The 72,089-nt window shown below is 39.0% G+C and overlaps 5 protein-coding genes and 1 pseudogene across 7 annotated transcripts in view; 3 read left to right on the forward strand and 3 right to left on the reverse strand.

Moving 5' to 3' along the window:
* Positions 1–4,719: 4,719 nt before the first annotated feature.
* LOC143752298 (uncharacterized) lies at positions 4,720–11,732 on the forward strand. The gene is made up of 2 exons (XM_077245425.1): positions 4,720–4,775; positions 7,133–11,732. Exon 2 carries the CDS (start codon positions 7,143–7,145, stop codon positions 8,415–8,417), a length of 1,275 nt encoding a protein of 424 aa, XP_077101540.1. The 5' UTR covers positions 4,720–4,775; positions 7,133–7,142; the 3' UTR covers positions 8,418–11,732.
* An 8,680-nt stretch (positions 11,733–20,412) lies between these two features.
* Positions 20,413–25,500, reverse strand: LOC143752297 (uncharacterized; annotated as a pseudogene). The gene is made up of 4 exons (XR_013207368.1): positions 25,365–25,500; positions 24,587–24,754; positions 24,103–24,451; positions 20,413–21,559 (listed from the first exon to the last, which is right to left on the reverse strand). The product of XR_013207368.1 is annotated as an uncharacterized LOC143752297 (transcript).
* A 1,108-nt stretch (positions 25,501–26,608) lies between these two features.
* Positions 26,609–28,348, forward strand: LOC143752300 (microfibril-associated glycoprotein 4-like). Its single transcript, XM_077245427.1, has 5 exons — positions 26,609–26,664; positions 26,794–26,994; positions 27,075–27,171; positions 27,615–27,782; positions 27,872–28,348. Exons 1-5 carry the CDS (start codon positions 26,659–26,661, stop codon positions 28,126–28,128), a joined length of 729 nt encoding a protein of 242 aa, XP_077101542.1. The 5' UTR covers positions 26,609–26,658; the 3' UTR covers positions 28,129–28,348.
* A 9,347-nt stretch (positions 28,349–37,695) lies between these two features.
* LOC143752301 (microfibril-associated glycoprotein 4-like) lies at positions 37,696–40,401 on the reverse strand. The gene is made up of 5 exons (XM_077245428.1): positions 40,323–40,401; positions 39,996–40,196; positions 39,819–39,915; positions 39,479–39,646; positions 37,696–38,087 (listed from the first exon to the last, which is right to left on the reverse strand). The coding sequence occupies exons 1-5, from the start codon at positions 40,326–40,328 to the stop codon at positions 37,831–37,833; spliced, it is 729 nt and encodes a 242-aa protein (XP_077101543.1). The 5' UTR covers positions 40,329–40,401; the 3' UTR covers positions 37,696–37,830.
* An 18,147-nt stretch (positions 40,402–58,548) lies between these two features.
* On the forward strand, positions 58,549–63,102 carry LOC143752299 (uncharacterized). The gene is made up of 2 exons (XM_077245426.1): positions 58,549–58,640; positions 60,682–63,102. Exon 2 carries the CDS (start codon positions 60,692–60,694, stop codon positions 61,574–61,576), a length of 885 nt encoding a protein of 294 aa, XP_077101541.1. The 5' UTR covers positions 58,549–58,640; positions 60,682–60,691; the 3' UTR covers positions 61,577–63,102.
* A 5,299-nt stretch (positions 63,103–68,401) lies between these two features.
* LOC143752302 (apoptosis-associated speck-like protein containing a CARD) overlaps positions 68,402–72,089 on the reverse strand; it is a 7,931-nt gene continuing 4,243 nt past the window's right edge. For both annotated transcript variants that reach the window (XM_077245429.1, XM_077245430.1), the window contains exon 4: positions 68,402–71,729. In XM_077245429.1, coding sequence (XP_077101544.1) covers positions 71,432–71,729 — 298 coding nt within the window. In that variant the 3' untranslated portion in view covers positions 68,402–71,431. The remainder of the gene's footprint in view (positions 71,730–72,089) is intronic.

Raw genomic sequence — 72,089 nt, forward strand, 5'->3', positions numbered from 1 at the left:
CACTCACTCTCTCACACATCCTCACACTCACTTTCTCACACACATCCTCACACTCACTCTCTCACACACATCCTCACACTCACTCTCTCACACACATCCTCACACTCACTCTCTCGCACACATCCTCACACTCACTTTCTCTCACGCATCCTCACACTCACTCTCTCACACACATCCTCACACTCACTCTCTCACACATCCTCACACTCACTCTCTCACACACATCCTCACACTCACCCTCTCACACACATCCTCACACTCACCCTTACACTCACTCTCTCTCACACATCCTCACACTCACTCTCTCACACACATCCTCACACTCACTCTCTCACACATCCTCACACTCACTTTCTCTCATGCATCCTCACACTCACTCTCTCGCACACATCCTCACACTCACTTTCTCTCACGCATCCTCACACTCACCCTCTCACACACATCCTCACACTCACTCTCTCACACACATCCTCACACTCACTCTCTCGCACACATCCTCACACTCACTTTCTCTCACGCATCCTCACACTCACTCTCTTACACACATCCTTACACTCACTCTCTTACACACATCCTTACACTCACTCTCTCACACACATCCTCAGTCACTCTCTCGCACACATCCTCACACTCACTTTCTCTCACGCATCCTCACACTCACTCTCTCACACACATCCTTACACTCACTCTCTTACACACATCCTTACACTCACTCTCTCACACACATCCTCAGTCACTCTCTCACACACATCCTTACACTCACTCTCTTACACACATCCTTACACTCACTTTCTCTCACGCATCCTCACACTCACTCTCTCACACACATCCTTACACTCACTTTCTCTCACACATCCTCACACTCACTCTCTCACACACATCCTCACACTCACTCTCTCACACACATCCTCACACTCACTCTCTCTCACACATCCTCACACTCACTTTCTCTCACACATCCTCACACTCACCCTCTCACACACATCCTCACACTCACTCTCTCACACACATCCTCACACTCACTCTCTCTCACACATCCTCACACTCACTCTCTCACACACATCCTCAAACTCACTCTCTCACACACATCCTCACACTCACTCTCTCACACACATCCTTACACTCACTCTCTCACCCTCATCCTCTAAAATGCTCGCTCACACACATCCTCAGTCACTCTCTCACACACATCCTTACACTCACTCTCTCACACACATCCTTACACTCACTCTCTCACACATCCTCACACTCACCCTCTCACACGCATCCACACACATCCTCACATACGCTCACTCACACACATCCTCACATACTCTCACTCACACACATCCTCACATACACTCACACACATCCTCACATACGCTCACTCACACACATCCTCACATACACTCACACACATCCTCACATACGCTCACTCACACACATCCTTACACTCACTCTCTCACACACATCCTCACATACTCTCACACACACTCTCACACTCATCCTCACATACATTCATACACACATCCTCACATACTCTCACACACACTCTCACACTCATCCTCACATACATTCTCACACACATCCTCACATACTCTCACACACACTCTCACACACATCCTCACATACTCTCACACACGCATCCTCACACATCCTCACATATGCTCACTCACACTCTCACACTCATCTTCACATACACTCTCACACACGCATCCTCACACCTCACACCTCACACATCCTCACATACACTCACACACGCATCCTCACACCTCACACATCCTCACATACGCTCACTCACACTCTCACACACATCCTCACATACACTCTCACACACGCATCCTCACACCTCACACATCCTCACATACTCTCACACACACTCTCACACTCATCCTCACATACACTCTCACACACATCCTCACATACACTCTCACACACGCATCCTCACACCTCACACATCCTCACATACTCTCACACACGCATCCTCACATACTCTCACACACACTCTCACACACATCCTCACACTCACTCTCTCACGCATCCTCACATACTCTCACACACACTCTCACACACATCCTCACACTCACTCTCTCACGCATCCTCACACTCACACACGCTCTCAACATACACATACACTCACAACATACAGTCTCTCACACACAACACCCTCTCACATGCAAATCTTTGTTGCCAATGTTCACTAGAAGCATCCCCTGTGCAAATTCCCACTATTCTGCTACTTTTATTGCTAATATATTAAAGGTTGTATCAGCGATTTCAGCCCCAAACAAAAATGATCACATTCATCTAATCTTTCTTAACGGTCCGCTAGCTGTCCGAACCATAAGCAGGCTGTCAAAGAAACGCGTCTCTGTAGGCAGCCTAGGCTCTGAGATCTGCACATAAAAACAAATGGGTACAACCACCACACAAAATCAAAATAAACAGTGTTCCAACTTCCAACCAATCACCGACAGGGGCGGGTGTTGTTTGTTTTTGCGCTCGTGCACGGCGCCTGCACGCGAAGTCGGAGCTGAAGAATAAGCCAACGTCCATCAACCCTATGCTATCAACGGACCAGATACATTTAACATGGAAGAGGCAATCCCCAAGAAGAGGAGGAGGATTAGGGCGAGGGAATACCGTAGTTTTTCGTCAAAGAAACGAATAATAATTGGGAAGGCTTTTGAACGGTGGAGAGAACTCAAAGAATTAATACATTTTAAATCGGACGCCGAGGTTGCACTGTTTCTTCTGGACAGGTGAGTAGTTTCTAGTGCTGACTTTTTTGTATGTGAACTGTGTGTGAAAATATAATTCTTTAAAAAATAAGTGTGAAGCTCGACTAAACTTGGATAGCTCTAGCGAATATTAGATTGTAGGGATTTAGTGTGTGAGTTGCGTTTGTTATATGTGTCCACTTTGATGTGTAGCCATAACATTGTACTATTAGCAATAACACTAGCCTACGTTCAGGACTAACGTTAGCCGAATAATAATAATAAGCTGTTATAATATTATTCCAGATAGCTGTTGTTACCATGAGTTTTCCCCATAACGTTAGATCTGTAGCTATATGACTGATTCTGGTACGTTTTATCATACTGCTGCTTCCAGTGAAGCACCAGCAAAACTCGCTGTATGATATGACATGGCTCGACTGCAGATTTTATATACATGCGCGTGGATGATCGTTTTTTTCATTGTGCACGAAATGGCCGGGAGGGAGGAGCGAGCTAACTTGGTTTGTTTGGGATCTCGCTTCATACACAAACAGAAGTGACGTCACCCACAATCGCTGATACAACCTTTAAGAGCATATTATACAGTATGAGACTTCTTTTTTATTCCTTTTTTTTATTCGACAGATGCCTTTTCAAGATAAACCCAGGGAAGGGATCAAAAGTAGAAAAGAGCGCATCAAGAAAGCGACTGGCAGTCAGTCCAAAGGTGCTTTCACTGATTAACAAAATTGCGGACTATGAATGGATGGAGTAAGAATTTTGGAAGAGTGACAAATCTGAGTGTTTATTATTTATTTGTATTATTTATTTGTATTTTTTATATCTGTTGACAAAGTTTTATATTGGTGTATTGTTGTAGTTATGAACTAGAACGAGTTATACTAATGGTTATATTGGTATATTGTTGAATTAAACATTAAAAAGGATGTGTTAGAGCTCAAGAAAATATAGAAAATTTTATGTAAAAACTGTATTTTGAATAAAGGAAAACTAATATTAATATCGTGGGAGATCTTTTAGTGTTTAATGTTCTATTATATTAGAATTTAAAATGTTTTCTGGTATGTCTGAGTTTTTGGGGTCACCATTGTGCTGAAGAGTAGAGCCTGTGGTTATGTTGACGATTGGCTGAAGACCATTAAGAGTAGACTATAATTACTATATTTTAATAATAATGACTTTGAACACGATATTAAGTGGTTTAAATGTTTGCACATATATTGCAGGTTGCATATTTATTAAGTATTCATATATTTTAGATGTTACATATTTCCATATAATTGTACATATATTTAAAATATATTCTACCATATATTAAACATACATGTTACACTATATCTTTATATATATTATCAATACATTTTCCCATATAAATCGGAATACATTATGTTGGATATTTATAAATATAATATTGCATATATTTTACGATATATAAACACATATATATTCATGTTCAATATATTGCAATATATGGAAAGCGGCAATTTTTTGTATATTTTGCAATATATAGCAATATATTACATGAATAAATAATATATTGCATAATATATGTATCATTAATATATTATTCCATGTATTTCCAATATATAATATATTGGAAAAATAATATATTACAATATATTTCAAGTAATATATTGGTAAATATATTTTCCTTTCGTAAGGGACAGGTGAGCAAATGTCTTGGGTATTTATGAACAGATTGTGTCCCAGTAATCCAGGGGTTTCAAACTGTTTCTAGATCCTCACCAACACATTTTAAATGTTTTCCTTATTCGACACACTGAGCTCCGGTCACGTCTATGAATAATGAGTTCATTCAGCCAGGTTCAATAAGAGAAACATCTTCAAGTTCAGTGTGCTGAGGACGATCCAGTATCAGTGTAGAAACACATGCAGAAGTCAAAGTGTGACGTTAACTTCTCCATAGAAACGACACGCCCACATCGCCGTCCTGTTCAGTCTTTCTCAGATAGTGAGCGAGTCTTACAGCTTATCTGTTCTTCTACAGCAAGAAACAAACTGAAGGTTTAATATATGACAGACACCAAAGAGGTATGATTTCATTTTCTCTCTATTCCACTTGAGAAATAAAAATTTCTCTTTTAAACAAAAGTGATTTTTTATTTTTTTTTTGCTTGAATTTGCTTGAATATACAGTGCACACAAAATACTCTATATAACTGATTCAATCTTCATTTCTGCTGTATGCGCACAATATTTAAGTCAATGTGTTGCTTGTGGAATGTTAGATTGACAACCAGAGAATCTTAAATCATCAGAAAAAAAAACAGGGGACTATATTACAGAAATCTGTTTGGTAACCATTGCAATTTTGGTTAGGACCTCATTTAGGACAAAAGCTTTTACAGAATGACATTTCTTAAGTGCATTATCTTATCTCAAATACGGATAGAAACGGGGTATTGTAGAAGCATCCTAACTTGACAAAAAAAACTAAAAACTAAAAACTGTCTTAACTTTAGGACAACCCCAATGCTATCCTAACTTCAAAATTATTTGAAAGCCAAATGTAAAAATCACATAACAATAGCCCTGTCTGAGAATGGCATCACATGTATTGATGATACAAGATGAAGAACAGAGACTTTTGATGGTGGAAAGACTTGATGGTGGTGCACTTCGATGACAAAATACTAATAAATAATTACAAATAATTATAAATAATCCCATGAAATATATAGGCAGAACATCTCTTTCTGCTGCACTTAATTAAAAGCACACCTATTTTGTTTCTCCATTTTAATCTCTAGCGTTTACTTCACAGCTGACTGACTACTTGGTAACAGACCTGAGAGTTGATTACCGAATTCGATGGAGCGGTTTAAGATTTCCTAACAATATGCTGACGTAGTAAAGTTGCTGTACCTCTTCTCTTTCCAATTGGTGATATTTTAAACAAGATTATGGAACAAAAAGAAAAAGATCACTTGAACAGCTAGTAAGAGATGCTAAAAGAGGCAGACAAACAGATTAATGACCATAATAATAATAAATGACTGATTACTGCCTTCTCTTGTTAAGCCGATTGTTTTTTTATATTGTAATGTCAATATTTTAAAGAATTTTTAGGAATGTACATAGGCTAAAATAATTTTAACACAGTATTTCAGTATTATTTGGGAAGTCTGTGTGTAATAAGCAGGATAAAGTCACTCACTGTCTCATTTTGTAGACTTTAATGTAAAGTCAACAGCCTGACATGAGGCAGAATATCCCTGTCAGGGTTTATTTTGCAAACTGTCCTTGTGCAGTGAAACTGGCAGGATTTTAAACTTCACCAATCAAATCAAAAACATTCAATGACCAACAACATATCCATAAAGGATAAAGCAAATAATTAATTGAAGGATCTGAGGATTCTTAATAGTGTTACTTCAAGAGAGCAACCATACATCTCTTGTGTTTTCTTTAATATAAGATTTGATTTTATAATCATTATAATAATATATGTAGTTGTAATTTGATGTATACCATACATATTATTCATATTACACATATTATTTGTTTGTAATTTTTATACTTTATATAACTTATTTCCTTTCAATTGTTGTTTAATCTTATGATTGTGTGGTTTTAAGGGATGTTTGTCTTCAAGAGTAAGAGATAAACTGTCTCCATTTCAAGGTTTTTAATGTCACAGGATGATGTTGAAGTCTTAGGCAGCTGGTAAACATTTGTGAAATTTGGCACACTGATAAAGGACAGTCTAAACATTAAGCACAGTAGTTTCGGAGTCTCTAACTCAGTCTCACAAGCGCCAACAAAGTTTATCTCATGTTTATGAAAATAACTCTAAAAAAAACTAAAAAAATACCTTTTTACATTTTCTGTCATGACATTTTTTGAACTCCTTATAGACTCTTCACAAAAATCAAACCAGATCATCTTCAGAAAAAAGAAAAAAAAAATTCAGGCTAATAGAAGAGTTTATAGAATAGAATATAGAATAGAATAGAGTTTTGAGTACCAGACAAGACTTGCTGTTAACAGGTTTTACTGGTTTCGAAACAGATCTTTTTTTGACAGGATTCAGATCTGATGTGTTTGACATGTAAATCCATCCGATCTAACAAAATGCTTAGCAATGCAATGAAATAAAAATAAGCTGTAAATGGAGACTTTAAGATATATGTCTAAATGCTCCAATTCTGTGTATAATGTAAAAAAGGCAAAAGCTTTTTTTTATCTGTATTCAATTGAAATATAGTTCAATTGCTGTCCTAAATTCACAATTTAAATACTGGTCAAATGTTTGCAATTCAAGTATAGTTTTATTGCATATACACAGTATATACACTATATACACACACATTTAAAGTAAGCATATTTCTATGAAACTCTTATCTTGTATTTTAATAGATGCCTATATATTCCTCTCTCCTCCTAAGGTACAGGACCATGATGGAAACATTAAATGAATTATACCAGCTGAGAGACTCAGGGTTTGGACGACCCCGGCCCAGACACGGACTCAGTCTCCTCTACTGGTTTGCCAAAGACTGTGTTTCTTTTGGCAATGACAATGTCATGCTCTCTGAATGTGACCCAGCCGATGGAGATTTCGGTTTTCACTATTTTGAGAACAGATATGACGAATATGGGGATAAACTTCTCCCAGACATAGATTTCCCTTACTATGTGGTTGGAAATCTAAATTCACCAGGAGCTGAAGAACTTCCTAAATACGTCTCAAAAGACAACTCTACTGGCCAGCACAACAGCAACATAGACCGCATCATTGTCAGTCTCTACGATGAGGAGGAGTTTCATAGAGTTTATGCAACTCAACACCACGACCGCTCAAACTACGATCCAAACGCCACTTACCGGATCTCCAGAGGCCTTCTCATGATCATCAAGAGGATGTGTTTAGATACGTTTCTGGAGAAGATGGATTATAATACATATATAGAGCCTTTCTTACCAACACCTGTCTTCAATTACAGCCCTCCAACTACAAACACAGTCAGACAAAATTTCACCGCGGTCACTCCATCATCCAGTGATTCAGATGACAGTGAGCCTCCTGAAACACAGAGAAATTACACCAAAACACAGATAGATGAGGACAAGACAGGTGTTTACACATACATACAGCCTTTCTTACCAACACCTGTCGTCAATTACAGACCTCAAACTACAAGTAGAGCAACTCCTCCATCATCCAGTGATCCAGCACACAAACAGCCTCCTTCAGCACAGAACAATGACATCAAAATCCAGATAAATGACAACAAGAAAACAGGTTATTACACATACATACAGCCTGTCTTACCAAAACCTGTCGTCAATTACAAGCCTCAAACTACAAGTACAGTTAGTCCAGGATTCACTGCAACTCCTCCATCATCCAGTGATCCAGCACACAAACAGCCTCCTTCAGCACAGAACAATTACATCAAAATCCAGATAAATGACAACGAGAAGACTGGTTATTACACATACATACGGCCTGTCTTAACGAAACCTGTCGTCAATTACAAGCCTCAAACTACAAACAAAATCAGTCCAGAATTCACTGTATCATCCAGTGATCCAGCACACAATGAGCCTCCTGCAACACAGAACATCAACACAAACATCCAAATCGATGATGACACGTCTCCACAACAGCACTCAGACATTTTACCCAAGAAGAAGGGATTTTTCGAAAGATTCTGCACCATACTTTAAAACGGACTATTATATGCAGCTGCACTCAAATGCAAGCAAGCAAGCAAGGAAATGTTATTTATATAGCACTTTTCCAAACAAATCAATGCAGTTCAAAGTGCTTTACAGGCACAAACATTTAAACAAATACAGGTAAAATACAAAAATAAAATAAAAATGTATAAAAATGTATTAAAATAATAAAACAACATTAAATTACAAACATTATGTAATATTATAGGAAGGCCAGACTAAAGAGATATGTTTTTAATTTAGACTTAAAATTATTTATATTTTCAGCACGTCTTACTTCTTCTGGAAGGTTATTCCAGAGACGAGGAGCGTAGCGACTAAAAGCAGCATTAGCAAATCTTTTAGTTCTACTGTGTGGTACTGTTAAAAGTAAAGAATCCGAGGATCTGAGAATCCTTACAGGTTCATATACTGTAAGCATTTTTAAAAGATAGTCTGGAGCAAGTCCATGTAGTGCCTTAAAAAACTAATAAAAGGTTTTTAAAATCAACACGAAAACTAACAGGTAGCCAATGTAATGATTTTAGTATAGTTGTAATGTGTTCTCTCTTCTTGGTCTTTGTCAATACTCGAGCAGCAGAGTTTTGTATTAATTGTAGTTGATTAATTGTAGTCTTTGGTAGACCAGAGAGGAGGGCATTACAATAGTCAAGCCTGCTAGTTATAAATTTATGCATTAATTTTTCTGTATTGTGCATAGAAAGGAATGGTCTTATTTTAGCAATATTCTTTAAATGATAAAATGCTATTTTAGTAATAGTATACACATGCGCTTTAAAATTAAAATCAGAGTCAAAGACAACACCTAAATTTTTAGCAATTTTGCTTGGATTTAATCCCAGGATATTTAGTTTAGGGGTTATTTTTTCTATCTGTGCTTTTGATCCAATTATCAAAACTTCTGTTTTATCTTTGTTGAGTTGTAAGAAATTTTGCGACATCCAGTCATTTATGTCTTGGATGCAATTTGAAAGTGAATCAATTTGCTCAGTGTCATCCGGCGATTCGGCTACGATAGATTTTTATTTTTCGAATCTTGTAACCCTGAACAAGAAAAATCCTAAAGTCCTGTTTGATACCATATCTAAGATTGTCTCTCCCCTTGCTTCTCAAGTGCCTGTGCACTCAAAGTCTGACTGTAATAGGTTTTTACAGGTTTTTGTAAATAAAGTGCAAGATATTAGAGCTACTATAAATCCATTTCTTGAGACCATATCCTGTGGTTTAGCTGCCTCATACTCTTGGGATACTTTTTCACCTGTCAATGGAGAGGATTTTAAGGGCTTATTGCGTAAAGTTAAACCATCTTCAAGTCCGCTTGATGTATTGCCGACTTCGTTGCTGTAAAAAGTGTTTGATTTAGTTGGTCCGTATGTTTTCAGACTGATTAACCAATCACTTTTATCTGGTTCCGTGCCTACCAATTTTAAACAAGCAGTTGTCAGCCCCATACTAAAGAAACCAAATCTGGATTCTTTTGAACCAACTAACTACAGGCCTATATCTAAATTGCCTTTTCTATGTAAAATTCTCGAGAAGGTGGTGGCGGGGCAGCTGACTTAATTTCTAGAAGGAAAAAATGTTTATGATGAATTTCAGTCAGGTTTTCGCACTTATCGTCGGCATTTGATACATTGGATCATGGAGTTCTGATAAATCGTCTACGTAATGAAATGGGATTTTCAGGGTCTGTTCTAAAATGGTTCACTTCATACTTGAGTGATAGATCATTTTGTGTGTCCGTAAACAACATTTTGTCAGACATGACCCAGCTTTAATATGGAGTTCCTCAGGGCTCGATTTTAGGTCCAATTTTGTTTTTATTGCATATTAGCCCTCTTAGTGAAATAATTCGTAATTTTAATAATGCGTCTTATCACTTTTATGCTGATGATATTCAGCTGTATTGCTCTTTCAAGGAGTCAGAGTTAGGTAAATTAACCGATTTATTAGAATACCTGTCGTGCATTAAGACCTGATTATATAATAATTATTTACAACTGAATACAAAAAAGACTGAAACGTTGATCATTGCTCCAGAACAAAAACGACCCCAAATTAAACAACAACTCTGTTCCTTGGACTCGTCCGTCCAGATGAGTCTGAGAAACCTGGGTGTTTTGTTCGACCAATCGATGTCTCTGGATGGTCATTCTAGACAGATGGTCAGAAATTGCTTTTTTCATTTGAGAAATATCTCTAAACTGAGATCTATACTACCTAAAGCTACCATGGAATTGATCATTCACGCTTTTATCACTTCACGGCTAGATTATTGTAATTCTCTTTTTACCTGTTTTAACAAATTTTCTCTGAGCCGTCTCCAACTGGTGCAAAACGCAGCAGCCAGGCTAATAACAGGAACCAACAGAACGGCACACATTACTCCCATCTTAGTTAATCTCCACTGGCTTCCAGTAAAATATAGAATTGAGTTTAAAATTTTAGTCTTAAATTTTAGAGCACTACATGGACAGGCACCCCAATATTTTGCTGACATGCTGACCTCTTATTCTTCCGGCCGCACTCTTCGTTCTTCAGGTCAAAACCTCCTGTTGGTCCCCAAAACACGCCTTAAAACTCGGGGAGACTGCTCATTTCATGCAGTCGCTCCCAAACTGTGGAATGCCCTGCCTTCGTCATTAGGTGTGGCCAATTCTGTTTTATTTTTTATTTTTTTTAAACAGCTAAAGACAGTACTATTCAGACAAGCTTTCAGTTGACTGAGCTATTATGTTAGTATGTTTTCTGTATGATGTGTTTTAATTGTTACTATTTGTTACACTTGCTATTTAAAGCACTTTGTGATTTTATCTGTGATAGGTGCTATATAAATAACATTTACTTACTTACATATAACTAAAACTAAAAATATATACAGCCAAGAGGTAACATGTATAGATTAAAAAGTAGTGGTCCTAAAATTGATCCCTGAGGGACTCCACACAGTACCTCATAATGTTCAGACAAGGTATTATTAATAGATACTACAAATGTTCTTCCGCTAAGATATGATGAAAACCAGTTTAAACAGTTTCAGATAGGCCAACATACTCACGTAATCTATTTAAGAGAATCTGGTGATCCACTGTATCAAACGCAGCGCTCAAGTCAAGCAGCACCAGAACTGAAGGCCAATTTCTATCTAAGTTTATTCTTATGTCGTTTCCTACTTTAATAAGAGCGGTCTCTGTGCTATGATGTTTTCTAAAAACCAGACTGAAACATGTCTAATTTTGAATGTGTATTTAAAAATGTGCTTAACTGATTAAATACAATTTTCTCTAATATTTTACTCAAAAATGCGAGATTTGAAATGGGTCTATAATTACTAGGAGTTGAAATATCTGAATTCCCTTTTTTATGTACAGGTTTCACTAGGGCCAATTTAAGATCACACGGAAAAATGCCAAGTTGTAGTGAGTGATTTACTATCTCAAGGATATCATTAGATATTGAATTAGAAATAGATTTAAAAAGAGAGGTAGGAATTGGATCAAGAGAACAAGTGGATGGTTTCAGTTCTGTTACTACCTTTCTTAGGGTCTCAACATCAACCAAAATAAACCTTTCCATTTGGATAGTATTATAAGCGCTAGGTAAATACTCCTGGGAAATACATACGATTCTTTACCACAGAATGTGCATTGCCGTGATTTTTGTTCAACTCACTGGACAATTTCATATTTCCCTTGCCTACAAAGACAGAAACAAAAAACACTTTATCATAATTTTTTATCAAGACCGATGGGAAATTTGAATTAGATCTCCTCAGAACAGCTGACATTTTTTTGTGAGCTTTAATCACCATTATTTTTCACCAAATAAAAAAAAGTGTGAAAACTCAACATTCACAAACTGATGATTAATGATTTTCTTCCTGGTTTTGGAGGCTCTGTGTGATCACTTGTACTGGAAACACTGGAAACAACTTTTGGCACAGAACTAACAGCGTCCTGAGTTCTGCTTGAGAACATTTAGTCTTTTTAAATGCAAGATTAATAAATGCTTCCTGGGTACTTATATTACCAAACCATACCTTATTGTAAAGCTTAACAGAAAATTCTCAGTTTTGAACAAATATTTTAGTGGCAAGAAGTTTTATTCGAGAAAACTGCAAAGATACTCAAATGACAATCACAAACACTCTCTATGACGAAGAAATGTAGGCAAGACAGACAAAAAAGCAACAGTTTCATAATAAACACAAGTTTGCTCGATTCTATTAAATAAAATGCGTGTATGTTTGCATAAAGATGAATCACTGCGATAGATATTACTGAGCGACCTGAATTCAATGCAATGAAATGACTGTAAAACCGGGCCTGGTGTTACAGTTGTGCACATGTCACAAGAACAGACTGGAGAAAGTTGTTGTATGATACAATTTTAAATACTGTATTGCTTTATGTTATTTCTAAATCATTGCCAACAGGAAATACTGTATAAAGCATCATCAATGCAGCGACTCCAGTATAAATCCTGTTCATTACAGTACCAGTGGACTCCTTTGTTAGATAAATATTTTTAGGGTTCATACACATTTTTACTATAAAATCTCATGCCTTTTTAGGCATATATTCTTGACCTAATGCTCCTTGAAAGTCTATGTATGTATTGTAAAATAATAAAAACCCATGTTAAAAATGTATAGCATATCTTAACCAAAATGAATGACTATTAATGCTCTTTGTTTGCTTGCTATTTGTTTTGATAAATGCAAGCTGCGACGGTGCCAGACATTTAAAATGACGCAGAGAAAATAACGTCATGTGACTGTAATCTAAGTATTGCAATTTGTTTAACTAATATTATATATTAAACCAGGGCCAGAATTTCATTTAGGAATTTATTTTATGTAGTAAAGTAATCAAAATGTAAATAATAAAACACTTTGCTGTAAAATAACACAAATTATTCAGACAAGAGCAGTGGGTGATTTTCTCTTTGTCTTCTGTTGTTTGATTAACATTAATGACAGAAGGATCAGGAATATTAGGCTGTTGTCACTTTAGGACCTAATGCACAGATCTAATATACTGATACACACGTTTTCTTTCTCCACTAAAGTCATAACCAACATTGTTTATGAGGATCCTCGCCAAGACAGGCATTTGGACAACATTTGTGCGTATTTGGCATTTAAGTGCAATACGCTGTAAAAAATAACTCAATGTTGTACTGGGCAGCTTTTTGTGAGGTGACTTTATGTGTGTGCGCTTCGAATGTGAAGAGTGCACAGAAAACCGTCTCTTTTAGAGAACATGCGAGTACAGAATGGTTTAAAATCTGATTGGTACAAATAACTGATTTGATCTGAAATTCTGACTATATGGATTAATTTACTCATCTAACCTACATGCTACAGTGAATAAACGTTTGTGGGAAATTTCAGCATCATAAGCGCAAGACCTGCCTAAATCTGTGCAATAGATGCAATTCCAGGGCGAAATTAAGGCCCTGATTAAACATATTCCATTGTACAGATATTTGTGAAAATAATTTCCGTGACTTTTTAAAAACTTTTTTCAGGCCTGGAAATTGCATTCAAATGACTTTTCCAGGTTTTTAATGAACATACAAACCCTGGTATTCAATCGAGGCCAATGCTTATATATTAATTTCGTTAAGCTTTCATGAGGTACAGAGCTTTCCTTGCATAACTTTTAATCATGAAAGATAGATTTTGTAAATTGGACATGTATACATATATGTGTGTGTAAACCAATATTTGTATTGTATGTCTTAAAACAGACTCTTTACCTTAATTGTGACTTAATATATGATATGAAGCTTTTGATAGAGGGATTATGGGAGGAGGAGAAAGTGATTGAATGTTAACATCACATCATGTAAAACTAACACTTGACTAACACCATATGATATATGGTCCTTTCTATCCTTTTATTTTTCTAGTTTAATCCGCAAATGCTGTGTAAAAACGACTTGAATAATGCCTTTCTGTAGTCGAGGTCGGTAGGCCTGCAAGAGTCTAGGAGTCAGATAAAATGTTCCCAGTTAAAAAATATTTACATACGTAAGAGAAGCATATAATGGGATGTTGAAGAGACCAATGTGGATGAAGATGAACATGATAAAAGGAAGTAGGAGGGCTTTGAATCTTTTTTTATATATATATTATCATATCAACTTGAAAGTCTTTGATTTTACTGAATAAATACTGTATTTTCGGTTTAAAAGAGGCTTCAGATACCTTTTATTTGACAATTTTACTATTAAGTGGCCAGACTTTAATTTTACTGGTGAATTTTGCCACTTATTTAGCCAAAAAAGGATTTAAATGAGACGAGCAGAAGAGATTCATCCAAGGGAGAAAACACTAGTGGTGCTTCAATTATTTCAATGGGACATACAGGTACATCAATCATCACAGGAAGCCTGCACTTGACAAATGATTTCATGCACTCGTTATCTACTGTAAATGAACTTAAAATGCAGCGTGCATTAGCTTAAATTGACTTTTCGGCCTGATTTCCTCATCGTTCCCTTCGTCACTGACCTTCTGTTTTGATGTGGAGTGTTACTGCACTTTTTACGGTGTATGGGACATCCGACCCGACGTCTTCTGCTCAATAAACACCTGAAGCACCACCTGGAAATAGGTGAAAATTAATTTATTAATTGATTGATACAATCGACACCACCAATGCTTTAATTTTCACTTCACTTTAAAAACTTTAACCAAGAAACTGCAATTTAAACTTCACAATTTCCTATTGCTGCAACATATACGGAGGAATACAAATCACAATTCAACATTAAGTTCAAGCTTTTGTCTGTTCATCAGCCAACAATGATAGTGATGGGTCGAAGAGCTGAAGACCCAGCTAAGCAATGAAGTCATCGTTTTCTGTTTCGGCTTCTGGAAAGGGATGTGGCGATTCATTGAGTGCTCTATATTTCTTTTATACTGAACTGGAGCTGACACTTGTTACAGTGGTCAGCCGGTGACGTCTGGAGTGAGAGAAAGAAAAAAGCCAGCTAACTTTCAAGGTCCGTTCACATATGTTACACTTTGCTGAACAGAAACACAAACATAATGTCACTGTAACATTGCATTTATTTCAGTGCTTCAGTGACAGTGAAGATAGGCATCATGTGAAACTTCAAGAGCTCCTGAAGTCTGACATCAAATACATGGTTCTGGTGAACCTAAACCAAAGCACTGTTTTGATGACAATAACAATAAATGACGTTTATACAGTGAAAAATGGTTGTTCACGAATTAACTCAACAACTACCTCTCATGTACGCCGCTCCTGTCCTGCACAGGTAACACAACGACAGATTAAACCATGTAAACCAATAAATGTTAAGGGATTTATTAACAATACTTACTTATAGTCTGTAGCGAACCTGATGTTATTCATTAAATGCAAAATAAAAAAAACAGAGCTGACTACCACCTCGTAAAGACCAAATTTGAGTGCATTAAAAGAGCTGCTTCAGACAGTTAATTTAGGTGTGTAAAATACCACTTCAGCTCGTGACCCGAGAAAATGAATAATTGAATATAAACAGCCCTCAAAATTAACCTCAATCTCTAATATAACGCTGTAATTTAAATATATTTTAGACCTGTTACAATCAGACAGGTTAAGACCTGAGAATAAAGCTTTTAGCTCTTATTTGTTTACCTGACAGACATGAGAATGACAAAAATCCTTTCCACAGAATAATCCAGTCAAATGAGTCCAGTGCGAGTTGATGTCAGTGTTTATTGAACATTTCCCTCTAGTGGCGCATGTAACGCAACGTGCCCGTTAAAGGTACAGTTCACCTAAAATTAACATTCTGTCATCATTTACTCTGCCTCATGTCGTTTCAAACCTGTATGACTTATGATACACTATATTGCCAAAAGTATTGGGACAACCCTCCAAATCATTGAATTCAGGTGTTCCAATCACTGCCATGGCCACAGTTGTATCAAATCAAGCACCTAGGCATAAAGACGCTTCTACAAACATTTGTGAAAGAATGGGTCGCTCTCAGGAGCTCAGTGAATTCAAGCGTGGTACCGTGATAGGTTGCCACCTGTGCAATAACTCCATTCATGAAATTTCGTCACTACTAAATATTCCATGGTCAACTGTTAGTGGTATTATAACAAAGTGGAAGCATTTTGGAAGCAATTGGGAAAAACAGCAACTCAGCCGCGAAGTGGTAGGCCATGTAAAATCACAGAACGGGGTCAGCGCATGCTGAGGCGCACAGTGCGCAGAAGACCTCCGAACTTCGTGTGGCCTTCAGATTAGCTAAAGAACAGTGCAAAGAGAGCTTCATGGAATGGGTTTCCATGGCTGAGCAGCTGCATCAAAGTGCAATGCAAAGCATGGGATGCAGTGGTGTAAAACGTGGGATGCAGTGGTGTAAAGTGTTGGATGCAGTGGTGTAAAGTGTGGGATGCAGTTGTGTAAAGTGTGGGATGCAGTGGTCTAAAGTGTTGGATGCAGTGGTGTAAAGCGTGGGATGGAGTGGTGTAAAGTGTTGGATGCATTGGTGTAAAGCGTGGGATGGAGTGGTGCAAAGTGTTGGATGCAGTGGTGTAAAGCGTGGGATGGAGTGGTGTAAAGTGTGGTGTAAAGTGTGGGATGGAGTGGTGTAAAGTGTGGGATGCAGTGGTGTAAAGCGTGGGATGCAGTGGTGTAAAGCGTGGGATGCAGTGGTGTAAAGCGTGGGATGCAGTGGTGTAAAGTGTGGGATGGAGTGGTGTAAAGTGTTGGATGCAGTGGTGTAAAGCGTGGGATGGAGTGGTGTAAAGTGTGGTGTAAAGTGTGGGATTGAGTGGTGTAAAGTGTGGGATTGAGTGGTGTAAAGTGTGGGATGCAGTGGAGTAAAGCGTGGGATGGAGTGGTGTAAAATGTGGGATGCAGAGGTGTAAAGCGTGGGATGCAGTGGTGTAAAGCGTGGGATGCAGTGGAGTAAAGCGTGGGATGCAGTGGTGTAAAGCGTGGGATGCAGTGGTGTAAAATGTGGGATGCAGTGGTGTAAAGCGTGGGATGCAGTGGGGTAAAGCGTGGGATGCAGTGGTGTAAAGTGTGGGATGCAGTGGGGTAAAGCGTGGGATGCAGAGGTGTAAAGCGTGGGATGCAGTGGTGTAAAATGTGGGATGCAGTGGTGTAAAGCGTGGGATGCAGTGGGGTAAAGCGTGGGATGCAGTGGTGTAAAGTGTGGGATGCAGTGGGGTAAAGCGTGGGATGCAGTGGTGTAAACATTTACATTTACATTTATTCATTTAGCTGACGCTTTTTTATCCAAAGCGACTTACAATTGCTATATATGTCAGAGATCGAACGCCTCTGGAGCAACTAGGGGTTAAGTGTCTTGCTCAGGGACACATTGGTGTCTCACAGTGGATTCGAACCCGGGTCTCTCACACCAAAGGCATGTGTCTTATCCATTGTGCCATCACCACCCGTAAAGCGTGGGATGCAGTGGTGTAAAGCGTGGGATGCAGTGGAGTAAAGAGTGGGATGCAGTGGTGTAAAGTGTGGGATGCAGTGGTGTAAAATGTGGGATGCAGTGGTGGATGCAGTGGTGTAAAGAGTGGGATGCAGTGGTGTAAAGCGTGGGATGCAGTGGTGTAAAGCGTGGGATGCAGTGGGGTAAAGCGTGGGATGCAGTGGTGTAAAGCGTGGGATGCAGTGGTGTAAAGCGTGGGATGCAGTGGTGTAAAGCGTGGGATGCAGTGGTGTAAAGCGTGGGATGCAGTGGTGTAAAGCGTGGGATGCAGTGGGGTAAAGCGTGGGATGCAGTGGTGTAAACATTTACATTTATTAATTTAGCTGACGCTTTTATCCAAAGCGACTTACAATTGCTATATATGTCAGAGGTCGCACGCCTCTGGAGCAACTAGGGGTTAAGTGTCTTGCTCAGGGACACATTGGTGTCTCACAGTGGATTCGAACCCGGGTCTCTCACTCCACAGGCATGTGTCTTATCCATTGTGCCATTGTGCCACGCTTTACACCACCCGTAAAGCGTGGGATGCAGTGGAGTAAAGCGTGGGATGCAGTGGTGTAAAGTGTGGGATGCAGTGGTGTAAAGCGTGGGATGCAGTGGTGTAAAGCATGGGATGCAGTGGGGTAAAGTGTGGTGTTAAGTGGTGTAAAGCGTGGGATGCAGTGGTGTAAAGTGTGGGATGCAGTGGTGTAAAGCGTGGGATGCAGTGGGGTAAAGCGTGGGATGCAGTGGGGTAAAGCATGGGATGCAGTGGTGTAAAGTGTGGGATGCAGTGGGCTAAAGTGTGGGATGCAGTGGTGTAAAGCGTGGGATGCAGTGGTGTAAAGCGTGGGATGCAGTGGTGTAAAGCATGGGATGCAGTGGGGTAAAGTGTGGTGTTAAGTGGTGTAAAGCGTGGGATGCAGTGGTGTAAAGTGTGGGATGCAGTGGTGTAAAGCGTGGGATGCAGTGGTGTAAAGCGTGGGATGCAGTGGTGTAAAGCGTGGGATGGAGTGGGGTAAAGCGTGGGATGCAGTGGGGTAAAGCGTGGGATGCAGTGGTGTAAACATTTACATTTATTAATTTAGCTGACGCTTTTATCCAAAGCGACTTACAATTGCTATATATGTCAGAGGTCGCACGCCTCTGGAGCAACTAGGGGTTAAGTGTCTTGCTCAGGGACACATTGGTGTCTCACAGTGGATTCGAACCCGGGTCTCTCACACCAAAGGCATGTGTCTTATCCATTGTGCCATTGTGCCACGCTTTACACCACCCGTAAAGCGTGGGATGCAGTGGTGTAAAGCGTGGGATGCAGTGGAGTAAAGCGTGGGATGCAGTGGTGTAAAGTGTGGGATGCAGTGGTGTAAAGCGTGGGATGCAGTGGTGTAAAGCATGGGATGCAGTGGGGTAAAGTGTGGTGTTAAGTGGTGTAAAGCGTGGGATGCAGTGGTGTAAAGTGTGGGATGCAGTGGTGTAAAGCGTGGGATGCAGTGGTGTAAAGCGTGGGATGCAGTGGGGTAAAGCATGGGATGCAGTGGTGTAAAGTGTGGGATGCAGTGGTGTAAAGCGTGGGATGCAGTTTGTGTAAAGCACGCCTCCACTGGACTCTAGAGCAGTGTAGACGTGTTCTCTGGAGTGACGAATCACGATTTGTCTGGCAAATCGATGGACGAGTCTGGGTTTGGTGGTTACCAGGAGAACAGTACTTGTCTGACTGCATTGTGCCAAGTGTAAGGTTTGGTGGAGGGGTGAGCATACCAAGACATTTTGGACAATTTCATGATCCCAATCCCAACTTTGTGGGATGGCCCCTTCTTCAAACTGGACAAAGCACAAAGCAAGGTCCATAAAGACATGGATGAGCGAGTTTGGTGTGGAGGAACTTGAAGACAGGCTTTCTCGTCCAACATCACAAATGCGCTTCTGGAAGAATGGTCAAAAATTCCCATGAACACATTCCTAACCCTTGGGGAAAGCTTTCCCAGAAGAGTTGAAGCTGTTATAGCTGCAAAGGATGGGCAAATCCTTATTAAACCCTACGGATTAAGAATGGGCAGGCAGACGTCCCAAAACTTATGGCAATATAATGTATTTTGACATCGCCACCTTGTCCTGGTGGCGATGTCAAAATACATTATATTGCCATAAGTTTTGGGACGTCTGCCTTTACATGTACATGAACAATATTTATACTTTAGCTCTACTTCAAATCTACCTCTAATCATGAGTAACATCAGACTTTTAGCCAGTTAGTTCATACACTTTTACTCCAAAAATTAAAACATTTCCAAAGCATTTGAGAAATATGACAGGCACAAACAACACAACTTATACTCTGGTCTGTAATACTGTACAAACAGTGAAATGACCCAGTGATGATAGACTAAATATCTAAACTACGGGAACACTGCTCAGAAATCAAATTCAACTGTTGTATGATATATGGTTCATGTCAGATTATGTCTTTAAATCAAAATTTGTATAATGATACTGTCATATACCACATGGTATGAATGATGAAAGCAACTGAAGAAATAAAACCTTTTTGACAGACCAAACATGAAAAGACACTATGATGATTCAGGGGCAGTTTGTTCTTTAGTGTGTTTCTTCTGGTGAGTCTGAAAACCCCCTAAATAAGCGAATCTCTCGTCGCAGATGGAGCAGCGGTAAGGCTTCTCTCCTGTATGAACTCGCTCATGAGTCTTCAGGACGTCTAACCGAGCAAACGTCTTGTCACACTGAGAACACTTATACGGTCTTTCTCCTGTATGAATCCGCTGGTGATTTTTGAAAGTACCACACTTACTAAAACTCTTCCCACAAACGCCACAGTGATACGGTCTTTCTCCAGTGTGAACTCTCTGATGATTTCTAAAATGAGTCGGATTTAAGAAGCTCTTCCCGCAGTAGGAGCACAGGTACGGTTTCTCTCCGGTGTGAGTCCTCTCATGGCAAATCAAAGCAGGTTTTTGACGGGAAGCGTTTATCACAGTATTCACACTGATATGGTTTCTCCTCAGAGTGTATTTTCTGGTGTGACTTTAGACAGCTTGAGTTTGTGAAGGCTTTCCCACATTCGCTGCACTGGTACGGCCTCTCGTTGGTGTGAACGCGCACATGCTTCTTCAAATGGGATCCATGGTTGTAACTCTTCTCGCAGTGAGGACACTTGTACGGCCTTTCACCCGTGTGGATTCGCTTATGAGCATCAAGATTACCTTTGGAGCTGAAATGCTTGTTGCACTCGCTGCACTGAAAAAGCGTATCGCCTGTGTGGATTCGCTTATGAGCATCAAGACGTTCTTTGGTGCTGAAATACTTCTTGCACTCGCTGCAGGGGAAAAGCTTTTTGCTGTGTGTCTTTACATGAGCTATTAGACCACAAGAATTGAAAAAATCCTTCCCGCACTGTTCACAGTGAAACTCTTTCTTCATGTGCTCTTTTGAATGAAGTCTCTTCTCTTTTGAGGTAGGAAAGCTGATGTTGCACATCCTGCAGGTGAAGTCTTTCGGATCTGTGTGTGTTCTCTCATGTCTCGCTAAATGTTCCTGTGAGCTCAATGTTTTCCCGCAGGTTACGCAGGAGAAACTCTTGACCTTCAGCTGATCTTTTGATGTTGAGACTGTTTCTCCATCAGAAGATAAACCAGTGTTCTCATCTGAAAGGAACAAAAGGGTAATAAAATGTCTAACTTTAAAATGTACTCAAATAGAATTAGTGAATCATTCACTTGTCATATAAAAAAAATGATCAGTTACATAAAAGTACGATCCCCCTTAAACTTTAGGCGAGAGCGTGGTATATGTAAGAGAAATTTATCAGTGGATCGGAGAGTCCAAGAAGATGTTGGTAGCTAAGAAGTTCGGACAGATGATACACCATTTAAACTTTAAAGGGAACATATCATGAAAATCTGAATTTTCCCGTGTTTAAGTGCTATAATCGGGTCCCCAGTGCTTCTACCAACCCAGAAAACGTGAAAAGTGACAACCCAGTAACTTTGTTTTGGTAAGCCTTTCTCTGCAATCATGTTAAAAAATACATAGGAAGAGGATCTTATTATAATATTCGTAATAATAACACAGAATCTGCACGTTTCCACCCACAGCGGCGCCATTTCGGACACGACAACAGTGTAACCAGTTCTAACGCAATTGCAAAAGTTCAAGCAAAGCATGCAAACTGTTCTGCCGTTGCTGCAAAAACGAGCACTGAACACTGTCTGACCAAAATTTGTCTTATAAAGACCTCAGGAAACTGTGACAACTTGTGTATAAGTTAAACATGATGGTACAGGCAAGGTGATAAGATGAATCAATGTAACTCCACAACAACTACACAAATGAATCCACTAACCATTTGGAAATGTCCATGTGCGTCTGAAAGTAAAACTCTTCCTGAGTCTCTCCGTAAGGCTACACTCGCTACTGGTTATTCTGGGATTCTGGATGAGTGAGATTGGCCTGTTTTGTTATTGCTGGAGTATCTGAAGCTCGTGTAAAGACTCCGCCCTCTTCTGAACGGAGGCGGAGCAGCAGCTCATTTGCATTTAAAGGGACACACACGAAAACGGTCTCTTTTTGCTCACACTCAAAAAGGGGCAACTTTAACAAACAATAATAAATGATCTGGGGGTATTTTGAGCTGAAATTTCACAGACACATTCTGGGGACATTATAGATTTATATTTATCTTGTGAAAAGGGGCATAATATGTCACCTTTAAAAACAAATGACCAATATTATATTTCCTCAAATTAAGGGGAAACACTGAAAGAAACTGCCGTTCTGTCAGTTCCGCCTGAAGCAAAACTCTGTAACGTACAGTTAGGAAAGCGGTTTTCATTTTTACCATAATGCGGTTGATTCGACTGTCCATGGTCAGGGATACAAAAATGCGTAAGAAAATGTAGTTTTCACGAAAGCCCTGGAACTGTCAAAAGTCTTTGCTGACAAATAAATGTGAATTTCTCGGCCCAGGTAACACAGTAAATGAGCAAACACTGCTCACTTACATATATTGAAACAACAATACAAAGCAGGTTGAAAATTGGCAAAGTTCAACTTTAAGAAGTGAAGCATAATGAAGAGACACAGCCGCTGTCCAAGGGTCTATTTATAATGCCAATACACTGGAGCCAATAGTACCCAGCGCCTCTCTAAAGAGCCGGGGGGGAATAACATCAGCAGAAGAGGTGGTAGGCTTAAGGCCCGTTCACACCAATGACGATAACGATATAGTTCTAAAAATCGTTCTCAATATTAAAGAATAGCAGAGATCACACCACAGCTATAACGATATAGAGAAACGATATCGTTGGGATCACTTTCGTAACGATTTTTTTCCAGCTGTTGATCGATAAAACACTGAAAGCCAATCAGAATCCACTCGAATTTAAGGGCTCGCGCATTTAAAATTGCAGACGACATTGTGGAGAAGTTAATCGCCGAGGTTCACAAAAATCCAAGCCCCTTTTCAAGAAAATGGATAAGAAAAACAATCGTTGATAAATAGCTAGTTTCTAAAAAATTGTCTTGCTTCCTTTGAAGTCGCTGTGAGTGTTGTTTTTATTCCACTATATTGACTATGTCAGCTAAAATCACTGTTAGATTATTATAAGGATTACACTAGCGTCACTCGAAACATAGCATGCTGTGGACATCTGCTGGTTAAAGCCTGTAAATGCAACAAGAACAGCAGAAACATGTTCAATGATGTTGTACACACTTTGAAACCGCAACACGCGAGCTTAGAATAAACAGACCGCTATCGTTCGTTGGTGTGGACGCAAATACCTAGTTATCATTATAGTTATCGTTGGTAGGTGTGAACGGGCCTTTATTCTTTTGGACTATATCCACAAGCTCAGAGAAGGATATTGGTTCAAACTAATCAATCAAAGCAGAGCAAAAAAATGTAGGAATGCTATGCAGGTGTACCATCCAGAAGTGGTGAGAGGAGAGAAAACTGTATTTATCATGTTAAACAGAACATTGGGATTTTATTATTATCATCGTAATTAGATATTTTTTTCTCACTCAAATCGATCAGCCTTACTATCGTTCCCTATTATCTGCTGTCAAACCTGATCAGGAGGAGCATCAGTGACCAACAGCCAATACTACAGAGCCTCTGCTCAATGACCAATGATTAACATTCAAGTGTCATGAAAAACAACAAAAGATCATGAAAGAGACACACCTGCAGGAATAAACTCATCATCATCATCATCATCATCATCATCCTCATTATTCTGATCTTCATCATCCCCCTCCTCCTCCTCATGGCTCTGTTGTTGGTCCTCTGCTGTGGTTTCTTCTCCTCGTCTCTCTATCAGGTTCCTGCAGTCCTCCAGTTTGACGGAGCACATCTTCATCTGCTGTTCTCCAGCGTTACAGTCAGAGGTTTGATCAGCGGATCCATGATCCTGAGCGTCAGTATAACACAGTAAAGTGAGGCTGAGCTCTGAGTCCTGTGAGTCTCTGGATCTCCCGACTGAATCCTGAGCTTCTGTCCCATCAGTCACACACACTGAAACCTTCTCCAGATCCTGACAAACACATCAAAGATCAACACAAATAAACAACCTGTTGATATTAGCCTCATTACTGAGGCGTAAGAAGTGGGAAGCTAACAAAACTTTGGTTTGATTGAGCTGAAGGATGAAATGATGAGCTGCTCAAACCTCTCTGTTGGGTTTGTCTCCTCTTTCTCTCAGCTTTGCCTTCAGTGACGCCACCTCTTTCTTCAGCTGACAGATTTCAGTGATGAAATCCTCAATATCCAGCATGGACAGATCCGTTCCTACTGATTTACAGCAGATCACATCCATCTGTGCTCTCATGGTCAACATCTGAAGACAAACACATTATCATTATTACAAGACACATTTATAATAGACTCAAAATTTGCATTTGATTAGGTGTTTCTTAAACTATTGAAACAACGGTTTTCACCATACTTTTACTCTATTTTCTTCAAATATAACATACCTCATTTCATCTCAAAGACAGTTTTTCTCTATCATTTGCACACAAAAAATACTTAAAGTGAATGGTCAAACATTTTATTATAATAATGACAGTATAGCTGTTGTTGACAACAAAGTTTCTTTAATTTTATGTAAACTGGTAAAGTTCATTGCTGTCATATGACCACAATAATGTTGTTTAAAGTCGTCATAAGAGTTATACCACCATTTACCTTAACAATTGCTTTTTATGGTGTTTGATTGTTCCAGACAACTTTAATGGCACCTTTACAAAACAAAAACGTTTAATCTAGTTTTAAAATGTTAACTTTATAGACGAACAAAAGAGCCCAATATATATATATATAGGGCTTTTTTTTCGTCTCTAAAGTTAACCTTTTAAAACTAGATTAAACGTTTTTGTGTGTATATATATATATATATAACAAGACGTTTGCTTTCAAACAGGAATACTAATAAATAAGATATTTACCTTCAGCTGCTGATCTTTCTCAGATTTCTGCTCGTTTCTCCTTGTAGTGTAAATCGTTTAACCTGTCCGATACTAAACATCATCAAGCACACAATAATGTAAAATCACATAATTGATGTAAAACACGATAAACACACACGAGATGAATATGTTTACCAATAGAACTACACTCGCGGGTTGTTCGCGGTTTCACACACAGCAACTGATGACGCACTTCCGCCTCCTGCTGGACTGGAGCTCGATTTATGGTCACTTGTTTTTCAGGACTCTGAATGTAATGTATCTTTATTGTCCCAAAAAGGTGGCATCCATTTAATAATTTTAAAAAATATAATACTATACACTCAATATATTATTATTTCTATAGTCGCACTAGGTATAAATAGCATCTAACTACTATTTATACTTATTGCAAACAAAATAGCTACTGCTAGTTTTACATAGTTTAGATAGAATCTGTTCCTACTGTCACTTAGTGCAAAGTGAGCGCTGCCATTATTTACCCATTTTGTGATCACAAAGTCCTTTACAGAAAATTACTAATACTATTTGCCAAAAATCACACTATGCAACAATGTTCTTGTTCCGTATTAAAAATTGCTGTAAACAATTAAGCTTTATTTTCTGAGTATGTTAAAAGAGAAGAGACATCAATATGCATGAATGCTGATATAATATTAGGCTTCACTAGCTTATACTCTGTAATTTATAAACAAAATATTTTAGTTACAACATTAAAGTGAACATGACAGTGTTCTACACGTTCTTGAAGTCTGTGTTTTTCCTCAGAGGGCTTTTGTGTCTTTGGGGAAATTAATCTTAACACAGCCTACATTTAACAAACATGTTGTGCTTTTCTTTCAAAATGCATGACGTGTTCAAAAAGTTTGTGAAAAAGATTGTGTGGCTGTTTTGCCCTTGGATGAGCAATGGTGTGTGTAGTGTAAATAGCCTTTGCCAACAGGACAGGCGTTTAATTTTATTTGTTGAAACCTTCCGATCATATGAACATGAATCTTGTAGCTGGACATCTAGAGCTTCATAGTGGACATTTACATAAAGACGCAGAGGAGGAGTCTGAGAATCTGACAGATATATAAAGAGTGTTTGTGTCAGACTGAACAACACAAACGGTGAGTTACTGTTTTATTCTTCATTTACTGAACAGAACATTCAGACATTTATACCGTTTTCAAAAAAATAAACGGATCAAAATATACATAAGAAAACATTTATATCACTTTCTAGATTAAATAAATCTCTATCTGTGAATTACTGAGGAGAGATTCAGAAGATGGAAGTAAGTTAATCTGCTTTTTTTATTGTATCAATTAGTCTAAACTCCTGATTCACATTAAATTTAACTTTGATTTCATCATTATAAATTGTGGAACATGTTCGCTTAACTCTTTCCCTGTCTCTCGTGTAGATGATGCTGTTTTTGGCGGTTCTTCTCCCTGTTGTTCTGGGCAGTGACTGTACATTCATGCCATTCGACTGTTCTGACGTCTACAACTCAGGAGAAACAGTCAGTGGGATTTACTCCATCTATCCAGCAGGAGACGTTCCTGTCTGGGTTTACTGTCACATGATCTCAGATGGGAAAGATGAAGACAACGGAGGATGGACGGTACGAATGTGACTTTAGATCATCAAACACACATCAGAACATACATTATGAATCATATATTCTATATAAACCCATCACAGGTGATTCAGAGGAGAATGGACGGCAGTGTGAATTTCTATCGGCCGTGGAAACAGTACAAGAGAGGATTCGGGAATGTGGAGAGCGAATACTGGCTGGGTAAGATGTGTCGTTTTTGTTGTCTGAATATCTGGAGTAAATCCACCGCGGCTCTCAGTCTTTAGTATCACACTGTCAAGTCTGAGGACTTTTAAGTTGTTTTGAACATTTTAATGAGAAGGTGAGATTTTAAACAGTTTCGACTCAAATCAATATTTCATGTCAACACTGATGTGTTGATAAGCCGTGTAATCAGTGGTATGACTCTTAATGTCCGACTAGTTTGAACTTGTTCATCTGTCTTGACTCAAAGCTGTTTGCAAAAAACTTCTGAAGCTGTTCAAGTGGGCTAATATTTCTTAACCAATTATTTACTTATGTGGTAATCAGGCATATAATAAACACACTCAGTTGTTATCTCAAAATAAGCCCCTTCGGGATGATAAAAGACCTCTACAATTCTGTGTGTGTGTGTGTGTGTGTGTGTGTGTGTGTGTGAACAGGGCTGGAGAACATGTATCAGCTGACACGTAACAGGAAGTACATGCTGAGAGTGGATCTGGAGGACTTTGAAGGAAGGAAGGGTTTTGCTCTGTACTCGTCCTTCTCTGTGGATTGTGAATGTGTTGGATATCAGCTGCATGTTTCAGGGTTCACTGATGGAGGAGCAGGTAGGACACTTTCATTCAGATTAAAAAAATCCCTCTCAGTTGAGTAAATGTGCACCTGATGTCCTCAATGCTGCTCTTCTTCTCTGCAGGCGACTCTTTATCTGGCCATAATAATCAGAAGTTCTCCACCTTTGATAAAGACCAAGACATCCATGAGAAGAATTGTGCCAAACTGCATCTCGGGGCATTTTGGTACAACAGCTGTTACTCTACAAACCCCAACGGTGTGTATTTATGGGGAGAAGATGACACACATTACGCCATTGGAAATGTTTGGTACACCTGGAAGAATAATATCGCTGTCGGTATGAAATCCATCAGCATGAGGATCAAACGTGTGTCTTAGACATTTGAAGAAACATTACAGAGTTTCTCAGAAAGAAAATAAATTAAGGTCAAAGGGTTTCCTTTTCTCCATGAACTGTAACTTAGTAAATCATGTAAGAATATAGTAGTGGCAAATGTTTTGTGCACTCGCATCAATTATTCTCTTCTTTGTTTTGGGTCACTTTAAATTTACAACTGAAAAGAATCAACAATAAACTTTAATAAACTCATACAACGAACATGTGTCAATGTAGATTTGTTTATGTGTTTGTGTGTGTGTATTCCAGCTGCACAATTTAGCAATTAAAGTTGCTTATTTAGAAATCAGGTAATAATGCACAAGGATATGAAAAGTGCGTAATTTGTAAATGAATAATTGTCGGATCCAAAACAACAATTCAAAGGCGCTATGATCGACACGGACTAAAAAATGTAAGTTTTCCCGGATCATACAATGAAGTAACGAAATGGTGCGCAACTTAAAGAGCATCATTCACAAGTTTCAGCACGGCCCTAACTGAAGCCTAGTGTATTATTCTGTCACGTCTATCTACGCTGATAGCAAATATCATTCAGTTGCTCTGTAATATTCTCTCCCACCGACGGTGTCATTGCCTCTTTCATTACAACAACTTCTGATCTAACTCCCGTTAGCCGTGTCTCCCGCTATCCTGATTAGTATTAGAGTTATCAAGAGGTACAGTTCCATCTTCTAGGCATCTCTTTTGATCAGAAACAGCATCAGCTTTACTCACTGACATGAAAAATGAAAATGTACTCTCTCTTTTTTTTTACATTTTGCCAATATTAACATATTTTTATTAGAATTCATCAGGTATATACACTCTCTCCAAACTTTCTGCTGCTCACTATTAGCAAAACTATAAGCAGTAAGCAAGGCCGGAGTGGGGCCACTTTTCAGCCGGGAGTTTCAGGTCTAAGACCGGCCCACTTTTTCCATGGTGGTGGAAATTGGATGAATAAAAGCAACAGTTCAGCTCTTACTAATGTGTAGTTATTAATACCATGGTTCAACAAACAATGTAAAGGTTAAATAATAATTCACTTAAGCTGAGAAGTTAACAAAAAAAAAATATTCCACTATTCCACAAGGATAGGTTGATAAATTAACAAAAGCATACTGCTCTTTCTTAAATTAAATAACTTTAATTCATATTGTTTACTCTGGTATCCTCTCTACCTGTCCCAATGGCCTCCTCATTTTCAGCGGGGTACTGGCTTATCTGCTGCTCAGAAGCTACAAAACAATAATTAAGAGGTCATTTTACTGCATACACAGATCAAGCTTGAGTTTTGTTATCAATATTTGCATAAAATTTGCAAAGTCTATGAATTTATTTTTTTATTTTTTTATTTTACCTTTATTTAACCAGAAGAAGAACTCATTGAGTTTAAAAATCTCTTTTCAAGAGCGTCCTGGCCAAGACAGGCAGCAGCACATTTAACAAGGTTGCGGACATAAAAACATATAACATATACATAAAACATATGACAATTTATGCCGGTCATAAAAATATCAACAACAAAAAAATAAAAAAAATATTTCTCAGCAGTGATAAACAACAACAAGGATCCTCCGAGTAATCAGTCATAACATCTACAGCCAGTTTGTGTAGTCTCCATGTCATGTAAAAGTAATTTAAAAGCAACCAGTGAAACCGGCTCCTGAAAATTCAGGACATTCTGCAGCTGATTCCAAGCACAGCGGGCCGCATACTTAAACGCCCCTTTTCCCAGTTCAGTCCGGACTTGAGGGACAGATAACAATAGTAAGTCCTCAGAACGAAGACAATATCTTCCTGTGCTTTTCTTTATGATATAGATTTGAAGGTATGAGGGAAGCAGACCAAGAATAGCCTTGTAAATAAGAATGTGCCAATGATTACGTCTACGGGTGGACAATGCAGACCAACCAACCCGATCATACAAAGTACAGTGATGAGTAAGGGCTCTAAGGTTTGTGATGAACCTAAGAGCTCCATGGTAAATAGTTTCCAACAGTTTCAAGCTTTGAGTGGATGCATGCATGTATATAACATCGCCATAGTCCAGCACTGACATGAAAGTGGCAGCAACAAGTTTCCTTTTGGCCTCAAATGAAAAACATGACTTGTTTCTGAAATAAAAACCCTATTTCAGCTTCAGTTTTTTCACCAACTGCTGAATGTGAGGTTTAAAAGAGAGAGAATCATCAATTAAAATACCAAGATACCTATATTGAGATACAGACTCGATCTCGGAGCCCTGAGAAGTAGTGATGGATAGAAGGTTCCGTGACTTCGATTTTGCACTGGAAAACAACATAAGTTTTGTTTTGTCGTCATTCAAAACCAGTTTTAAATCAGACAAGGTACGTTGTACAGTATCAAAAGCAAGTTGCAGCTGACAAAGAGCTTGGTTTGGTGTAGATGCAGAGCAGTATATCACAGTGTCATCGGCATAGAAATGAAAATTTGCATTGGAAACATTTTGCTCAAGAATGTTGATATATAGTATAAATAGGAGTGGTCCCAGCACTGACCCCTGGGGCACAACTTTGGATATACTAAGAGGGCTGGAAGTGAGACCATCTACCTGTACACACTGAGATCTACCTGATAGATAGTTTTCAAACCAGCTAAACTGTTTGTTCTGACAATCCGACACTGAAAAGTGTTTGTTTTAATATTGCGTGATCCACAGTATCAAAAGCCTTAGATAGGTCAATGAAAAGAGCTGCAAAGTGTTGTTTTTTATCTAGGGAGTCAATGAAATCATTTACTACTTTTAGGGCTGCTGTAGTTGCACTGTGTTTTTTACGAAAACCCGATTGAAATTTAGACAATATATTATTAGTAATTAGAAACTCTTTCAATTGTTCATTCACCAGAGTTTCCATAACCTTAGCCAGGACGGACAGTTTCGAGATGGGTCTGAATTGCCATATATTGGGTGATACAAAAAGGCTAATATTTTAATTAAATTTGATATTTAGCTTGTGAATAGGTTGACAACGCTACAATGGTATTAGCCGAATAATTACGTTTTTTTTTTTATTACGTTGCTAATGCTAATCATTACTAGGCCTATCTCTATTTACCTGTTGCCATTTGTGTTTGTCCCCTAGAAAATAAATCTGTCAGCTTGGCACATTTGGCCGCATCCTCCAATGCCTTTCTTGTTTTTAACCTGGCTTTTTCAGCCCATCCTGGCCTCTTCCTCCCATCCATCCTCCCTGACACGTAGCGTTACGATAGGGCCGGCCCAGCTATTAGTAACGTTAGCCTACCTGAGAAAACGTAAAAATGTAAAAAAAAAAAATAAAAATAAATCCTCGGCCGGCCCAAAAGTGAAGCAGCCCACCGGGAATTCTCCCGATTCTCCCGATTACCCACTCCGGGCCTGGCAATAAGCACCAACCAATGAGAATGATTTTAAACTTGATTGGTCAAATATATATGTTGAGTGCCAATAGCAAAACATAACCTCCAAATAAAACCTCTGCATAAACCTGCGCTCGCTCAGTCTCTCTCACATGCACGCACTGTCACCAAGTAATGCACTTGTTAATGCCGGATCGTTTAAAAATAAATACCGTAATGCAAAAATCCAAAATCTGACATTTTCCAGAACAGGATCCGGCTCAAATTAAGCACTGGATATGGAGTAAATGAATGTTCGCTTATCTTAGATGTTGAATTTTAGAGGAATTCTGGAAGTGTGGTGCAAACTCTTTCTGAAAGCACACCTCAAACTGTCACTGACCAACAATTTAAAATTTAAAAACAACGAGTTTAAAATTTTTAATTTTGCAGCCTTGCCAACAGAATAAAAGCCAAAATAGTGCAAAATAGATTTTTTTAAAGGAAATGGCGGTGAAATAGTAAAATTACAATAAAAATACACACCTGTTCCACATTTTATGAGCATTAACACAGGCAAAAAATAAAACTGAAAAAGACAAAAATGTCCATAAGGATGCACAAGGGTTAATATTTCATATTTGTATTTTAATTTAATAGACACAAAACACCCTGTAGGGGACCTAAGGTCACTTTTAAACAAAAAACCGAGCTGCATCCTTTTTTAAATTTCATCTTTCATTCCGAAATAGAATAATGAATGAACGAAAAAGTACACGGACTTGTAGGCTCGCGCTCGATCGGCCCAAAGTCCGGCATCCAACCAGCACAGAAGTCTCTGCATGTTACTGTCTTTTCTCATGGCAAAGAATTTTTATTAAATTCAATACATTTTCTCATATGTATTAACTTTATGTATTTATGGATTTCATCTGACTCCATAAATGAAAAAAGGTTTTAATGATATCTGTGCATCATTAAATGTGAGCGAATGTTTTACTATTCTTTTTAAACTCTTGAATGAAAATAATGTCAAAGTCAATTAGAATAATCAAATGTAATCATTTATTATGTCAGGTAAATGTATCATGCCAATTTCATAATCAGGTCAAAGATAATCAATACAATAACATCAAATGCTCTGGAATAAAGAAAAAAGATGCTAACCTGACATTAGGAAATACATGAAGCTGAGAGTTTCGCAACTGCAACTGAAAACTGAAAAATGTCGGGTTTCTCACGGGCTGATCTAGTACAGAAAGGCCCTGAGCTCTGTTTGCATTTCATTATATAGACAGACCTCATTTCACATGTAAACATGTGCTGACAATGGTAATTTACATTCGGAGGTCACAACTTTTGTGAGTAGACGATCATTTGTCTGTAAGACACACCCTTCTGTGTGCAAGATATTTCTAAACTCTTAAGAACTTTATTACCTTTTGGTTTACTTCTTTGGGAATGAGACATTTGTACCAGTCGCACTGAGACATTTCAAATGATACCAAACATGTAAAAAACTGCATGATAATTGTTCACATTAAAACCCTATAAATTTTGGATGAATTTCAGATGATTTCAGCATGAGGGAAAAGAAGTGTGGGGAGAATGGGGGGTCAAGGTAAAAGTGTCAGAATGATTCTGGGGTGAGACTTGCGTCTCGAATGGTGCAGTGAGTTCAAATGGTAATTTCCTTTGTTCTTTTAGAGAATAGCCCTCTCTTACACTCTAAAAATGCTGGGTTGCTTTAACCCAATTGTGGGTCAAATATGGACAAACCCAAACATTGGGTTAAAAATGTAATTTAAAAATTCTACCAAACGGCTGGGTTTGTCCATATTTGACCCAAAGTTGGGTTGAAACAACCCAGTATTTTTTAGAGTGTACAGTTCTTCCAGTTTTTCTTACAACCCTTTATCACCAGATTATTCTCACAACAGAGAAAAGTGTGTGTGGTCGGCTGCAGATGCAGGAAGGAACAGAGAGAACAAAACAACGGCTTCTGATCCAGACTTATTTTAATTTAATTGAGTTAAAAGCATCATAGATTCCCATTATTGCATGGTTTAATTCACTCAACCCCCCACCCCCAAAATATTAAAAAAATATTATCCATAATTTTGTATGTTACACAAATGGGCCTACACATATATACCCTCTGATATTTAATGCCTGATTTAATATTTAATGCCTGAATATATATATATGCATTTGGAGGTTTGATATGTGCCTAATATGGGGTATTTAGAAAATGAATTAAATGTAGAAAATGTGTAAAAAACTAAAAAACTAAAATCCAATTTAAAAATCCTAGAATCCCAGAAAAATATATAAAAACTAAACTAAAACTAACAAAACCATTTATGAAACTAACTAAAACTAAACTGAAATTTAAGGCAAATTTCAAAACGATATTAAAATAAAAACTAATTTAAAAATGCAAACCTATAATAACCTTGCCCCTGAGCACAGTCCAGTGTCGGCTCCAGCCCCATAGCCCAGCCAGGAGCCCGCTCAAGCCTCAGAGCCCACCTTTTTTTTTTTTTTTGTATGTTATAACATGTATATACATGTTATTTTTTTGATGTCAGTGTTTATTGAACATCTCTCTACTGGCACACGTCATCAAGGGTGACGTTAAAGTTGACCTAAAATTAACATTCTGTCATCATGATGCAAATCGGTGCAGCTTTTAAAGTCTCAACCATCTCTAGCCCCCTTGTTGCCTCGATTTTAATTATTATTTTAATATATATATTAGGTATCCTGTTACGAATTTGCGTGGAAGCAAAGGCAGTAGGCGGATCTAAATGCAGCAGTAGACTTTAATTACAGATACAGACAGACAAGATACTCGTGGTACGCACATTAAAACATACATTCAATAACTGAACCACGAACAAAAGAGCAGACAGGATTTAAATACACAGACGGGATGAGGGAACAAGACACAGCTGGGGCAAATCAGAACACCGAGCGGGACCATACAACCTAACAAGACAACACACCTGAAACAAGGGACCTAATAATGACATGACTAGGATAACAGACTACAATTAACAAGGCACAAACCGAATAAAAGACCAAAGTCAGAGAAACCACAAACCAGAAACATGACAAAATGAATAAACACCGTAACATTATCCCCCCCTTCCATAAGGCGCGACCCCGCGCCGAATGAACATCAAATAGGGGCGGGAGGGTGGGTGCCCTGGAGGCTGACGAGGGCGTGGCTTGCCCGGAACAGGAAGCCTCCAGGGCGGAGCAGGACGTGACGGCGGCCAGGGCGGAGCAGGATGAGGCGAAGGCCAGGGCGGAGCAGGACGAGGCGAAGGCCAGGGCGGAGCAGGACGAGGCAAAGGCCAGGGTGGAGCATGGCGTGGCAAAGGCCAGGGCGGAGCACGATGAGATGGTGGCCAGGTCGGAGCAGACTCAGACGAGGATGAGAACCATGTCGACGTCGTCTCCATGGCCCTCACGGAGTACCTTCTGCCCCCCCCCCAAAAAATACTTGGGGAAATCCTCGGGAGGAACCTCCAGGTGGTAGATGGGTTCCGGGCAGGCCTCCCGGAGCTTGAAGGGCGCAGGCAGGACGAGGCGCAGAGGCGGGGCCGGCAGGACGAGGCGCAGAGGCGGGGCCGGCAGGGCGAGGCGCAGAGGCGGGGCCGGCAGGGCGAGGCGCAGAGGCGGGGCCGGCAGGGCGAGGCGCAGAGGCGGGGCCGGCAGGGCGAGGCGCAGAGGCGGGGCCGGCAGGGCGAGGCGCAGAGGCGGGGCCGGCAGGGCGAGGCGCAGAGGCGGGGCCAGCAGGGCGAGGCGCAGAGGCGGGGCCGGCAGGGCGAGGCGCAGAGGCGGGGCCGGCAGGGCGAGGAGTCTGGGAACGCCCTCCGTAGCCTGGCGAAGCAAACGAGTCCTCCTCCTCCTTCTGCGACGACGCTTCACTGGGCTTGATTCACTACTGGACGTACTTGACTCAGTAGACTCACTTGACTCACTTGACTCGGCAGACTCACTTGACTCGGAAGACTCACTTGACTCGGCAGACTCACTTGACTCGATAGACTCACTTGACTCGGTAGACTCACTTGACTCGGCACTTGATTCACTTGACTCGGCACTTGATTCACTTGACTCGGCACTTGATTCACTTGACTCGGCACTTGATTCACTTGACTCGGCACTTGATTCACTTGACTCGGCACTTGATTCACTTGACTCGGCACTTGATTCACTTGACTCGGCACTTGATTCACTTGACTTGGCACTTGATTCACTTGACTTGGCACTTGATTCACTTGACTTGGCACTTGATTCACTTGACTTGGCACTTGATTCACTTGACTCGGCACTTGACTCACTTGACTCACTTGACTCGGAACTTGACTCACTTGACTCGGAACTTGACTCGGAACTTGACTCACTTGACTTGGCACTTGATTCACTTGACTTGGCACTTGATTCACTTGACTTGGCACTTGATTCACTTGACTTGGCACTTGATTCACTTGACTTGGCACTTGATTCACTTGACTCGGCACTTGACTCACTTGACTCACTTGACTCGGAACTTGACTCACTTGACTCGGAACTTGACTCGGAACTTGACTCACTTGACTCGGAACTTGACTCACTTGACTCGGAACTTGACTCACTTGACTCGGAACTTGACTCAGAACTTGATTCACTTGACTCGGAACTTGACTCGGAACTTGATTCACTTGACCCGGCGGCGCTTGACTCACTTGACTCGGCGGCGCTTGACTCACTTGACTCGGCGGCGCTTGACTCACTTGACTCGGCGGCGCTTGACTCACTTGACTCGGCGGCGCTTGACTCACTTGACCCGGCGGCGCTTGACTCACTTGACTCGGCGGCGCTTGACTCACTTGACTCGGCGGCACTTGACTCGACGGCAATTGACTCGCTTGACTCGGGAAGCGCGGTCTCACTTGACTCGGCGGCACTTGACTCACTTGACTCGGGTTCGTCGAGGCTGAAGCGACGTGCGGGTTCGGAAGACAGAAGCTCAGCCTCAGGCATGTCGATCTCGGCAGGAAGAAGCTCAGGCATGTCGGTCTCGGCAGGAAGAAGCTCAGGCATGTCGTGGAAAGCGGGCTCGACTCGGTTCACGTGAAGCGCAGGCTCGTGGAGCGTGGTCTCGGCTGAGCAGCTGAAGTGAAGCGCGGGCGCGACCGGGCTGACGTTAAGCGCAGGCTCTCGCAGCTTCTCCTCCACGCCCACAGTAAACGGGGAACCGCTCCACAACAGGACCAGGTCAACGTACCATTCTAAAGATCCGTGAGGACCAGGTTCGGGCATCAGAGACCGGAGTGGTTCCGATAATCCTCCGCGGAAGAAGATCTTCAACCCGTGGGTGTTCATTTGCGCGAGATATGCCAGCTCGAGGAATTCTGCGACATAATCCTCGATGGCGCGATTCTCCTGGTGAAGACGGAGGATCTGGACATCAGGACTCCAGGTAGGCATGGCTGCTAGATCCTAGGGGGTCAGTTATTCTGTTACGAATTTGCGTGGAAGCAAAGGCAGTAGGCGGATCTAAATGCAGCAGTAGACTTTAATTACAGATACAGAACAGACAAGATACTCGTGGTACGCACATTAAAACATACATTCAATAACTGAACCACGAACAAAAGAGCAGACAGGATTTAAATACACAGACGGGATGAGGGAACAAGACACAGCTGGGGCAAATCAGAACACCGAGCGGGACCATACAACCTAACAAGACAACACACCTGAAACAAGGGACCTAATAATGACATGACTAGGATAACAGACTACAATTAACAAGGCACAAACTGAATAAAAGACCAAAGACAGAGAAACCACAAACCAGAAACATGACTAAATGAATAAACACCGTAACATATCCATTAATATGTATTCCGTGCACATTGTGTTATTTATTTAATGTAGGATGTTTTTATGTATAATGTTTACGTGACTCTATGTGGCCTCATTAATTGCCCCTTGGGGAGAAATAAAGTGTTTTGAAATTGAAATGATGTCATTCCAGGCGTGAATGACTTTTTATTTCTGTGGAACATAAAATAAGATATTTTGAAATCGGAATCTTTAATATAGTCACTGTTTAAAGTTAAAGAATGAATAACACACTTGTTAGCCGGGTCATTTCTTGAGATTTGCCCTGATAAAACAGTCATTCTAACACATTCACAAGCAGACATAATGATATTCAACGCTAGAGTTTATTAGTTTATTTATTCTGACTTACATGATTTATTCTTTTTCACAGTTAAGGGAGAAAGCATGAATATTCAAAATTTTAATATACGGTTAACAATATCAGACATTTGCACCTGGAAACACTGATGTTTCTAAGACAAAGGTTTGATCTTCATGCTGATGGATTTCATATTGACAGTATAATTGTTCTTCCAGGTGTACCAAATAACACCAATGGCGTAATGAGTATCATCATTTTTCCACAGATACACACCGTTGGGGTTTGCATAGGCACAATCTTTGTACCAAAATGCCCCGAGACGCATATTAGCACAGTTCTTTTCATAGACATCTTGATCTTTGTCAAAGGTGGAGAACTTCTGATTATTATGGTAGGCCAAAGAGTCGCCTGCAGAGAGGAAGAGCATCATTAACAGGATTAATAATATAAAAAAGTTTCTACTTAGTCGGATAGGTTTCACAATAAACAAGGTTTTGTATGCTATCAGAACAACATGTCCGAAGTCACAGGTGTAAAACAATAGGTGTAAAAAGAAAAGAAATGCATGGCAGCACAGGGTGCCAAACATGTATCATTACTGGAGAAAAACAGTCAAAGACCATAAACTAAAGTCACATTTAGACTGCAACAGGAAAAGGGCAAGCTGACCATAAACTACAATAACACGCTTAAATAACAAATTAACAGTGAAATACTGGCAGCAGAGGTGACAGCAGTTTAATGTTAATTTTACATTTCTCTGATTATAATACATTTAACAGTATGTTACTGTAGTAATATTAGCTCTGATTGGCTCTATGACTCTTGTCTCCTCTCCACCAGTAAGCTGGTGAGCGGTGGGCATTCTGGTGCAAAATGGCTGCCGTCGCATCATCCGGATGCTGCACATTGTTTGATTAAAATGGTGTTATTTCAGTTAGCCTAATAGCTGGTTTGATTTGCATTGAGAGATGATCTTATGGAAAGTGCCCCATGTAAATCTCTAGGTATGGTGAAGGGTAAGTGATGATGTGGGATATTTTAATTCCAAAGGCCAAGCAAAAAATAAGCTTAGGGATAAGAATATTAATTTAATGTATCACTTGGACACAATAAAAATCACACTATTTCAGCAGATGAGTATGACGTAAAACAGATGATTTAGTGGCAGTGAGAAAGGTTTAACAAAACGGTCTACACTAACTCAGTAAACCTACAGTCCAAGATGTATTTTCAATTGTTTGCATCATGAGATCATAGGTGTAACAGCATAGTCAGTTTATAAAATGCATATAGAAAATAATTCATTTTTCTTGGCCTCCCTCTTTGTTGCAGACCTGTAAAAAGTTTGTGAAAAGTGTTTGATAAAATTTTTTTCCCAAAAACTCTTGAGGTGGTAAAACAGGTTTCAACAAAAAAGCTTAATACAGCCTTACAAAAGGCTGTTACAAAGATACAATATTTCATGTTATGTTTAATTGCAGGATTCCTAGCTATCTCAGCATTGAGATAAATCTGAAGATCTCAGCAGAGGAGGATTAAACAACTCCACAAACAGCATTACCAGCTTCACCAGAGTAACTTTATTTCTGTCAGACATCTACAGAAGCTCTTATTGAGAATTAACAGAGGTTTAGATTTTGTTTCATTGCTTCGCTTAATGTTACCATTATGGTGATCAGTGTTTGCTTTAGTTTGACTCTTGATCCTTGACTTTTTAACATCAGCTTTTCTTTGGCTGTTGTAACCATGTTTTCCAAAGAATATTAATTTAATGACAATGAATGAAAATGTCCTACCTGCTCCTCCATCAGTGAATCCTGAAACTTGCAATTTATATCCAGCACATTCACAGTCCACAGAGAAGGACGAGTACAGAGCAAAACCCTTCCTTCCTTCAAAGTCCTCCAGATCCACTCTCAGCATGTACTTCCTGTTACGTGTCAGCTGATACATGTTCTCCAGCCCTGTTCACACACACACACACACACACACACACACACACACACACACACACACACACACACACACACACACACACACGCACACACACACACACACACACACACACACACGAAGAACATGTTCAACCAAACACATGGTCATCCACACAAACGGACACACACTGTGAGATCTTACCCAGCCAGTATTCGCCCTCGATTGCCCCGAATCCTCTCTTGTACTGTTTCCACGGCCGATAGAAATTCACACTGCCGTCCATTCTCCTCTGAATCACCTGTGATGGGTTTATATAGAATATATAATTCATAATGTATGTTCTGATGTGTGTTTGATGATCTAAAGTCACATTCGTACCGTCCATCCTCCTTTGTCTTCATCTTTCCCATCTGAGATCATGTGACAGTAAACCCAGACAGGAACGTCTCCTGCTGGATAGATGGAGTAAATCCCACTGACTGTTTCTCCTGAGTTGTAGACGTCAGAACAGTCGAATGGCATGAATGTACAGTCACTGCCCAGAACAACAGGGAGAAGAACCGCCAAAAACAGCATCATCTACACGAGAGACAGGGAAAGAGTTAAGCGAACATGTTCCATAATTTATAATGATGAAATCAAAGTGAAATTAAATGTGAATCAGTTTAAACTAATCGATACAATAAAAAAAGCAGATTAACTTACTTCCATCTTCTGAATCTCTCCTCAGTAGTTCACAGATAGAGATTTATTTAATCTAGAAAATAATATAAATGTTTTCTTATGAATTTTTTGATCCGTTTATTTTTTTGAAAACTGTATAAATGTCTGAATGTTCTGTTCAGTAAATGAAGAATAAAACAGTAACTCACCGTTTGTGTTGTTCAGTCTGACACAAACACTCTTTATATATCTGTCAGATTCTCAGACTCCTCCTCTGCGTCTTTATGTAAATGTCCACTATGAAGCTCTAGATGCCTTGATAAATAATATATATATTACAAAAGTTCATACAACATAAATTACATGTATATTTTCAAATGGTAAATATGGAAATGGACCACAATAAGGAAACAAGTGTCACAGAGAGAAATCTGCATTGTTTTATGTCACAGTGTGTGTCCAGTAGTCTAAATGAGCCAATGCACATTGGCATACGAAATTTGCATTGCATGCTCCGCCCCGCAACGCGGGTATAAATGCGAAAGCGGGTGCGGCTGGGGTCCTGCAAGTATACTACGCCAAAGCACTCATATGCACGAGGGTAGTTCTGAGCCGGGGTTGATGCAGGACCTGTGTACGATGACTGACCGCGATCAAGTCACAGCGCAGGCCCTCGGCTGGACGATGTCCACCTTGGTTGTCCAGAAGTGCCTCCTTGCTAAACTTTGAAGGGGTGTGAGATGATGCTCCCATCTCATAAGGTGGCTTTTTCGGCGACGCCATCGAGGAGTGCTCCCAGGCCATCGTGAGCTGCCCCTCAGTCTGCTCGTCGTCAAGGGCATCTGTTCCCCTGCAGAAAAAAAGCAAGTGCTCTGGCACGACCAGCTCAGCCGTGATGTTGAGCCTCACAGGAAGACGCCGCCGACCCACAGATGGATGGAGCTGCTCTTCCCCCGGGGAGGGCACGGTTGGTGGTGCGTGACGATATGTCTTGGCACACTAAGCCCTCTCTTCTTTCGCCAGCGAGCAGCAGGGTGCGGTTCGAGGACGTGATGCCACCTCACGCACCCCCTGCCCAATTCAGGAGCCAGGTAAGTGCACCAAGGTTATTTTCGTAAACGAAAACTGAAACTAAAACTAAAACTATTGGTCAAAAAACATTTTCGTCAGATGAAATAAAATTAAAAATTCATTATAAATGAAAAACTAAAACTAAACGAAACTAACAACAGTTACTGAAAAACTAACTGAAATAAAATAATAATTAGCAAAAATAAATAATCGTTTTCGTTATTAATAAGCTCTTTACTTTGGCGTAAAATCTGACCTGTTGTTGTTTAAGGAAATGCCTATATATGCGCTTCACGCGTGTGTAGCTGAGGCCACCGCTGCCCTGCTGTGACGCGCTCAATGAAGGACCGTAAGGCCTGGGACACACTGGCTGCGTGGCGTAAGCGTGGAGTTTCTGTTGCGTGTCAGCTGCGTGGCGGCTGCGTCGCGTTTTCTGTGTCTTTGCACATCAGAAGCGTGTCTGACGCGGCGCAACTGACACGCATCACCCTTGTTCGACATATGGGAGAGAGTTGTGCAAGCCCTCTACTTCGTGTTAAGCATAAATATAAAGCCTACAGATAAAGACACTGTCAGCACAGCAGTATTGACAGCAAAATAGACTACAGAATATGTCGTTCTGTATTGACAGGTGCAATATTTGAAAATTGATAATTAGGCCTATTTATTTATTTATTTTTAAATTAGGCCTATATTTATATCTAAATTTGTCAAAAATGTAATTTATTAATATGTATTCGTGTACAAAATAACATATAAACATCTTTTCCTATTCTATTTTGCCTGGAAACGCTTCCAACACGCTTGCGTGTCGCGTGAAAAATAAGCGTCGGTTCTATTTCTAGCATGCACGCGTTTTCCGCGCGTGTCACGCAGGCAGTGTGCAAGCTCTAACCTGTTAACATGGGAGCCGAAATAAAAACGGACACGCCACGCAGCGGAGACGCTTACGCCACGCAGCCAGTGTGTCCCAGGCCTAACGTAGAACACATCGCTAGTGCTAAGCGGCTGTTCATAAAGGATGCATCTGTTGCAGTGGAATAGGAAATAACACAAGGTAATAAGATGCAAGTTGGACTTCTTTAAACTTGAGCGCAGCATTTAAAGAAGCCGTTTCATTTGCGAGACGCGGGTGCAACAGCAAAACAAGTTCGTCAAGCACAAAAAAAAAACTTTAATGTTCTAGGCTACTACTGTATGTTTGAGACGTCATGTTTTCATGGAGGATGACAGGCTGAAAGGTACGTGCTGTTATTATCTTTGTTTTTACAAAACATTTACTGCTAATAATATTATTATCCACGTGGAGACATTTCCAATGTCTGGAATACCAGGACCACTGAGAAACGCAGCCCAGGAAGGTTCTTTTTTCTGAGGTGAGAGACCTCTTATTTTGTAATACATTACATAAATAAAGTTAAACACTGACATATATAGCCTGACAACACCTAATTTAACTGCAGATACTAAATCAGGACACGTTTTTTTCAGGCACACTTTACTTAAACTGCGCCTGACAGGAGTAAAAGCTTTCACGCACGTCTTACAAAATAAAAGTCTTTCATAACAAAACAAATTAAGCTTTTTTGTTGCTCAGAACTACGGTGGCCCAGTAGTGCACAACACAACGACATTTAAAAAGCAAACATGAGTTCACAACACAACAGAATTAAGCCACAACACAACGAAATGAATCCACAACACAATGAAATGAATCCACAACACAACGGAAAATCCACAACACAACGGAAATGAGCCACAACACAATGGAAAATCCACAACACAACGGAAAATCCACAACACAACGGAAATGAGCCACAACACAACGGAAAATCCACAACACAACGGAAAATCCACAACACAACGGAAATGAGCCACAACACAACGGAAAATCCACAACACAACGGAAAATCTACAACACAACGAAAAAAGCCGCAACACAACGGAAATGCTCCCGACCACTAGAGGGCTCTCGGAGCGCTGTAAAGTTAGTTTTCCTAGCCATTGTTCAATAGAGTCAGTCAGCAGTCTAAATATATCAATACAACAATTAGTTTTAAGTGTAACCATTGTATATCGATATAAAATATTACTTCAAAATAACCTACATGAATTATATCTGCGTATTTATACACGAGAATGCTTGGACGCGCTACCACAGCGCATGATCCCTAAGGGAACGTCTGCCAATTCCACCAAGTGGTTAAACGTATAATTTATTATAATATATTTGATAAATAAAAATAAAAACCATTTGGCGAATTGAAGGATTACAGGAAAGTAATGGCAGAATTCCACCTGTAATAAGTCAGTCTGGTCACTATAGGAACCACAAGCTTTGTGACATTTAATTTATTTTTTTAATTTTTTTATTTACAGTAGGCATACTGTTTTTATATTAAAAAAAATATCGTATTGTGCATTCAGGGAGCTATTTCCACAATTTCACCTGTTGTAAGTCAGTCTGGTTAATAGGAACTACAACCGTTGAAACATGATAAAAGAAAAAAAAAACTTTTACAGAAATCTCCTAAAAAATAATTGTTTACTGTAAATACATGAAGGGTATTGGGAAAAAGCCACCTGTATTAAGTCAGTCTATCAAATACAATCAAGCTTTGGATTTTGAACATGTCTGTTGTTAAAAGTAATTTTAATTAATACAAATGATATGTTTTAACAACTTGGAGGAATTGACAGACATTCCCTTAGGGATCATGCGCTGTGGTAGCGCGTCAAAGCGTTCTATAAATATAAAAAATATAAATATGCAGCTATAATGCACGTAGGTGATTTTGAATGAATAAATGTCGATATGCAATGGTTAGCTATACATACTGTTAAAACTAATCGTTGTGTTGATATATTTTTATAGACTGCTGACTCTATTGAACAATGGCAAGGAAAACTAAATTTACAGCGCTACGAGAGCCCTCTAGTGGTCGGGGCCTGCTGTATGCCAATGTGTCCGTGGATCTTTTCGTGGGCAGGGGATATTGACACATTGGATCGATAAAGGAACATGGACAAATGAGTAATAAAGAGCGAAACATGCTTGATGTTAAGAGATGTTAAAAGAAAGTGCCATATACCGCAAAAGAGAATTCATATTCCGTATTCGTACAATGGCAGGCAGCTTTCTGTGTGCGGCTAAATGGTCAAATACACGCACCACATTTTTTTCGTTTTTTTGTGTTTTTATGGAAAGTTTTTCTTGTCTTCAATAACTGCTTGAGAACTTTATACTTACATTAGTACGACTAGTATATGACTGAAAAACTATATCATGATATATATTATTACTGTGAAACCTAATGAAATCATGATTTAAGATTTTGGTAATATCACCCATTCCCACACTTTGCTAGATACCAGGAAAAGTCCTCACAGTTTTACATGTGACTTATTTAATAGTATTCACTACAATTAATAAGGTGCAGTGTAACCTGCTCAGAAATAAGTATAGAAATGGTGCTGAGAAAACACCTTAAACCCAGTCTTCTTAAATAGTTGGTGGTAGAAGGCGAAATGAAAGTTTCTAAGCAATTGTACACACCAAAATGTTCTTTGCATTCAGAACAGATTTCAGCCTAATAATGATAGCTCACTGAATGGCCAATTCCACGTATATTTTTTGTGCATTTTCAAAATACTGTATTTGTATTTAAATACATTTTGGCATTTTATTTTGATCAATTTTAAATGAGGTATTTTGTATTTTTGTTTGAAATACATTTTCATGTATTTATGCCCATCTCTGATAGCAAACACAGGTAGAATCTGAACGGTGTTTATTGAAAGACAAACAGATTTTCAGCAGGTGAGTCTCTGGATGTCAGATTGTACTGGTGATGCTGGCAGGTGAATAAAAGTCTTATCTGTTGCAGGTTATGAAGAGAAGTGACTGGATGACACACAGAAGACTGATGAAGCCTAGAAAGTTCGAAGCTCAGGTAAGTTTTCCATAGGTGGGTAATCAGGTAAGAGTTCGGTAACGAACAACAAGACCAGACCAAGATGTGCGTTTAGTTCTGGTTTTTATAGAGTGGAGCTGATGAATGGTGGTGATTGATGGCAGGCGTGAATGAATGAGGAAGGAGTGCAGGTGATGGTCAGAGAGGATTATGGGAAGTGTAGTGATCTGATGTGACTGGTCTTGTGACAGATTTAGGGCTGTACAGGGAATAGGTTTTGTAACGTTTTTTAACATTATACCTCAACAAGACCAATAAAATGCCAATCTACTCCCCAAACCATCAAGCCTTTACAATTTCAGCTGTTCATTTAAATTTAAACAAGTAAATATATATTTTGATAAAGAAACAGGATCTAGAAGAGCAATTACTCATAATCATTCACATATTAAGAAATAAACTTGCCTTGACATATTTACTGTTTTACAATTTATTAGGTCAATTCACTAAATTCACAGGTCAATTCACTAAAGAAATCATTTGCTAATGAGGAGAAAACACAGAGCAAAATTCCTCTGAGAAAACATCCCACATTGAAACCATCTCTTTCAGGAATCACAAGACACCTATATGCCTGTCAAGCAGTTCCCCAAATGTAAGTAGGGAAGGACTGCAGTGACTAGATGTTCAAAATCAATGGAGACGTGCAGAATACACACAAACTCAAGGCTTAGGTTGTGAACGTTTTTGTTTTCTCAATATGCTGCATCTACTATCATTAATAGAAGTTTTAAATACATTATCTGTGACTTTGGGAAAGTTCTTGTTTTCTCAATATGCTGCACACAGTTTTCTACTGACTCAAATACCACAAACTCAATCGGGTGATGACCGTGTCACAACTATGATGATTTCTTACATATTTAAGACTGTAATTGTGCTGAATGTGATCAGTTTTTCTAATAATATCTGTTGATAAAGTTGATGATTCTCTATGTCAGTTGGTTCTTCAGCTTCATATTCTGCATTAAAATTGATTTGCACATGCTTATATTGTCTAATCTTATACAAAGATACTGAGAATCCCTAAATCCAGCATAGAGGGGTTCAGTGAATGTGTTGTTGAATGTGTGTGAGTGTGTAATTGTAACTGTAATTCAAATAACCTGAGTTTGTCCTGCTGATTCATTATATTCATTACATTAATAATTAGATTAACTATCTCTTGTATTACTTGTTCCAATCCTTTTCAGTCCTTTTAGACTGTGCTGTTATTTTTCCTCTAACAATGACTTGTTTTCTTATACTTCATTTCCTCCTAATTGGTACCATATTTATTTGACCTTTTTGCATTGTTCCAACAACTCAAAATATTTTTGCCTTACTTTTTAAACAAATAATTTTCCAATATTGCCTTATTTAATTTCCAGCCAGTTTGTGTTCTTATATTATTATCAATATTTCCAGATAAGCCAATTACTAGATAAATGACTTGATGGTCAGTAAGGACAGACGTTTCCACAGTAACCTGGCTTACTTGATTTTCTTGTACACTTAATTTAAGCCAAAAGTCTATGCAAGACTGTTTACTCCTGTCACCAGAACACCATGTCAATTCTTGTTTGGTTGGGTTTTGGATCCTCCAAATATTAATTAAATCCAATCCTAAACACAAACTATGCAATTCATTGGATTTTTTAAAAACTATTTCCAAGAGGAGAAACACAGTCCAAGTTATTATCCCAGATAGAATTATAATCTCCTCCAAGAATTAGTATAGCATCAGGAAAACTATATCCAAGATGTTTCTGATTTTTTTCTTTAAAGTCTAGTTGTAAACTTTTATTCCTTACAACACGGTTTGTTGCATATATATTAATGACCCATCTTCCAAAGGAATGTGAATAACTTTTTAACTATTTTTCCTCTAAATTTACCCTTCAAAATAAATGCCTCCAGAATGATTGCTATCATATGACATCCACATGTCGTTTCCCCACTGTCTCTTCCAAAACTGAAAGTCTGATTCTGATGCATGTCTCTTGGATTAAATAAAAATCACAAAAATATATTTTTTACAAAACAAAAAGATTGCTTTTCTTTTAACTAAATGTATCATACCCCTAACATTAAGAGAGAAAACAGAGTTTTCCAAACCCCTCTGCATAACATTAATGTTTACCTGGCAGCATACTGTAGGCATTTGTAAACACGAGTCAGACATAAATGTCATTGCCTATTGCACAAAAAACTCCTTCCCATCCACAAATGCTCTGTTCCCGACAAAATAAGCCCTCCTGCCATCTTTTCGTTCAGCTTCAACACTTGGCCACAGCCGACTCCTGATTTCTTAACTTCAACTACCATAAGATCTTCAGCAAACCTCAACTTCTTTTCTTCCAAAAAGCTTCTTTTCTTTGCATTTTCCACAGTAAGTCTCTGATATGTCTGGATCTGAACAGGAGAATCACAGCTCTTGGTTTCTGGTTCACGTCGAGCCTCCTTCCCACGCGATGAACCACGTCAATTTCAGTATGGCAAACTTTCTCTTCTCATTTGGAAGCACTGCAGGGCAGATATCCACAAACATTTGTTTTTGACTTCATGTTCGTCAAAACCATAAAGCCTCAAGTTCCAGCACCTTCTATATCTCTCCATTTTGTTCACTTTAACTTCCAGATCCAGTATTTTCTTGTCATGGGTACCACTCAATGTTTTCAGTCCAGTCAGATCTGCTTCAATGTCATTAATCTCACGAGACAAGAATTTGGTGGATTTCTGGAGAGCCTCCAGACCCTAAAGGGGTCATGAACTGAGAATTCAAATTTTCATTGATATTTTAAAAGTTAAGAGGTCATTATACTATAGTTTCAAAACTTCCTCGTTATTCCAAAAACAGCTTTTATTGAAACCAAGGCTAGAAAACGACAGGATCTGAGAAGTGGGGACTTATGATGTCATAGGGTAGTGAAAGACTGCCTTTGCAAAATAATATCAACGCCTACGTCTACATCACTGCATCTTTGGCACCGCCCACTGGAGCGTTAGTAAATAGTTACATGAGAACGAGAAAAGATCGACACAGGATCAATAAAATTACCTTCCAAACGATCCTAACCCTAATGCTAGGAAAGTGTTGTTTTTTTCTTTCAACAATGTGAATGTCTCTGCAGTGCATTATTTGTTTGTATTTGGTGCATTTCACTGTGGATTATTTGGTAAACCAGTCGCAATTTCGATTTTGCCAACAACAACTTTTACAATATGGATCTGCCAGCAACAACACAAACATGTAAGTAACCGTGTTTTTTCTAATGCCTGACCTGTGATCAGTGATTTCTGTTATATAATTAATGAACTTCATCTTTCTCTCAAAATTGTTCAATACTGTTTATCCATCAGTAAATCAAGCCAGTGACTAAACGATCAACTTCAGATCGTTTCTCTTAGTAGGATGAAAATAATCTTTTTTAAACTGTGATTAAATTATACAGAAAGCGATCAAAGAACACTCCCTTTCCAATTGCCCAAGCTGTCAATCACACAGCGTGAGTTTATCTGGACACTTGCTAAAATTCGTTATAACATAATGATGCTGTTACACTACACAACGAAGCTCTTACTGCATTTACATCGTGTTTGCATTGTTATTTGGTGAAAGCAGTCGTGAGAGTGCAGAAACTGCAATGCCATCAACTGTCAATGTGTCATCTGCTCAATGCTAATCACTGCAACTTTTCATGTGATGGGAATCCATCTAACTTTTCACAATTTGTTAATCTCGAAAGCTGTAATATTAAAAACGTAGTCAAAGATTTCAAGAGAGTTCCACATGTAATACTAGCTATTTTATATGCAAACATGTCACCCAATCACAGCAGTGGTCGTGTACATTGAAGTTTCACACAGACACACACCTTCAAACAGAGGTGTTAACACTTTAACTATATTTTAAAGACTCTAGAAGCAATTATGAAAGTACATAAATAATTTCAATTAAACTCCCACTTAAATTGTTTTAAAAAATCACTCTTAAGTTCAACTAATTGCATTTAATATGAACTTAATCGGTGATATATTTGAAATAAATTACCTAATATGCATTACGTTAATCGAAAACATTACATTTAATTCACACTTAAGTGTGTTCCTTTAAAGTATATTAGTTGTGTAACAAGTACACTTTATAAAAGTATACTAAAGTGCATTTATTTTCACAAGGGTAGTTCTTGGAGTGAAAACGCCTTTAATCATGAGTTCTGTCTGTTGTCATGTAACTGGCCTCATTCATTCATGTTCATTGTGTAGTGAATAATTCATAATTCAAGTGAAGCATTGTTTCATCTGTTCAATATTGGGACGTTTTAACTCCCACCCGCAGATAAAACACATTCCTGTGGCGGTGCACAGATTTATGTGAGAAATTAATGTACTTAATTTATCTTTGGTGTGCATCTTTAAGTTTTAATCTGACACAGAGTCACTGAAGAGTTCACATAAACCCTAAATCCAGCATAGAGAGGTTCAGTGAATGTAGTGTTGATTGTGTGTGTGTGTGTGTGTGTGTGTGTGTGTGTGTGTGTGTGTGTGTGTGTGTGTGTGTGTGTGTGTGTGTGTGTGTGTGTGTGTGTGTGTGTGTGACAGCCTTCCTCTGTCACCATTCAGCCAGACAACCTACAGACAAACACAGTGTTAGATCATTCAAACCAGCAGCATACATCATGCATATTTCAGGGATGTCATGCTAAGAAGCCCTGCACACACTGAAACCTCATTGGACTGAAGTAGCAATCCTTGTGTATATTAAACATCAAACATGGACAAGAAGAGAGTAATTGCAGACATTTATAATCAGATATTATAAAACAAATCCCTCAAGTTCCACAAGGAGACCCATAAAAGCATCCAGCATCTCTGTTGTGCTACTACACCACGGTCTGGTCAGTCATCTAGCCTTACTCTCATCGCGTGATCAGAGAACTTTGTTTATTGCTGCACTGTGTGTGACTCTGCAGTTTAAGCTGGATGAGCAGAGTAGACGCTTTTGGTTTAGAATTGAAGCGACCGTTATCAAACTGAATTAAGTTGTTTTTATTTCCATTAAAATGCAAAATGACTGGAGACTGTAGACGTAGCGGTGGCATAATCTGTACTAATTTCACACTCACACTCAAGGTGATATCGCAAGACAGCTTTTCACCTCGACAAGAAATCTTGATTTTAACTTTGCAAGATCTTGTCCCACCCCTAGTACACAGTAATTTTCATAAAACTTGGGGCAGTAGAGATCAGAGTTAACCCCACACCATCTACACCAGGGTTTCACAACTAAGGCTTGCGAGGTACACAGTATACAGCGTTTAGCTTCAACCACAATCTGCCTTTCTATCCCTAGCTTTCTAGCAATCCTTAAGACCTTGCTTACCTATTTGACTGTATTTTAGTGTATTTTACAGTGCATCAACAAGGGATTGCAGTTTTTTTTTTTTGCCAAACAGACAGAGCAGTTAAATATCCCCTTAAATACCTTAATATCTCCAGCTGACAGATTGGACTTCAGTCCATCAGAGAGTATTCAGTCCATCAGAGAGCAGCTTCACTCCTGAATCACGCATTGTTATTTGTTGTAAAAGGTTCAACCAGGTGCTCAGGTAAAGTATATAAAGTCTGTGATAGGTGCTCTTGGGGTAGGGAAAGGATCCAAAGAAACAAAAGAACAGGTCCCAGGTACTCAGTCAAGTCTTCAATGAGGAGATGGATAAAGTTGAAAAGCCTTTATTAAATGTGGCTTAAGTCATTATAAAAGTACACAAGGCAACATGTTTTGACCAACAAGTGGTCTTCTTCAGGGCAAAGTAACACAAGATATGAGAATGGCAACAAATTATAAGTAAAGTCCCACATATAATCAGACAGAATACAATGAACCTACAATTAAGGTCTAATTCACTCAATTAACCCAATAAGGCAATCATGTCTAACTCTAATGAGTACCACAACAGGTGAAACTCACAAAGAAACAATAAAAAAGTATCTCCAAAACCATCTCCCTGAACGTAGGTTATCTGGAGAGGAGAATAAGACAATAAGACAAATATCATGTGTTCAACATAGACAAAAAACATAGGTATAGGACAAAAACCATATCATAAGAAACATTTAAACTCAATGTCCTCGTTCAGACCTGGATATCAGAGCGCATCCAGCTGATGAATCCAAAATGACTCGCGCTGGTTAAGTTTGCGGATCCTATCCCCACCTCTATCCAAAGGTTTAACATGCTCCAAGACCTCTATGTTTAGTAGAGAATCATTCCTATTGTGCATATGCAGGAAGGGTTGGGCCATCTGATAGTCGGGGCTACTGGTACGAATAGCATATTTATGCTCCGCCAAACGATCCCGTAGACATATTTTAGTTCGGCCTACATAAAACACATTCTTACATGGGCAAGATAAACGATAAATAATAAATGCAGTGTTACAGTTTATAAAGTATTTTATCTTGAATGTTCTATTAGATTTAAAATCCACAAAAGTTTTTGAGGGAATGATATTACTACAATGGGGACAATTCATACAACGGTATAACCCAATAGGTCGCTTAAGCCAACTTTCCTTCTTCTCAGGGGGAATATAACTATATATCAACTGTTACGATCTCCTCAGAGTCGCAACAAAATAAGGAAGCCACCACACACCACTTGCAATTAATAAAGGAATTTATTAATTTGTGTGAGACAAACAACACTAAGGATCAATATAAATGACAATCAGTGTGTCAGTAGTTGTGTGCAAATGTATATCGCTCATGAAAGTCCACAATCCAACCATCCCAACAGAGATGGATCAAAGGGCGGCGGTGATCTTCCATATCCCTCACATCTCATGAGTTCTCCAAGCCGACAAGAGTCCGAATGTACAGCGCAGACGAAACCAGCCCAAGCTCTGCACAAGCTCAGCCCCCACACTCGCTCTCCTCTGTCACAGTCTTTTATAGAGCTTATGATTATGTTCAGGTGTACAACCACTCATTTCAGCCAATCACCTGCAACTCAAGAGACAACGAGTTGATTACTGACCTCGTCACACAACTTATCACGAAGAGTCGGGGCCCTTCTGTAAGAAAACAAAGGCGGTTTTGGAAAGACCTGTTGGAGGGTAGGATCAGAATTGATAATGGCCCAGTTATCCTGAATTATTATTTTTATCTGTCTAGCCTCCCTACTATATCGTGTGACAAAGAAGGGGCAGGATCGAGTATCTGTCTTACGTCCCATCTTAATCAAGGTATCAGAACGATACAGGGATTTAGCTCTGGAATGTGCATGAGCGACGATATCTGGTTTGTAGGCTCTTTCAATAAAACGTTCCGACATAATGTCTGCCTGTTTTTCAAAATCAGAATTATCGTCACATATACGGCGTAACCGCTGGAATTGGCCAAAAGGTACATTATCAATGAGATATGGAGGATGAAAGGAGTCAGCCCTAATAATGGTGTTTCTGGAGGTCTTTTTGGTCCTTCTGGATCAATAGAAATGGTTAAGTCTAAAAAATCAATAGTGGTCTTGGAGTATTCTAAAGATAATTTAATATTCCTATTGATGGAATTATGGTATTAGTGAAACTCCAGAACCTCAGTGTCAGGGGTTATCAGCAAGGGGTTTGTGTACTTTAGGAAGTAAATAAAATGTAGCATTGTAACAAATGTATTGTTATGTGTTATTGTTATAGAAATATGAAGAATTGCTGAAACCAGTGGATAATTAAAGACAATAATCAAGTTAATATGATAAATAACTAAATTTGAAATGCTGGCCCACAAGTGAGGGGATGGAAGTCTTTCTTTTCTGTGTGGATTGTCGTTCAGTTGACTTGTTGGGCTGATATGTTTGATCATCAGGCTGCGATGGCCCTCTCGGCCTGGCTTTTGATCCACCCTGGCACAAAATTCCAAAATGCATGGAAAACATTGTCTTTAGGAAAAGTCTCAAGTGTATTGTCACCTCAAGTGAACTGTCCACTTCCTCCTCAGGGAGCTGAGGGCACCACTTCCTCTTTCTCTCTCTCCCGTCATCCAACTTTTCAAGGTGTCTGAAATTTTGAATACTCAGAGAACCGCAAAACTCAAATCATACTTACAGGTTAACAACTAAAAATGTAATCTGGTTATCAAGACAGCAGTTCCTCATTTTATTAAAAAGCATACTTCATTGTGGGGAAAAAGCAAGCATTTCTTTGTTGCAAAGACACAGGAAAAAGCAGGAAAAAACTCTAATTACAATACATTTTTTAACGTCCTTTCTTTGTATTTTCTTTTTCTCTTCAAGAATCCAAATTAAAATGACTGTAAGATATATGTTATGTGCTTGTTCAAATCACAATTTATATTTAAATTGGTCACCCAACCTTATTCTCATACTATGCATAATGCACAAAAATTATCTTAGTTGAACATAAACTATTTTAGAATCTCTGCAATGGATCAATTTAACTTTTCCACACTGTCTCCCAGGGATAACGGGAAATAACATATATTAAAAAAAATGTTTATGACATACGGGGTATTAGAACTGTATTATAAAGCACAGTCCAAAAGTAAACACAATTTTGACATTTACTGTTCTGTTTGAATTCATTCTAAACAACAAATGCGTAGGCTTTTGATTACATTTAGTTCTGAGAATGTGATTTTGATAGTATTTTTCTTGTAATCTCCACATTGTGTGTTTGACCGCTACTTGTGAAAACGAGCTGCAATACATCCACTCCGTAACTTGTGAAAAACCATGGTTATAGTGCCACTTAGTGGGTAAAGAATGCAGGTACCTGTGGTGGCAAAACACACATTCTGGTTGAGTATCATCTGAATAAAACTGATGAGAAACTGAGGCTGTATTTTCCACAATGTTTTGGCCTATTAAAACAAACATCACAGCACCTACTAAATGGCATAATAGATATACAAACTAAACGCATACAATAATAAACAGATTGCACATTAAAGGGGTGGTAAAACACGATTTCACTTTTCTAACTTTAGCTAGTGTGAAATTTTGCTGTTTGAGCATAAACAACATCTGCAAAGTTACAATGCTCAAAGTTCAAAGCAAAGGGAGATATTTGCTTTTAAAGAAAAGGACTACAACAAATGGCTGGTAGGGACTACACGACATTCCTCCCGGGTTAGTGACATCAGAAACCCTAAAATGTACATAAACCCAGCCCCCGGAACACGCAGTCCATCTTGAGAAGAGGAAAAGTTGTTGTATAAGAGTACATTTGTGAGTCAACTCAAACTATAGCATCCTTCTTTTCACATGCAATAAAAAGTCACTCTGTGTGTATCTCACAACAGTTCCTATACGAGCGATTTATAGATTATCATGACAGATGTGTATGTTGTGTGTATGTCGAGGAGATGCTGTTTTCTGCTCTGCAAAAGCAAATTCTTTTTGCAAACTCTTTCAAAGGATGAGGATTGAATGGCCAGTGGTTAAAAATATAACAGCGATACAACTGCACTATAAACTTTTGAGGACTGTTTCTTAAACCTGAGCTTTAGGAAGCCTCCGGAGCTGAAGTTCAGTTATGGAGGGATTTAGAGATATGGATTCATACGTCAAGTCGATTGAGAAGCATTGAAAAATGTGGTGATGTGCAATGTACATATTATTAGGAGAAAACAACGGAGCTTTTTTTTTACATTTGATGCATGTAAACTTGTTGTAGGAGAACGCCAAAACAAAGTTAGGAACCTTTAAAATAGCATAATGCGGGATATTTAAATCAGAGAAACATCTGATATGTGAGGATCCAGTATCTGTGTGGAAACACATGCAGAAGTCAAAGTGTCACGTTAACTCACTGTCAATAAAAACGACACACCCAGATCTCCATCCTGTTTAGTGTTTCTTCCAGTTTATCTGTTCTTCTACTGCAGAAAGGTTTAATACATGACTGTTTTCAAAGAGGTATGATCTAATTTTCTCTGTTTCACTTGTGAAAGAAATATTTTTCTATTAAACAAAAGTGAATTTTTTTAAATTTAATTTATACACATACAGTATTTAAGTCAATGTGTAGAGTGACAACCAGAGAATTTCAAGTTATGTCAAAAAGACGAATATGGAAAAAAAAGACCAGTGAAGGACAGACAGTGAATGAGCTGCTCTCTGCTGATCACAAAACACAAGAATGCTGATGCTGGTGTAAAGTTGTGCAAGATCCTACAATTTTCAAATTGCTGGTATTTTAAACAAGATTATTTATTACACTATGTCTCTCTGAAGAACTTTTTGACTGGTCAAAATGGTTAGACTGTAAAACTGGACTAGGATGAATGCAGCATATTATTTACACTGAAATACTGAAAAAGTTCTTAATGAAACAGAAGCAGATTAATAATCATCATAATATTTATACATAAATAAATACTGTAATGTTGGAGTGTATGCTTTGTTAGGCCAGTTTGTTCATTTTAATGGTCTTTTTAAGAATCTACACATCATTTGGAGGTGTAAAAGTAGAGATGTCAATTTTACTCAGTTACAGCCATACTTGAAAGTAAAAATGTGTCCACATTTAATTGTACTAAATTATTTAAAAGTAAAAAGTAAACACTTATATTAACTTTTTAAATCAACTTTTCCATTTTTTCTTACTTTACTATTGTGAAGAGAAACCTGTCAAACTGGTTATCGCCATATTATCATTGTTCTGATTATGTAAGACTCTGACACACCAGATATTAAGCTAAAACCAATATCCTGAAACCTCAAACCCTTCATCTTTTCAGCAGATCATTTTACAGTGGTTAGACATTTGAAATAATGACGTGATCCACTGAAGAATGTCATGTAGGTTTGAAATGACAATGATGGCGGGGAAATTATAACACAATTTTTCTAGAAAATGCACCTTATCTGTACTTACACTGCATTACAAGTCATTGGTGGTTTAAAAAAGCAAAGTTAAATTTATGTGCGTATGATTGAGAATTAGAAAAAACTCATTTTCAATCATTGTGGAAAGATGTAAGTCATGATGACATATGACTTTGTACTTTTAAATCTACATTAAATTGTAATGGAGTAAAAAGTTTTATTTTTTCCTTGTAAATGTAGGAGTAATAGTACAAGTACTCAATTAAAAAAAAATACAAATTCCCCTAAAATAATGCTTTAAAGGGTAACTAAACCCCTGGTCAGAGCCTGACTCCAAGATTTGGCAATATTTGAAAAATGCTGGAAAAGTGGGTGGAGCCCAGCGGAGGGGGGCATGCACCTGAGACACGTCTTTCTGTAGGCGAGGGCGTGGTTAACTGGTACCCCAACTTCCAATAGGAAAATTTAACTGCAGTAGCCACCGTTCAACCTGAAGAGGGAAGCACTCAGATGTTTTTACACCATATATTGTAGAATTAAAACACTTTAAACCCAAATGTACTCAAATCAATGAACAGCATTTATGAAGCTCCATTCTTACAGATCATTAACTAAAAAAAAGTTGTTTTAATGTTTAGTTACCCTTTAATAGTGAAGTACGTTAACTCAAATACTTTATAACCCTAATAAAGAACACCCTCTGAAATGTTAAAATAATGAGTATGTGTATGAGTATCTCATTAATGAGTAATGAAAGTTAAAATAATTCTAAAAATAAGTTAAAATAATTCTAACTCAATATTTCATAGCAGTATTTTGCTTATTGAACACATACCTACCAAATAAAATCCCTCATTGCCCCAATATGTAAGGGATACGTGTGAAGTCAATGGGCCAACATGAGGCATAATCTCCTTGTCAGTAATGATCTATATTATAATGAAGAATTATAAACTCATGGGCTGTCTCGCAATGGCGAGACATACAGATATAGACAGACAGAACCACAGGAGACCCTCTGGTTTAATATGGTGGAGTATAGGATGATGCTAGCTGATGCTTGGTTAAATCTGGAAAAATAAGAGTTGCTACAGTGAACACTAATGATGTGCATCTTAGTCAGCTTTACTAGCTTGAACAATCTGGGGTCTTGCTGAAGAGTTACTCACCAACTCAAAAACAATTCAGAAAGCCAGTCTTTTTGCTCTGTCTGCAGATTACCGTAATTATCAAAAGGAGCACACACACTATTTTCATTGTAATTGGTGAGACCAATGCCCCGTGTTGAATGCTGCCGAGAATTGTGTCATAACCGTAAAATTAAAAGATGCCTCAATTTGAAATTTTTTTGTAGAATTGTTTCTTAATTTCATGACAGATTATTGTTTTCATGATCAGTCTCGCTGCTCAGTGCACATCACAAGTGACACACACCCTGCTACAGTGGTCACATGTGTGGACAGCATCTTTTTTTACCAGGGCTGCGTTCAGCCCCGACAAAAAGCTGTAAAATGTTTTTTAAACAGAAACAGTGGCGTGTTGAACACCCTGTTCTGATGACGCAAGATTTGCAGCTACGGCAGCTGAGAAGAACATTCTGCGTGTTCATTTCATCAATTTTCGGACCCTGATGAAATCGGTATAAATACATGTTTAATACTGCAAAGTACCCTCGATGTTACAGTCACTGGACTTACCGTAAAGAATAACAGAGAACATCCCAATCGAGTGACGGGATTTGAGGAAACTGTGCTTCCTAATTATTGTGATCCAACATTTGCCTCGCATTTCAGGATGAAAAGACAAACATTTCAGGTGAAGGATAATCCACTTCTTACCTCCGAGAGTTGGGGTTATGATCTATATGACCTTATTATTTTTATTGTGAGTATTAGGCTTATCATTATTGCTGATCACTGTTGATATGCTATATTTTTAATATAAAACTCTTATGACAAACATGTCTTCTAATATCTTCAATTGTTGCGTATGCCGAGCGTCAGGACACATTTGTAAACGACTTTACTTGGACCCGTTGTGTGAGCCGTCTCTTTAATACCGCGTGGTCTATACACATGTTGCTGCTGATTGGGCGGACATTTTTCACACACCCACCAAACAAGAGAATACGTATCTCAAACCCTGTTCCCAAATACCTTATAAAGTTAAAACAAGACAAAACAACAACAACAACAACAAAAACTGAAAAGCTTTACAACAAAAGCCACAAGCAGAACAAAGAGTGTAAGTCCTTGTGTAAGTCTCAAGTCTCAGTGTGTGATTGGCTGGTCACAAGACTGGCAGTGATTGGCTGGAGCAAATGCAAATGGTGAACCAATAGGGGGCAGAATCCTGCAACAGAAAACACACAGAGAGAAAGTAAAACACATACGCCTGTCGCCTGAGGGCGTAACACTCAGATAGTGAGCGAGTCTTCCTGCTTATCTGTTATTCTACAACAGGAGGGTTTAATTCATTTGTAAAGAGGTATGATCTAATTTTCTGTTTCACTTTTGAAAGAAATACTAATGGTATTTTAAACAAGATTATTTATTAGACTATGTCTCTCTGAAGAACTTTTTGACTGGTCAAAATGGTTAGACTGTAAAACTGGACTAGGATGAATGCAGCGTATTATTTAGACTGATATACTGAAAAAGTTTTTAAAGAAACAGAACGATATTAATAATCATCTTAATATTGATTTATAAATAAATACTGTAATGTTGGAGTGTATACTTTGTTTGGCCAGTTGTTTTATACATTTAAATGGTCTTTTTAAGAATCTTCAAAAAATTTGGGAGTGTAAAAGTACAGATGGCAAACATTTCACTCACAGCCAAAAACATATTTGAAAGTAAAAAAGTGTCCACATTTAATTGTACTAAAGTATTTAAAAGTAAAAAGTAAACACTTATATTAACTTTTTAAATCATTTTTTCAAGTTTTCTCATTTAAGAAACCTGTTAAACTGGTCATCCATGTGATCATTGTTCTGATTATGTAAGACTCAGATTATTACGAGACATTAAGCCTTTGCTCCATTTGCATTTCCATTTGCTCCAGCCAATCGCTGCCTGTCTTGTGACCAACCAATCACACGCTGAGAATTGAGACTTACACAAGGAGACTTCTCTTTGTTTATTTTTCTTCTCTTGTGGCTTCTGTTGTAAAGCTTTTCAGGTTTTTTTTTTCTTTCTTCTTTTTGTCTTGTTTTAACTTTATACAATATTTGGGAACAAATTAGGGGCCCTTTACATGTTGCAACATGTACCCTTAACACTGTCTAGTAACGTCAGGGGCTAAAACCAATACCCTGAAACCTGAAACCTGTCAGCAGGTGATTTTACAGTGGCTGGATATTTGGAAATAATGACGTGATCCACTGAACAATGTCATGTAGGTTTGGAATGACGATGATGGCGGGGAAATTATAACCCAATTCTACTAGAAAATGCACCTTATCTGTACTTACACTCCATTACAAGTCATTGGCTGTTTAAAAAAAGGAAAGTCAAATGTATCTATTTTCTTTTATTTAAATGTATTTTATGTACGTATGATTGAGAATTAGAAAAAAACTCATTTCCAATCATTATGGAAAGATGCAAGTCATGATGACATATGACTTTGTACTTTTAAATCTACATGAAATTGTAAAAATTACAAAGTCTTATTTTTTCCTTGTAAATGTAGGAATGATAGTACAAGTATTCGATTAAAAAAAAAACGTAAAATAATACTTTAATAGTAAAGTACTTTTACTCAAATATTTGAATACCCTAATAAATAACACCCTCTGAAATTGTCCGCATCCTGTCTCCTGTTGTGTGTCTCCAGGCCTCTAGAGGTCACCTGTGTTCCCCTCGGCCTTAACCTCGTGTGTCCTTGTTAGCGTTATCCAGGTGCCTTGTTCCCCCTAGTTTATTTTAGCTGTTTTTCCCCTTGTTCCTCACTCGGTTTCTGAGTCTTGGCTATGCGTCTCCTGCTGTGTCCTTCCAAACTATCCAAGCTAAGGTGTTCTTGATTTTGTTTTTCTCCCCTCGTGGAGTTATTTTATTTCTCTCCTGTGACTGTTTTCATTATCACTACTGTTAGTAATACCTCTTTCTGAGAAGAACTTTTGTTGGATTACCTTTGACTTACAAAGTACCTTTTTTCTTCCTCCTCTGTGGCTCAGTGGTAGATCTCTCAGCTCACCACACCTGAGACTCGAGATCAGCCTGGATTGTGACAAAAAGAAGTTAATTCTAACTAATAAATAACACCCTCTGAAATAAGTTAAAATAATTCAAAGATAAGTTAAAATAATTCTCACTCAATATTTCATGGCTGTGTTCAATATTTTGCTTATTGAACACATACCCACTAAATGAAGTATCTCATTGCTTACTTAATTGAAATGTGTCCTCCGTGTTATTACTGTATTCAATTGAATACTTCTCAGAAATGTGATCTTGTATTTTAATAGAAACCTATATATATATATATATATATATATATATATATATTCCTCTCTCCTCCTAAGGTACAGGACCATGATGGAAACATTAAATGAATTATCCCAGCTGAGAGACTCAGGGTTTGGACGACCCTGGCCCAGACACGGACTCAGTCTCCTCTACTGGTTTGCCAAAGACTGTGTTTCTTTTGGCAATGACAATGTCATGCTCTCTGAATGTGACCCAGCCGATGGAGATTTCGGTTTTCACTATTTTGAGAACAGATATGACGAATATGGGGATAAACTTCTCCCAGACATAGATTTCCCTTACTATGTGGTTGGAAATCTAAATTCACCAGGAGCTGAAGAACTTCCTGAATACGTCTCAAAAGACAACTCTACTGACCAGCAAAACAGCAACATAGACCGCATCATTGTCAGTCTCTACGATGAGGAGGAGTTTCATAGAGTTTATGCAACTCAACACCACGACCGCTCAAACTACGATCCAAACGCCACTTACCGGATCTCCAGAGGCCTTCTCATGATCATCAGGAGGATGTGTTTAGATACGTTTCTGGAGAAGATGGATTATAATACACATATAGAGCCTTTCTTACCAACAACTGTCTTCGATTACAGACCTCTAACTACAAACACAGTCAGACCAAATTTCACCATGGTCACTCCTTCATCCAGTGATTCAGACGACAGTGAGCATGAGATAGAAGAGGACAAGAAAAGAGGTCATTACCCATACAAACAGCCTCTCTTACCAAAACCTGTCGTCAATTACAGACCTCCAACTACAAACACAGTCAGACCTAATTCCACTTGGATCACTATACCATCCAGTGATTCAGGCGACAGTGAGTCTTCTGAAACACAGACTAGTGATACTATAATCCAGATGCCTAGAAATACACAAAACCCCTCACAGGACCTGGGATTCTTGGAAAGATTCTGCACCATACTTTAAAACAAACTATCTTCTACTGCTGCACTCAAATGCTTTGGAAATCTTCCACATAATGTGCGTTCCAGTGATTTTGGTTGAACTCACTGGATAACTTCATATTTCTCTCTCCCTTGACTACAAAGACAAGGAAATAATGAATATTAAAAATATTTTCACTCTTGCCACCACAAAGATTGATGTGAAATCAAACTTGGTCTCATCAGAACCGAGTGTTTCCAGGTGAGCTTTATTAATATTCTTCTTTTACGGAACACAACATGTGAACACACTTATTGTACAGTCACACTGATAAACAATAATAATTAGTTTTCTGGTTGTGAAAGGCTGCAGAGCACGCTCAGTTTGATCACTACTATTCAAGGCCAAAGACAAAAGTTTTTCATGTTAACTAATGTGGTTTCTTATATAGATAAATGAGATGTTATTGTAAAGCTTTAAAGAAAATCTCAGTTTTCTCAGGCAAACTGCTCAATTCTATTCAATTAAATGTATGTGTTTGCTTAAAAATAAAGCACTGATAAAGATTTTAGTAAGCATTAATCAGTTCAATGCAGTTACAGTTGTGCACATGGCACAAGAACAGACTTGGAAAGTTATCATTAGCTTAAATACTTTATTGCCTTTATTATGTTATTTTTAAATGACTGGCATCCCATTGCAGCAGTTATGTCATGTAGTGATGTACTGTACACTTTAAATTGTAATGTAGACTCATGCATTTTCTGTAAAGCTGCTTTGAAACAATATGCATTGCGTAAAGCACTATACAAATAAATGTGAATTTATTGTGCATGTAGTTGTTAAGCTAAATTAATGAATTTATAAGACTGGTTTATTATTTCTATATACTTTAGACATGTAAAACATCCGTGTTTGTGCATTAATGTCTGTAATGTCTTTAAGCTGGGGTTGAAACTGTGACCACAAACACTATTAACTTAAGTGAATGAAAAGCAATAAGCAATATGCATTCACACAGTTGGCTTGAATGTTTCAATATGCGTTGACACAAATTACTCTGTTTGAATGTTTCATTGATATAACATGACACCGAGTTGTTAGAAAAATGCATTGTGACATCACTGCGGGATGACATAAGGAATCAATTTAATTTTTTTATTTTTTTATTTTAACCGGTACACGGAAATTAATCACTAATGAAGTGACTGCAGAATAAATCCTGTTCATTACAGTTTAAATATCCTTTTAGCTTGTTATCTTTGCTCAACTGTCACCTGTTTAAGTTCAAGTTTGTCCTCCATCTGCTTCCTGCGGACTGGACCTCCTGAAGCCCCGCCCTCATCCTCTAGAAGATCCGCGTTCATCCTACTGAAGCTCCGCCCTCATCCTCCTGAAGCTCCGCCCTCACCCTTCTAAAGCTCCGCCCTCACCCTCCTGAAGCTCCGCCCTCATCCACCCTAAAATGAATGGACCAGGCTTCAGAGTTTTGGTCACAGACTCCATCTTGCTATCGTTAAATGTTTATGTATAATATGCATTTTTAGAATACATAATCATATGTCACATTGAATGTGTGTGTGTCTGTGTGTGTCAGAGACTGTGAAAGGACAGAGTCCTCTGGGCGTATTACAGGAAGATCTTAACTTTAGAATCTAATAATCTGTTTGGTAACCATGGCAGTTACAGATAGTACCGCATTTAGGACAAAAGCTATTACAGAACAACATTTCCGGTAACACTTTGCAATAATGGTACATGAATAATCACGTTTTAATGGTTATAATTGGTTATGGGTTTGTAGTTTAAATTTATATTAGGCAATATTCTTTTTCAAATGAAAAACAGTAACATACTGTTAAACATATTACAATAAGATAACTGTAAATTTAATCTTAAACTGCTGTCACCTCTGCTGCCAGTATTTCACTGTTAATTTGTTATTTAAGATTGTTTATAGTGTTATTATGCCTAATTGCCTAATAAACCTTAATTGTCTTTTTCCTTTTGCAGTCTAAACAGCATTTTCCATTCTGATTGATCTGACAACTGAAAAAGGAAAAGCAGTGAGACACTGGTTGAGTGAAATGTTTTGGTCAATGACGAAAATTAAATAATAAAGATTTAAATGGCATAAAAATGTTAACAATCAGAAATAAAGCTGATCGCACATAAAAAAATAAATAAAAGCAGGTCCATTTAAAAACGAAATAATATATTACATAACATAAATTACAATCATATTCAAGCATTAGTTAAGAATATGTTATAATTAAAAAAATATATATAAAGCAGTAAATGAACATAAGAAAAACAAGGTCTTTGCAATATCTTTATAGATTAAGCGTTTCTTCTATTTGATCCGAATAAAAACACATCATTAGTACAATCATAATCACATAAACAGGTGCAAAATTGTTATGGCAAAGGCAGAAATTGACATCAAATGCATCTGACTCTGGTGAACCTAAACCAAAGTAGCAGTGGTCTTAAACTGGAGCAAAAATAAATTACGTTTATACAATAAAATAAAAGTTTATTAAAAATGCTCAAACACAAATTAAATCAACAACAACCTCTCACGAACGTTCGCGTTCCTGCTCTTCACTGGTAATCAAAGACGAATTAAACCGCAAATCCAGCAAATGTGACCAGATTTATTAACACCACTCACCATCTTATAGTCTCTAGAGAACCTGATGTTATTAACTCAAAGCAAAATTCAAACAAAACCCCAAAGCTGACTGCTACCTCACAGAAGAAACGCACGAGTGAATTAGAAAAGAAGCGTCTAATTGACTGTTAATTTAAAGGATTAGTTCACCTCAAAATGAAAATGTCCTAATAATTTACTCTCCCCAATGCCATCCAAGATATCCATGTCTTTCTTTCCTCGGTGGAAGAGAAAATAAGTTTTTTGAGGAAAACATTTCTGGATTTTTCTTCGAATAATGGACTTCAATGACAACCAGCGTTTTGAAGTCCAAATTAATGCAGTTTCAAAGATCTTTGAAGTGCTTCAACGGCTGTGCACGATCACAGCTGAGGAGGAGGGGCTTATCTAGCGAAACGATAGGTCATTTTCTAAAAAAAATATAAATATACTTACTTTTTAACTACAACTGTTCGGATTGATCTGCAACGCGCCGGGAACTACAGAATCACGTTGAAAGGTCACGCTTGATGTCGCGGGCGCCGGCGGAAGTACCGCCCCACTCGACCGTGCGAAGGAGGATAGTTCAAATTGTATTCTATGTTGAATGACATATTTATGTCTTTGTGTGATATTATTGTTTAAAATGGTCCTTACGTGTGCGTATCCTGGGTGTTTAAATCTTTTAAAACCTAAACCAACCAGTCAATCAATCAATCTTTATTTATATAGCACTTTATAGCATCCACCAGGTGTCCAAAGTGCTTCACATCAGGTACAAATAAACAGCACAACATTCAAATAAAAACAGAGAAAAAAGAAAACAAAAGCATGAAGCATAAAAGACCCAGTAAGCTAGATATGGTTACTAAAAATCATCAGAAAAATAATTGCACCACTACTGCATGTTAAAATGCCATTCTAAACAAATAAGTTTTAAGTTTTGTTTTAAAAAGTACAACATCCGTTATAGTACGAATGTCGGGGGGAGCTTGTTCCAGAGTTTAGGGCCAGCAACAGCGAAGGGCCTATCGCCCCACTGTTTGTACCTCGACTTCGGGACCTCTGTTGATCAGAAGAACGCAGCAACCGATTTTGACCATCCAGAGTTAGAGGCTCAGACAAGTATTCAGGGGCTAGCCCATTCACAGCTTTAAAGACAAACAATAAAATCTTAAAATCAATCCTAAAACGCACCGGAAGCCGGTGTAGAGTAAATCGAACTGGAGTGATGTGTGCACTTCTAGGTGTACTTGTTAAAAAGCGAGCAGCTGAAGAGACGTGAAAGAGATTTTTTGATTCAGACCAACATAAAGAGCATTGCAATAATCAAGCCTTGAACTAATAAAGGTATGTAAAGCCTTTTCTAGATCATGTCTGTTAAGAAAAGGCTTAACTTTAGTCAAAAGACGAAGTTGGAAGAAGCTCGTTTTATCCACATTGCTAATCTGTTTATCAAATTTCATGCCGCAATCAAAAGTCACGCCAAAATTTCTGACAGTTTGCCTGACACACGAAGTCAAAGCTCCCAGACTTAAAGCTGGACTGATTGACCTGCATTTTGTATTGAAGATAATGCATTCAGTTTTATCTTCGTTCAAATTAAGAAAGTTCAGAGAAAGCCACAACTTAATATCATCAATGCCATTTTGCAGACGATTTAATGCAATATTGTCATTAGTTTTCATAGGCAGATACATTTGCAGATCAACTGCATAACAATGAAATGACAGATTATGCTTGTTTATTATAGCCCCTAACGGCAACATATATAAAGAGAACAGGGTGGGGCCGAGAATCGAACCCTGGGGCACACCGCAGTAGAGGAGCAGACGATGAGGAGAAATCACCCATTGTGACAGAGAAACTCCTATTTGTCAAATAGGAGCTAAACCATTTAAGTGCAGAGCCTTGAATGCCTACACAATGCTCAAGGCGTGCGAGAAGGACTGCATGGTCCACTGTATCAAAAGCTGCTGTTAGGTCCAGAAGCACTAATACAGTAGGATCTCATTGTGAACCCTTAGCAGTGCCGACTCAGTGTTTGAGAAATTTAAATCTCGTTTTAGATCACGTTATAGCACTGAGTTCTGTTGTAGAAAGGCTTGTAACTGATCAAAAACAAGTTTTCCCAACACCTTCGAAAGAAAGGGCAGATGTGAGACTGGTCTAAAATTAGACACCACATTAGGATCAAGATTGGGTTTTTTAAGTGGGGGTCTAACCACGGCATGTTTAAAAGCATCCGGGACAGAGCCAGAACTGAGACAAAAATTAAAAAACATAAGTAAACTCGACCCAAGAGTGCTAAAAATCTCCTTGAACATCGAGGCAGGAACAATATCTAAGGGTGCTTTCACACCTGGATCGATTGGAGACGTGGTTCCGATACAAAGGGGCGTTTCCCTTTTGGCCCGGTTTGTTTGGTCATATGTGAACACAACAATCACACTCTGAATCGGAACAAAACAACCGAGGCGGTCTCGGCTCGGTTCCATACGAACCCTGGAGCGGTTCGATTGTAGTGAGAACACAACCGACCCACGAACTTTTGGCAAGGTGGTCTCGTACCTTTATGTACTGCTGTCGGAGTTTTTTCGCCTTTCGCACTGCTCGACGGACCGTTCATAACCCCTCTCTTTCATTTTATAGCTGATCTTCTTGTACACTTCGGTGTTTTTGTGTGTAGTGTCCAACATCCGGGAGATGTGTTCTTCCGACCAAATATCTATGAGGCATTTAACCTCTTCGTAGCACCAAGTCAACCCGCGATTCATTTTGTGTTAGGCTACTGTTGTCATGGCGATGTCCCACAATGGAATGCGCGACCTGCACGCATGAGGTAGTGACGTAAGGAAAGCCCTGGAAGGGTGCGCGATTTGGACCGCTTTACAACAGTGTGGTGTGAACAGAGTGACATATTAAATTGATTCGGAACAAAGTATTCTGTTTCAGATCTGTTCCGGAACAAAACAAATCGATCCAGGTGTGGAAGCACCCTAAAACACAGTAGGTAGGTTTCATGTGGCTTACAACCTCAGCGAGCAACGACAGAGAGATAGGCTTAAATTCCCCCAAAAACAGCAGAATGCACTGGATCAGCAGGTACAACACACTAAGATCAACACTAGCATTTTAGCATTTTGAAACAGCGACGCCTAGAGACTGAAGGTACAGGTTTAGGAGGTTGAGGGAACACTGATCTCAAATTTATAGGGGAAGTGATCCAGATATTTTTTTTTCAAGTTTTTTTTTTTTTCGAGCGTGACCTTTAAACGTGATGACGTAGTTCCCGGCGCGTTGCAGATCAGCTCAATCAGAACAATTGTAGTTAAAAAGTATATATATATATATATATATATATATATATATATATATATATATATATATCCGCAAGATAAGCCCCTCCACAGCTGCGATCGTGCACAGCCGTTGAAGCACTTCAAAAACCTTTGAAACTGCATTGATTTGGACTTCAAAACGCTGGTTGTCATTGAAGTCCATTATTCGAAGAAAAATCCAGAAATGTTTTCCTCAAAAAACTTATTTTCTCTTCCACCGAGGAAAGAAAGACATGGATATCTTGGATGGCATTGGGGAGAGTAAATTATTAGGAAATTTTCATTTTGAGGTGAACTCATCCTTTAAGCGCGTGAAACACAACTTCCGCTCGTGACCTAGACCGGCACCTCTGATTGGCTGTAGGAAGCACCTGGAGATAAAAACCCCTTAAAATTAACCAAATCTCTAATATAGCACTATGAATATATTTTAGTGATGATGTGATTAATTAGAATCAGAGAAGTCAAGAACTGCGAAATAAATATTTTATCATACAGCTCTGTGCTTTACCTGACATACATGAGAATGTCAGTTTATCAAAAACCAATATAAACGGTAATGAATAATCCATTCAAATGAGAGTTCAGTGTGAGATGATGTCAGTGTTTATTGACATGTTATTTACATGTGTTTAGTAACATCATCACATTATCAAGTAACGCGGACAGTTCACCTTAAATGAACATGGTCATCATTTACTCACCCTCATGTCATTTCAAACCTGTATGACTTTCTTTCTTCTGTGGAACAAAAAATAAGATATTTTGCAATCTTTAAGATCAACTGTAGTCATTTTCACTATGGGTGAATACATGTCATTTTTAGAAAACAGTCGTGAATTTTCATTCTAACACATCAGCAAACAGACATAATGCTTTCAATTATGGAATTTATTGAAATTTTACAAAGTCATTTGGTTAGTAAAAACAAAAAAATACACATTTATCTGATTTCTTTGTAATGTTAGTATGAATTAATATTTTGGAAGATAGTCAAAGCTGCCATGTATATTTGGTTAAAGCAATATTTTCCCTGAATCATCACTAGAAAAGTCTTCAGTTTGTGTTCAGCAGTTTTAAAGTCCCTGTAAAGTCAAAATTAAGTATGTGTTCTGAGTTTGTCACACAACAGAAAAATGTGTTATTAGCCACCCAGCCAAATTTGAATGATAAAAAAAGCCGGCAAGTACATAAAATAAGCTATCAAAATCTTGAAAAAATGAGCAGTAGTCTCTGCTCTCGAACGCTGGCTGCGCTGAAACCACGCCCACTCGCGGTAAAGCTGCCGTCAGTTACTGCGGACTACCTACTATAATTACTGTATAACATAAGCACACCACACAAGGCAACTTACACTCATTGGTGGGCACCATAGACTGTAAAGAAATATGGACGTAGTGTCCGTGACGTCACCCGTAGGTTTCTGAACAGCGTTTTTGAAGCCTAAAGTGGGCGGAGTCGGCCGTCGCCATCTTGGAAGCGCGTCACTCCCGGATAAATGAAAATGGGCAAAAAGGCGGGACGTGGGTGGAGTTGAGTAATATATAGTTAAAAGAGTGACATAACTAAACGTGAGACTATGTGTATTGTGATGCATTATTATTCTGCTAGATATAATAATAGAATGTATTATCATGCAGCAACTTACAATATTTGCTCTGAGCGTGTGTGTGACAGTGATTCATGCGCATACATGTCAGTCAGCGTGGCATCGCACGTCAAGTTCGTAGAGAGCTTTATTCAGTCCATTTCAAATTCTGATAGATATTACCTAAAGTTCAAGTAATGCACTAGAAATTTAAGGGATGGAGAGAAAGCACTGACACCTGCAGGATTTCATCTGACGGTACTTTTTATTGAACACTAAAAAGTTAAGTCTGTTCCCTAAGATCAACGAATGTGAACGAGTGTGGCCTCTATATCTTAGACGTTTTTAAATCTTAACTCCAAAAACCAACGAAATTGTCAGACATCCATGAGTGCATGTTCACATAGGAAAACAACTGAAGAACAGCACTGGTCTTTCGATACTCGACAACGGCGTGGGCGAAGGTATAAGGCGTGTATTAAATTGTATGAAATAATCCGGAAAAAAGTACAAACACGGCAGAGATGGCGAGTTCAGCAGCTGGAATCAGCTGACATGACGGCTAACAGAGAGCAGACAAACGGCTAACAGCAGCGCAATCCACCTGTCACTCAAGTGGCCACACCCTTGATTATGCAGCATTTTAAGGCTTAATATAATTTAAACGGATGAGTTATAAAAAAATGTGCCCCCCTCACAGTTGTCACGAAGGGCAAAATTAGCTGTATAGACCAAAACAACTTAAGACACCAGGCTGTAAACATATTTGTTTCTGTGGTAAAGTTGGGCATTTTAACATGGGGGAGATACAGATTTGACTCACTTTTGCTCCCAGCCTCAAGCGGCCAGGCGATGAATTCCAGTTTAATTCACTTCCGTGTTGGTTTCAAGAGAGAGACAGGGAGGTTGCCGCTTAGTGGGCACGCACTGCCGACGATTGCACCAGTTGGTGGCGCGGCGGGAGGATGAAGGAAGAGGCGGGAGATAGTCCATTCACCAGTAATGGCGGATTATCACTGAATCCCAGTTGTCTCCGACGAAAGTTTTTAAAACTATCTCGTGTAAAATGATCACTACAGAGGCGGGTGTTAGCTGTGATCCTCAGCTCACGATTGAGCGCCAAACTGATGTGAATGTGCTCTATTTATATTGTTAGGGGAGGGGCCTGCCTCATTGGCCTCAGTGCGTCATCAAGTAGGGGCGTGTCCAGGAGCTCAGGGGCTCCAGTGCGTCATCAAGTAGGGGCGTGTCCAGTAGCTCAGGGGCTCCAGTGCGTCATCAAGTAGGGGCGTGTCCAGGAGCTCAGGGGCTCCAGTGCGTCATCAAGTAGGGGCGTGTCCAGGAGCTCAGGGGCTCCAGTGCGTCATCAAGTAGGGGCGTGTCCAGGAGCTCAGGGGCTCCAGTGCATCATCAAGTAGGGGCGTGTCCAGGAGCTCAGGCGCTCCAGTGCGTCATCAAGTAGGGGCGTGTCCAGGAGCTCAGGGGCTCCAGTGCGTCATCAAGTAGGGGCGTGTCCAGGAGCTCAGGCGCTCCAGTGCGTCATCAAGTAGGGGCGTGTCCAGGAGCTCAGGCGCTCCAGTGCGTCATCAAGTAGGGGCGTGTCCAGGAGCTCAGGGGCTCCAGTGCGTCATCAAGTAGGGGCGTGTCCAGGAGCTCAGGGGCTCCAGTGCGTCATCAAGTAGGGGCGTGTCCAGGAGCTCAGGGGCTCCAGTGCGTCATCAAGTAGGGGCGTGTCCAGGAGCTCAGGGGCTCCAGTGCATCATCAAGTAGGGGCGTGTCCAGGAGCTCAGGCGCTCCAGTGCGTCATCAAGTAGGGGCGTGTCCAGGAGCTCAGGGGCTCCAGTGCGTCATCAAGTAGGGGCGTGTCCAGGAGCTCAGGCGCTCCAGTGCGTCATCAAGTAGGGGCGTGTCCAGGAGCTCAGGGGCTCCAGTGCGTCATCAAGTAGGGGCGTGTCCAGGAGCTCAGGGGCTCCAGTGCATCATCAAGTAGGGGCGTGTCCAGGAGCTCAGGGGCTCCAGTGCGTCAACAAGTAGGGGCGTGTCCAGGAGCTCCAGTGCATCATCAAGTAGGGGCGTGTCCAGGAGCTCAGGGGCTCCAGTGCCTCACTGAGCCCCGTTTTAGACCCGCCCAAAAAATCCGGAAAATAGCAATGGTGTAAAACTGTTTAACGGTCTAACTCCACAATTCAGAACTTCACAGTCTTTGTAATATGTTTTAGCAATACATTTCTAACATTTATAATGTGCTTAGAATTTTTTTTTAAGAATTGCCTTTACAGGGACTTTAAACACATGCAGCTTGAGCTGACCAATGTTCAAAAGTGGTAAAGCTTCTCTTCCTGAAGAACTGAGATGAATTTAGCTTTCACAGGATCTTTGTGTTTGCGTATAATGTTACAGATCTTTCTCATGCTCTCCTGACTGGTTAAACTCTGTGTGATTTCTGAATATTGTTCCTCATGAAGTAGTTTCTGCTGACACAGTTTATCTGCAATGATCTGGGCATTTGTAAACCCCTGAATGATTTCTGACCAATGCTTATCAAAATATCTTGCTTTATCTGCATCACTATTCAGACACGGCTCGTCTTTCTCCAGATGTTTCTCAGAGAACCTGTAGCACAGATAGAAGCAGAAAGAAAAAGTGAGACAAACAGGAAACTAGCAAGTATATGATACACCTGAAAAATAAGCAAATTTAAGCATTTCATGACAGGCAGGAAAAATACATGGCGTGTAAATGTTTTAAAGCTGCAGTCCGTAGTTTTTCCTCTGTCGCCATCTCTGTTCGAAATCTGCAACTGCAGTTATTCAGGGAGTGATCAGCTTTACGTGGGTTGTGCCTCGGCACGGCACAGCGCGGATGAATCCGATGTTTTGAGGCGAATGTGCGGCTGTCAGTCGCCGCCGCTTCTACTTTTGGGAAGTATGACCAACATAAGAATTTCACCAGAAAATGTCGTCTGAACAAGTA

The sequence above is a fragment of the Siphateles boraxobius genome, unplaced genomic scaffold (genome assembly GCF_051911475.1).
Source record: "Siphateles boraxobius isolate OS27281-9 unplaced genomic scaffold, OSU_SipBor_1 260, whole genome shotgun sequence".
Taxonomy (NCBI): Eukaryota; Metazoa; Chordata; class Actinopteri; order Cypriniformes; family Leuciscidae; genus Siphateles; species Siphateles boraxobius.

Coding starts and splice junctions, on each gene's coding strand:
- LOC143752298 (XM_077245425.1), top strand. CDS start 7,143: ATGATGGAAACATTAAATGAATTATACCAGCTGAGAGACTCAGGGTTT.
- LOC143752299 (XM_077245426.1), top strand. CDS start 60,692: ATGATGGAAACATTAAATGAATTATCCCAGCTGAGAGACTCAGGGTTT.
- LOC143752300 (XM_077245427.1), top strand. Junction 26,995..27,074: donor AAGACAACGGAGGATGGACG/GTACGAATGTGA, acceptor AACCCATCACAG/GTGATTCAGAGGAGAATGGA. Junction 27,783..27,871: donor GTTCACTGATGGAGGAGCAG/GTAGGACACTTT, acceptor TCTTCTCTGCAG/GCGACTCTTTATCTGGCCAT.
- LOC143752301 (XM_077245428.1), bottom strand. Junction 39,916..39,995: donor AAGACAAAGGAGGATGGACG/GTACGAATGTGA, acceptor AACCCATCACAG/GTGATTCAGAGGAGAATGGA. Junction 38,088..39,478: donor ATTCACTGATGGAGGAGCAG/GTAGGACATTTT, acceptor TCCTCTCTGCAG/GCGACTCTTTGGCCTACCAT.